Here is a 68,853-nt window from a genome sequence, read left to right as displayed (position 1 = left end):
TTGTAAAGCGCACAACACCAACGAGTAGGTTCTGGAGGTCCAGAGTCTAACGTTTCCCTGCAGCTCCAGGGTGGGCTCGGACCTGACAGGAGGTCCGGCAGGATTTACGCCCGAGTCGAGGGTCAGCTAACTTTAGCGTCCCTGAGGAGAGGGAGAGAGAGCCAGCGCCGGAGCGGAGCTATTGTCCCTTAGACGGGTTCTTAGCGTGGGCTTCTGGTACCAGAACCAAAGTCACAGATGATGAAGATGTTCATGTGTCACTCAAACACTGCGGGTCAAGACAGACATGTGTGTGTATGTCAGTGTGTAATTAAGTTGAATTATATTTGTTGTGAGTGTGTATTTATTGGTGTACATGCACGAGTGAGTGTGTACTTGTGCATTGGTGCGTTTATTTGTGTGTGTGTGTGTTTGTATATTTGTGTGTGAGTTTGTGTGCGAGTGTGTTTATTTATGTGCATGTGTTTGTGTGTTTCTGTTTGTATGTGCCCGTTTTTCATGTGTGTGCATATGTCTGTGTGCATTTTTGTGTGACAGAGAGTGTGTATTCATGCTCTCGTCTTTGTGCGTCTGTGTGCATTTGTGTGTTTGCTTGTGCATCTGTGTAAACGTGTATTTATGCTCAGATGTTCGTGTGATTGCGTTTGATTGTGTGTGTGTGTGTGTGTGTGTGATTGTGTATTCAATCTCAATGTTTGTGTGTAACCGTGCGTATTTGTGCAAGTGTGTATTCACGCTCATATGCTTGTGTGTGTGAGTGTGTGTTTATGCTCATATGCTTGTGTGTGTGAGTGTGTACTTACGCTCACGAGTTTGTGCGTGTGTGTTTTTGTGTTGTTTGTAGTAATGTGTGGTCTGACGATGCTGACATCATGGTGGTCACTGTGTTGTTGGGTCTGGAGTGGGTGGAGCCTTAACAGATGAGCGAAACAATCACAGGAAGCCTATTAACACACACGGTTACACAATGTAAACACACACAGTAATGCAAAGTAGCCCATAGTTGGCACACACAAACTTAGTCTGAAAACACTTTCTTTCAGTCGACACACATTCAACCCCTAAATAAAAGTCATCTTAAAAATGTTTCTGACCAACGATTGTGTGTCTATTCTGGTGTTGTCGACTCCCGTGAACACACACAGAGACTCACAACGAGAACAGCTGCTTCTTGTGTTCCTTCCCGATGACAAGCAGCTGCAGCATGTTTGTCTAAACAAGCTGTTTTTGTGGTCAAAGAAAGAAGAAACTAACATGACACACCTGAGACTCAGAGTAGAGCGCCCTCACCTGGTCTGCAGGGGGGAGATAAAGTCAGTGTTTCAACAGTGGGGGGCGCTCTTGAGCTCTGTCTGTGTTCTGGTGTCGTTTTCATCGACCAGGCTCCAGAGATACGGACCCCACACTTCCTGCAGACAAACGAGGGGTCCACTCTTGGACCTCGCTTGTTGGTAGAGCCAGCGGGGGTCTCGGGGTACCGGAGCCCAAATGAGAGGAGCTTTTTCTGCTGGACAAGGCCTCTATAGAACCAGAGTCCAGGTCTATGGGGACGCTACTGTTTCTACTGCTGTCAGAGAGATGGATGAGGAGGAAGCGCACACACACACTGGAACACACACGCACACTGAGACGCACACGCATATGCACACTCTCACCCGTGTCTGTACAACAGTTGTGGCGTCACGCTGAGACCCGGACAGTAGCCGTGATGGATCAGAAGGATCAATCACCTTTTGAGTCTAATCAGGACATCAATCAAAGGGGAGGAGGGGGGAGGGAGGAAGGGAGGAGGGGGAGGTTGTGGGGGGGGGGGGGTTTATTACCACATTTAACCCTGATGTCAATCTTTAGTGGGCTTAAAGTGATGTTTGTGGAGGCATATCAGTGCCATCAGAATATTCAATGGTTGTATTTAACACTTCAAATGTTCAAATGTTGAATTTATTTATCGAAAAAATAGAACTTTTTAAGCATTGGATTTATTTTTCAGAATAAGAGTTGTTTTAGGATAAATATAAATGTTTAATTCATTTCTAAAATATTAATTAAAACAAAAAATCAGTTCTTCCAATAAAACAAATTATACCTACACAAATTCTGGAATTATATTATTTAAAAAAGTTTTAAATTAAGTTTTAAAAAACAATGTTTCAACATTTGAAATGTTAAATTCAACCCTTTATTTTGATGGAACTTATTTACCTTTATAGATTTAAGTAGGTGAGGAGATAAAGGAGGGGTCATGTGACTTTCTGTGGTCATTTTTAAATCATCAATTAAAAAAAAAAAAGAAACAAGTTTGATCATGTTTGTTGAACCGAATTAAAAATGTATATAGTTTTTGAGTGAAGCCATGAGCACAGCGGTGCTAACGGACATCTATGTTGGCTTCTAATCACTCAAGGCACCAAAAAAGTTATTCAGTCTGACTGAAGGTTGTCGGTTCAAGTCCCAGCATGAGGAGGCAACAGATCAGTCTTGAGATCTGAAGTGAGGACCAGCAGAGATCAGATTCTCCTGAAGGCCACATGAATAAAGACCTGGACCCCCCGAGTGTGGCGGAGAACAGGTCTGTGACTGATGTTGAGTCAGAGCTCCGGCCGCTTCCTCCAGGTCCTGCTGGAACCTTCACGTTCGCCTCTGTGACCCGGTCCAGCAGGAAGTGTCCATTGTTAGCCCTGCGGGCAGGACCGCGGGGTGATGGATGTGTCTCTCTTCCTGTTTGTAGGTTCTCAGCAGCGCCGGCTTCCCTGAACTCTGACTCTCACACACTTTCACACGCAGACGGGGGTCCACCTATGTCGGGTCTGGTTGTCCCAGACCTGCCGGGCCACGCTACATCACTTCGCCCCTGATTGATCACCGCTGCACGAAACCTGTCGCTGTGCTCATTAGCGCTAAACCAGTCCAGAACCTCACCGAGGCCGACTGGTTCTGAGACCAGAGACTTGGTCCCTCTTCACAAGTCCGAGCAGAAGATGATAGATGGCAAAGACCTGGATCAGTCCGACACCAACGCAGAGAAACAGAAATAAGTGAATTAAAACATTATGACCACTAGAACAAAAGTGGACGTGAAATATACATGTTATTGCTGGGGTTGAAAGATAATATCGATAACCACAAATATTGCCTTTTTTGGGGTTTTTTTTGTCAACATATTGCGCTTTATCGTTATTCAACGGCAATGTGTTGATATTACTTTTTTTTTTTGGCTTTCAAATCATATTTTCTTTTTTATTACTGTTAGGTTAGGTTAGGTAGAACTTTTATTGAAATTGTTTTTCCAATTAGACACTGCAATATAGAAGATCTTTCATAAAAATTAAAAATAAGAACAAGAACAAAGAGAAATAAAGATAAAGAACAAGATGATACAATCTAAGTCTAAAGATAAAGAACATAGATCAAAGACAAATAAAAAAGACAAAGGATACAAAGATTAACATAGAACAGAATGTCAAGATACTTTCGCTCCACTCCTTCCCCGAACTCAGAATAGTACAATCTAATAACACGAGGAATGAATGAGTCCCTGAGTCTATTAGTGTTGCATGGGAAGGGGCATTCGCTCACTCCATCTGCTTCTCTGCTCACGGATGAGAGTGTTAAGAGGATGAGTTTAAACTTTTTATTTAATATTTTTATGTATTTACAATTAACATGCAAATATTCACAATGTTTGTAAATGTTGTGTTGCAATTACATTTCCGGCTGCTAGATGGCAGCAGTCATTATGTCCCTCAAAGCTAAAGAAACAAAAGGAATCCTGCAAGATCCAGGTAATGGCTGAGGACGAGAAGATGCAGTGGACTACAGCAGCGTTTAAAACACATTTTGATTTAAAGTAGTTACGACTTTGTCAAAAGTCATGTGGTCTTTAAATTCTGGAACACCAGAGTCAAGTACTCGACAATACTACAAATATATTCTTGTTCCCTGTATCACGATATGTATGGTATCGCCAGATTCTTGCTAATACACACCCCTACTGATGATGCTCTCAAAATGTTCGAAATTGTCATTAGGTTCCGACAATATTTTCCGACAGCTGAGATTAGTTCCTGGCCCCTGGCTGGCTGGGACGCTCGCAGTGAACGGCTCACTCTCTCTGAGATCTGGTGTCAACCTCACCTCTGACCCCTCTGACCTCTGCTCGCCATCAACCTGCCCTCCTCCCAAAAGAAGATACGGCTCAGGTTGACGTGGGCGAGGGTCGCGTCTCTGAAGCTCGTCTGTCACTTAATGGCGCCCCATTAACGACGGTCACATGACCCCCGCTCAGTGTCGATCGCGGGACGACGTCGGGCATATGTCGTGGCGAGCGGGCCTTGGTCGGCTTCTGGGGACATCTGGCCGGTGGTTGGAGGATCTGGGTCACGCGCTTGGGGCACATTATATTACATTATTGTCGCAGTGACAGTGTTGATGTCAAGGAAAAACATGAGCTGGGAACATTTGTTCTGCTAGCATGATAGTGTTAGCCATCGGTGCTAACATGGTTAATCTTTATAATCCTGAAAAAAACCCTAAAGAAGCTTTTTTTTACACTGTGATTGGATAAGAGTACGAACAAGTAGATCGGTACTCTTTTGGTATTGTATGGCACTATTATCGGATAAATATGTATATTTGAAATTAGAATATGAACAATTGAATATTCTGAGGGCACTGATATACTTCCTTTTATTAAAGTCTCAAACGATGGATCATCTGAGTCGACGCTGGTTCAAACTTCAGGTGTCCTTCTAACTCAGGTTTCCTCCCTAACAGCTCACAGTCCTGCTCAGGTTTCCCTCTCTAAGTGGAGGAATCATCTCATGAAAAACGTCGTCCCTGTCAAAACGCCTGATCAAAGCGCCCACCCCCCCCCACCCTCTCCGCCCCCTCGCCCTCACTCTTGACCCCCCCTGACACCGACGCTGCTGTTCAAGACACTTAACTCACTCTGGATCTCTTTTTTTTTTAAAAAGCCACATTGTCGTATTGTCACGGTGACGCCCCAGAGTCCTGGGAGGGAAGGTGGGGGTGCAGGGAGACTTCCCCCACCTCAGGCTGGGGAGGGGCAAGAGGGGATCGGGAGGAGGGGGGGGGCGTAAAGTAATACAGAAGACATTAACAAGTCAAGAGGTGCCTCCAAGCTATTACTGTCAGACTGCGGACGCTAGATGATACCTTACTGGATTCAATGAAGTTAACAGCCGGACTAGCTTGAATGTAGCCATTAGCTCCATTAAGACCAGGTGATCAGTACCTGCGTTAGCGCTTGTAGCACTGACCAGAGACAAAGGACATTCTAATAACGTTATAGACAGTTTAGTGTCAGATGTGTGTGTGTGTGTGTGTGTGTGTGTGTGTAAAACTGTCTTTGGTTAAATGGACAGATCTGTGTTCAGTATTGTCTCTCTTTGCGCTTGATGGATCTACTGACTCCTTCAAGAAACATCTTAAGACATTTTTATATGTTCAGGCTTTTCCTGGATTTTCTGGAACTCCTGTTGTGTTATCAGTTTTATCTTGACCTTTAAAATATTGAATATTGTTTTGAGTGTTTAAGCGCTTTGTGACCCTGGTCTGGAAAAGCGCTATACAAATAAAAATGACTTAATTACTAACTTACTTACATGATGGATTGTAGTTGTGTAGACGTATCTCCAACCACCCTTACATAGTTCAGTTTTAGCTAGTTAGTTCTCATAAGATAGATTTATTTAGGGAGACAAAAAGCAGATAAGATAAAGAGGGGATAACTACGTATGTATCTACTACGACCAGAAAATACGAACCACTTTAAGATATAAAATATTTACAGGGAAACAGTATGCTACAATAAACTCTGTTCCTGGTAAAGTATGATACAGTATAGAACGTTACTGGTGAAGTACTTTACAAAAAAGTGTGTTACTGGTCGAGTATGTTACTGGTATAGCAAGTCACTAGTAAAGTTTCTTACAATTTAGTACATTACTTTTATGTTACAGTAATGTGTGTCAATGGTTAAGTGTCTTACAATAGTACTGATTCTCAATCTGATAAAGTGTGTTATAAAGTATCACAAATATAGAGTGTTACTGGTAAGGTATGTTATGATGTCCTATGAACACTGTCATCAGTGAGCAGAGAAGCAGAATGAGTGCACGAATGCTCCTACCCAGGTGCAAAACAAATAGACTCAAGGACTCATTCATTCCTCGTGTTATGAGATTGTACAATTCTGAGTTTGCGGGCAGGAGTGGAGTAAAAGTATCTTGACATTCTGTTCTATGTTAATCTTTGTATCCTTTGTCTTTGTTATTTTTCTTTGATCTATGTTCTTTATTAGACTTAGATTGTATATTCTTGTTCTTTCTCTTTATTTCTCTTTGTTCTTGTTCTTATTTCATTTGTATTTTTTTTTTTTTTTTAATTGGTGTATTGCTGTGGCTAATTGGAAAAAAAACAATAAAGTTCTACCTAACCTAACCTAACCTACTGATGAAGTAAGTTACAGTAATGTGTGTAACTGACAAACTATGTTATTTAATTTACTTACTTAATTACGTATTAGTGAAGTATCAAAATATAATGTATAACTGGTTAAGGAATTTATAAGTATGTATGTGACTGAGAAAGTGTGTTACAATAAATTCTGTTACTGGTAAAGTATTTTCAAATAAGTAAGTAAGTAAGTAAGACATTTTTATTTGTATAGCGCTTCTCCAGACCAGGGTCACAAAGCGCTTAAACAATCGAAACAATATTCAATAAAGTATATACTTTAAAGGGCAAGATAAAACTGATAACACAACAGGAGTTCCAGAAAATCAAGGAAAAGCCTGAACAAATAAAAACGTCTTAAGATGTTTCTTAAAGGAGTCAGTAGACTCCATCAAGCGCAAAGAGAGAGGAAGATCGTTCCAAAGTTTAGGAGCAACAGCCTGGATGGATTTCTAGATTCTGATCCACAGACCTCAGAGCCCGAGCTGGGGTGTAAGGCTGTAACTATACAGTACTATAAACTACTATAAAGTACTATAAACTATAAATGTACTGTATAAAGAGTGTAACTGGTAAAGTGTATTACAGTAAATTATGTGACTGAGAAAATGTATAAAGTAGGTTACAATAAAGTGTGTTACAGGTTAAGTATTTTACAATAGAGTAGTTTGTTTCAATGTATGTTTCAATAAAGTGCTACAGTGATGTTCCTGTTCAGTTCATGGAGTATTAAGGGCCACAAAACGTCACTACTCATGATTGTTATACTATGTGTGTGAGGGAGACATAGACAGTAGTCAGACCAACAGACTCAATCGAACTCTTGAGTCAGTCATATGAACAACTTCATCTTTTGAGCTGCAAGATCTCCACAATAAGAGGTGCTGATCCTCATCTTAGACAGACGGGATTTAGGTTTCAGTGGTTCACCATCATCACCTGGAACACTTGCATCTTGCAACAGTCACTCACACAACCTGCTCACTCTTCATCCTCACAACTTAAAAGAAGAATCTTGATCTGACATCAAACCAGCTCTTTCTTCTATAATAAGAGCCGGAGCAGCCGAAAGCTGCAGTAATTAAAAATCTGAGCCTTCGTATGTGTCAGCCGTGACCTTTCTCAACTTGATCTTTGGTGATTTGTGTGTTTTAAATATAGTGATGGTTTATTTCCGGCTCTGCGTCGCACAATGGCCTCGATTCTGCAGCTTTCTTGTCTGCCTGGTTATCTCTGAACTCGAGTCTGCAGATAAAAGCAGCATTTTACCTCCAGATAAGTGCAGAAGAAAGTAAACAGGAAATTAAAGCAAAGGTTAAATGAGGACAGTTGTGTCGCTGAACGTTCACAGTGACCATCTAAAAACTTCAGCAGAGATGAGGATCAGCTTCTCCCGGGATAATAAATCACAAACAGATGCATTTAAAGAGATTTTGGTTTATTATACACATCAAAGACAGCAAAAACGGATATCAAATCAGTCAGAAAAGTAATCGCCATTGTTGAAGTATGGATAAATAAATGTAGATGTATGCAGTAAAAATGTAATGCAGGTGAAGAAGCAAAAATAAATATGATTATTAATAGTAAGTAAACAAAAACAGGGGTCATATTACTTTGGCAGGCTGACATTTAAACAGTAATGTTAAGCGTACATTTAATATAATGTTTTTCAATTTGACATACATTTATAATTAAGTTAAAAAGGTTGGACGTTTTTGGATTAGTTGTAATATAAATAAATAAACTGAATACTAAAGTGTTGTTGTTTTTGATAACTTGTTAAGATTTCTATTGAATCAAACAACATATTTTTGTTATAGACTAAACGTTATTTATCCTACTGACCTTCCAATTCCACAAGTGTTAAAATTAATTCATAATAAATTAGGAAGGAGCAACTATCATTTAGGAAGGAGAGATTCCACCGCGGCCAGTCTATTTAATAAAAATAATAGAATTTTAACTTGTGTTTATAAGTCGTTCCCCCCACTGTTGTACCTCTGTAGTGTTTGCCTGTGTACTAATGTTATTTTTTGTCTATATATTTATCGTATTTTATTTATAATCGTGTACATTTTTTATGGTTATTATTATTATTATTTAGTTGTTTTTTTTAATGTATTATTACTTTAGTTATTCTTTTAATAAGTGTAATGTAAGTCTTAATTAAATGTGTATGTATTTTTGCTAATTTTTGTGAACTGCTGTGACAACTCAATTTCGGAAATTGGGAAGAATAAAGATGTATCATCAAATATGCCTCATTGAAGCTCCTCAGAAAGCTTCAGTGAGGCACGAAGAATACCGAAGAATACCGAAAACCGCGTGGCATCCTGGGAAACTCGCCGGTCCGCCATCTTTATTTCTGGATTGCTGCTGGGTCAAAAACAACAACCGAGTTTAAATGTTTATTTCTGCAGAGTTCCTTTAAACGGTTACTCTGTTCTTGCATTTCCGTTATATTACGGATTTTTGTTGAGCATACGTTGGATTTAATTCGTTGCCACCGTCGAGAGTACGCCGAGAAAAGGGTGCTAGTGTAGCCTCGCCATGGGCCGATCCAGGAGCCGCAGTTCGTCCCGCTCCAAACACTCCAAAAGCAGCAAACACAGCAAAAAGAGGAGCCGGTCCAAGTCCCGCTCTAGAGACCGGGAACGGTCCAAGAAACGGTCAAAGTCGAGGGAGTCGAAGAGGAACCGGCGCAGGGAGTCCCGGTCCAGGTCGCGGTCAAACACAGCCTCGTCCCGCAGAGAAAGAGCCGCGTCTCCGCCGGAGCGCATCGACATCTTCGGCCGCACGCTTAGCAAGAGGAACGCCCTGGACGAGAAGCAGAGGAAAGAGGAGGAAGAAAGAAAGGCCGAGATGGAGAGACAGAGAAGGATGTGAGTCTGTTCGACACCGGTGTTCATCACATTGGGTTAGCATGCTAAGCTAACTAGCTACTTGCCCCTTTGCAGTAGCATGCTAAGTTTAGCATTAGCCACAGACAATTTGTCACCTAACCCAACTTCTTTCTTACACATGCACGCATGGATGCTTCAGAGGACATGTTCCCCTCTTCTGTGTAGAGTATCTGGCTATAAACCAGGTCCAAATGCACTGCAACAGCAACACGAATTTAAAATGTGATCAGAAAGTTACGTGTATATTTAACTATTGATGTAATACTCTCTTTATTGTCAAAATTGTTTGGGCAGTGGTGTTTTTGTCCCTACTCAGATGGTTGTAGAAAAAAAAAGAGAACAACATATATATATATATATATATATATATATGGTAGTAATTAAATGAATTAACGTAAACTAATGGGGTAATTAAAAAGGTAAACGAAGAACATATACATTTAAATTAAAATATAAATGATGTATTGTCATTATTATTCACAATACTGCAGGAGATAAACTATGAGCAAAAAGCTCATTTCGGGAGAAGCATTCCAGGTGTAAAAATACTTACCAAATTTAACAAGACAAAGTGATTTTAAAGAAACATTTCCTCCAGTTCAACTAAATTAAACATTAAACATTTTTCACTGGACGTCATTTCCACTCAGAGGCCGGAATAATTTTCATTTTGATCCATTCCTTTGTTGCGTTATAGGCAGAAATGTATGTACATATGACGGTAGTAACTAGGGGTCCTAGGTACCAACATTTCAGTTTGTTATACAAAAAAGAAAAAATTATTTCGTTACTTCGATACCATGATTAAAATAAATTAATAAATACAAATAACTGTGTACTTTTAACAACACAACTTTAATTTCTAATTTCACATTCAAAGAGTCGCCATGGATAAAAACTTTTGTTTTCTCATAGATGTGCAAATGCATAATAACTTTAATTCATTCAAACAGTGGTGATGAGCAGCTGTCGACTGCAAGGCGGAGTGTTGGCTGCAGTCTGACTCTCTGGCTTCTGGCCAGTGTTATCCGACTGATACTGTGAAGGTCAAATCCAAAATATAGTTTTATTTCAAATAACCATGAGCACAGCGCCCATCAGATATCAGTCCAAGGAAAATTAAATAATTGCATGCATCAGATTTACCTTTAGACACTCGTAGCTTTCCCTACAAACAAGATTCAATTGATTGTTTGTCATGTCAGGGCTCTAATAGAAAATGGAAATTACAGATGAGCAGTATAGAGGTATTTAGATGGATTTAAGTGTTTCTTTTGGACGAAGAAAAATGTGAACCCGTCATGTCCGTTAGAATAACTTACATTTTTGCCTGTGACTCTACAAAGGTACAGACTACTCCCAACACTTAGTCGACATGCAGGTGTAGGAAATAAGTAAAATTTGATATTATCCTTTTAAGTATTTCTATCTGAAAAGGTGGTTGAAGCAAACTGGACTAAGTTAAGTCTTACCTCTGGCCCTGTGTTTGCGCCAGGGCTCCTTTAAGAGGCTGAGGACGTTGAAGTGCCCGAGAGTTGTGGCTTGTGGGTCAACTTGCATATTTGCTGATAAGATTGAAGATGTGAAAAGCTGACCGAGCACTATATTTCCGTGACTGGAATCTTAATTGATGTCTCCCCACGGAGTCAAGTAGTGACAAACCATTTTTCTTTTCTTGTTTCCAATAGAGCATTTTTGTCCTGTAACGGATCAAATGGTACAAAACAGCTTCTCCTCCTCCTCGTTTGTGATGGATTGTACATCAAACTCCCTTTAAAGAACATAAATGGCCTATCTAGTGTTTTAATGGTGCGTGTCACAGCAGCTCCAGAAGTCTCTGTTAAAGTCTCACTTTATGGTTGAGCTGCCCACAAACCCCTCAGCAGCTTGTAAAAGCAAACACGGCCGAAAATACTCAAGTGAAAGCAGTTTGCTCCGCGAGCCTGCCAGCTGTAGGCAGGAACACACCCGAGAACCCGAGCGATGTCTCACACCTGCTTTCCTCCCGAGTGTTTCCAGCGCTCCGGGCTGCTTCATCAACCATGCTAACGTAAACAGCCACGAGTTAGATGAAGCTCAGGATTAGATGCAGTGAAACCTAAAACCCATAAGAAGCTGAGTTTGTTTGCTGTGTCCTGCCATGTGACAACACACCTATAAAAGGCTTCCTGCCGGTGTGAAGTCAGGTAGAAAAGAACCGGGAAGCGTCAACATACACCCCCACTCCAACACCCCTCAAATCCCTCTTTCATACTTACTCCATTAAAATAGTTCCGTGGGATTGTTTCTTAGTGTTTTCTTTTCCCTCCTCGAGTCTTCACATGCACCTCATTGATCTCTGATCCTTGTTTATCTATACGTTTCACTCCATCTGTCTTCTAGGTCCATTTCTCATCCCTACACATCTTTGTCTTTCCAGGTCACTTTAAGTCTGCTTTTGGTGCTTAAAGTTCTGTTAATTTGTTGTTAGATAAATGGAACAATTTGCATCCATCCATTTTCAACCTCTTATCCGAGAAGCTGGAACAAAGTGGTCCGGACTATTCTCTTACTGGAAGCTTCTTACAGCAAGACATAGTTGCAGTAGTGTTAGCAGGAAGGAAGGACAAGTCAAGAAATCTTTCAATACTTTACCAATTAATTATTAAATTAAATTATTATTAATCCCATTGTCATTAGTGTGGTTGGATGGATGCTTCTTAAAGTAGTGCCTCTATTGTGGTCACAAAGACCTTTATTTATTGTCTAGTCTTTTCTGGAGAAGTTGCTCTGAACTTTCATCTAGTGCTTTAGATCATTGTTCAGTTCAGTGTAACAGTATTCTCAGGGATCCTTAAAGTCTTTAATCTAAAAACAAGGCCTTGATTGGCCTTCATGTCCTAAAATAAAATGTAAAAAAAAAATCAAATTAAGAGTCTAAAAATGTCTACACCTGATAGATAAGATTGTATATTAGTTTCAAATCTCAAATAATTTGGTAACATTTATTTCTAAAAAATATTTAATAATAATATTTCCACTTATCGGGCAATCGATTACTTAATAGAGGTTGTAGCCGAGACACATCAGATTGATTTCGCTGTTCTACTTCACCACGGTTCATATAGCAACTTCAGATTTTGGCTTTGGGCAACATGGGAAGGTGTTAATTGGTTTTCCAGCCCGGCTGAAGAAGGGACTATGCCCATGTATTAAGTGCAGAAAATCTTTCCATATTGATGCAATGGGATCTAAAAAATGGTTTTAAATTTAACTTCTATTAAGGTGTTTAAAAACCTGTGTTTATATTTATGAAGCGTTGCCGGGTATTTCCTCGCACCGAATCAAACGTATGACCCGTGTGCCATCTTTGTGATTGGTGGCTGATGCTCGTCTCGCCCGCAGCCGCCAGCAAGAGATCGAGGAGAAGCTGATCGAGGAGGAGACGGCGAGGCGCGTGGAGGAGCTGGTGGCGAAGCGCGTGGAGGAGGAGCTGGAGAAGCGCAAGGACGAGATCGAGCACGAGGTTCTGCGGCGCGTGGAGGAGGCCAAACGCATCATGGAGCGCCAGCTGCTAGAGGAGCTGGAGCGCCAGAGGCAGGCCGAGCTCTCCGCCCAAAAGGCCAGAGAGGTAACGCTCGATCGTTGGGAATGCAGACCCCCCCCCCAACCCCTGACTCCCCCTCCCCCCCTGCAGTGTTTTCTTTCAGTGAAATCTCGCCGTGGCAGCAAACTCACTGCAGCAGAGAACGACACACCTGGTGGTTGATAGTTTATCGTCAGGGTTCTCCAGGTGATGTCAAGATTAGCATGAGACAGACGAGGCAAAATGAGTGAGCGGAGGAGGAACAGGTTAGCAGACCTTCAGTGACTGGAGGAGAGAAACATGTCATGATTAGGGTTCTGATAAAATATCAACATGCCGATATATAGCAATATCAAATCATTTTATTCTCATCAATTGTTTATATTTCAATAAAGTGTATGTAAAATTAAATATATATTATTTAAATGTACAATTTACGGTTAGCGCACGTTAATATTCTGTTCATTTTTACGTCTCATTTAGACTTCCAGCTGCTAGATGGCAGCAGTCATTATGTCCTCCACAGCTTAATGTACAATAACGTGTACAAAAGCCTTGACATGACTGAGGACAAGAGGATACAGTCGACTCCAGCTGCTTTTAAAGCTGATTTTTTTGGACATATTTCGGTTTCAAAAACCACAAGGAGTGACGACTTCATCAAGAGTCATATGGTCTGTAAATTCTGCAACACCAGAGTCAAGTACTTGGACATTACTACAAACACATCCTTGATCCCACAATATAATTTTGTATCGTTGCCCCTGTACCGTGATACATTCGCCAGATTCCTACCAATACACAGCCCTGTCGTGGGTCTGTGGAGCACCAGGACTCCGGATGAGTCAAAACGAACAGTGCGTGTGCTGCCACGGCGGTTCTGACAAACCCAAAATCAATTCCGAATCTTTGTCGCAGAAGTCCACATCCAGAGTCTTATTTCTTCTCACTGTACATTTCCGCTCTCCCTGACCTTTTGACACGGGATTTGGCCAGCAGGTGGCGAGCCCCATGCCTTAATCTGGGGGTGCATGTTGACCCGAGGCTCTGCCGTTTCTTCGTGCAGTCGCTGATTTGACACATTAAACCCACTCTTTTCTTCTCAGAGCCCCTAAAAAAACAAACCCTGCTGTTGTGTTAACTGACCACTTGTTCTCCTGTAGGGCGACACACGCATGTCTTGCCTGTAACTTTTGTTCATGCGTTTGTGTTGTTGTGCATTTGTGGAAACACGACTTCGCTACCTTCTAACTAGCCGTCGCTGCGCCGACCCTGCAGCCTGTTGGCCGCCACGCGTGTCCTGTACTGTAAGTGCTCCGTGGTGCGGTCCTCCTCCAACACCCACTCACACACACACTTACACACTTACACACACATACTCACAGACGAATAAAAGAGGAGGCACCCTCACCTTCCTTCCCCCCCCTCCAGGAGGCTCCTCTTCAGGGGGCGACACACTTCGGACCAGACAGTAAATATTCATCGGTTTATTGGCCGGTTGTGTAGGTACACAGGCGTCAGCGTAGGTATACACGTACAGTGGTGAGACAAACTATTCCCTCCTTCATTTGTTCTCTTGTTTTTTTTTTTGCTTTCAACGATGTTTCCATGTGTCCCTTTTCTGAGTGTGCTGAGTGTGTCGGTCGTCCTGACGTGTGTAGTGTTGTTTAGTGGAGGTCCGAGTCTTCCACAGTCTCTCAAACTCTTTAAGCTACTGACACGACCGCAGCCAGTGTGGTCGTGAGCGCGAGTGTGTGTAGGTGGAGCGAAAGGATGCGTGCGTGTCTTGTGTGTTGCAGCCAGTTTTTGTCGTACTAACGTGACTCCGTGTCTCCCATCCAGGAAGAAGAGAAATCCAAGCGAGAAGAGCTGGAAAAAATCCTGGAGGAGAATAATCGCAAGATCGCGGAAGCTCAGGCCAAACTGGTACGACATGCAGACAGACACACAACTCTTGCATATGTGCCCAAACGCACACCAACCTACACAATATCCTACACTAATGTGTGCACACACTTGGACGCACAGTCAGACATTAATGCTTGCATGTACTCACCAACACACACAGATATAAACTATTATACACAGACTCACAAACGGTAATGTACACAAACACCCACGCAAACGCACAGTAATGCACAAAAACATACTTGAAAACAATATTGCTTTCAAACATGCACGCATACTGGGTGACAAACTTATACACAGTAACAAAAACACAAAAAGTAACAAACATGCGCGCAAATTCCCACATGTATAGTGTTTTTTAAACAATAATGTGAAGAACTTGGCAGCCTCCAGGGGGTGCTCTTATGAGATTAGCTCAAGCCACCTTAACTAGAAGTTCCTAGAGACTTTTGTGACCCGCGTCTGACCCGTGTCTCCCGGCAGGCCGAGGACCAGCTGCGCATCGTGGAGGAGCAGAGAAAGATCCACGAGGAGCGCATGAAGCTGGAGCAGGACCGTCAGAAGCAGCAGAAGGAGGAGCAGAAGATGATCCTGGGAAAAGGGAAGTCGCGGCCCAAACTCTCCTTCTCGCTCAAGGCCACGGAATGAGCCTCCGTCCAGGTCCACGACCCCCCCACCCTCTCCAAACCCGCCCCCCCTCCCTGACCCCCGCTCATCACTTCCTCTGTGGAACGCTTGCTTCGTTTTGGAAGTGCGTCAGGATGGAAGGTGCTGGCTCCGCCCCCTCCCGCCGCACAGACTCTTGGTTCAGTTTTAGTGACCTCTTGATGTAGATCCTCCCACGTGTCCCCGCGGACCTCCCGAGTCTTAACTCTGCCGCGACTACTGCCGGTCTATAGGTGTCTAGTCGGGCCGCCGCGCGAGCAGTCCAGGAGTCGGCCAGTTTTTAACCAACCGTTGACGGACCTGCCGACACACACCCCCCCACCCGCCGGTACGATTCCCGAACTGCTCACGAAAAACCTGTCAGGATGTAACGTCTCGCTGTGATGTGTGACTCCGCCCCCTTCTTTGAAAACTTGAGCTTGTTTCTCACAAAACGTGATGTTGTACAAATGTGGTCATGAACTTTTGCTCGTGAGGACGGACGAGTTCAGGTAAGGTCAGGTAGGAGGTCTGCCCGAGTGTGTATGTGTGTGTGTTTGTGCGCGCGTGCATGTGTGTGTATGTGTGTGCGACTGTAGCGGGGGCCTCGCATGGGAGCTTTTGTGGGTTTTTGAATTGATGTAATTTGCGCCGTTATCAGAGACTGAACCACCAATAAACCATTTGAAAACCTGTCACTGTCTCAGTTTCTTCAGGTGTCGTTCAGAGTGGAGTGTGAACTTAGGGGTGAGAGGAGAGGTCAAAGGTAGAGGAGCATCCAGACCTCAGACCAGGTGTTGGGAGGAAGAGTCCAGACCATTTGAATGTTAATGTTGATCCCATATTTAGACTTTTAATCATGTTTTTAAAGTTTTAACTTCTTATGATTTTATAATTTTCTTACCTTAAAAGGTCTGTACTGGCATCTAGTTTTTTTTATGGGATGTTGGCTCAATGACAAAGAAATCTAATTTAGAGCCGCTGCAGCTGCGGGACTTGACCGGGACTCCGCCAACTTCCACCCCCGTGTAGTGAGCACTTGTCCCGGCGTCAGCAGCTGCTCTGACCGGCTGTCAGGACTCGGGACTCCCGGCGGAGTCCGCGGAGGTTTGACCGTTTCAAGACTGGTTGAGTCGTTAACGTGGATTGACGGAATGTGACTAAAGTGTGTCCGATGTTTGTCAAAGTCATCGAGGTGGTTTAAATATCTGAGATTAAAAGTAGAAACGAATAACCCGGTGGTTCTTTTCAAACTTCACTTTTTCAATCAACGTGGTGGAAAACCTTGTTATGTCAGCATGATTCAATATGACGTGTTAAAGGAGTATTTAAAATGTTTTGGAAGTCAAACCTCTTTTCTCTCAACTGTCGTCAAATGAAACGGAAAACGTGTGTCGGTATTCATAAAATATACCATTATCCAAAATACAAAATGAGATTTTTTTTTTCATGAACTTGGAAAAAGATGTAAACGATGAAAATGAATAATATTGATATATTGAGAAATAATTGTAAGACGACATTGTGGAACTGTTCCCCGTTATTTCTGGATCTGTACATTTATAAACGTCTTATTCCTAGGCTCGGGCTGAACAACTTTACGATCTGAAAACAGTCTTCAAGGACAATGACAACTAAACGTCGCATCTGTTTAAGTTAAATACGTTTTTATAAAGTAAGTCAGTAAGTAATTTTTATTTGTATAGCGCTTTTCCACACCAGGGTCACAACGCGCTTAAACAAACAAAACAATATTCAATAAAGTATATACTTTATAGTTCAAGATAATACTGAGAACAACACAAATATTTAGTTGAGAGTTTGTTCTTCTGCGTGAATACATCTGTTTGGAATGTATTGTGTGAAAATGGCATTTGATTTAATAAAAAACATTGTTATTTTGTTGTTTTATAACAGGATTTAAAACATGTGACACCCAATGATTTACGTTACACCAGTGACATAGGAAGGTTTCAAAGTTTAAAATTAAACAAAAGTCACAAAGAACAACTTAGTTGAAAGTAACTATTTATAGATGTTTTCTTTTGTTAAATAATAAAGCATGAATGATTTCTTTAAATCTGTGGTTAAAACCACAACTACTAGTTCAACTGGCTTTTCTATTGTTTTGTTTATTATTCATTTCTCCATTAACTCTTCTTCATTATTAAGGAGTTTAGGATTTGAGCGTGTGTGTGTGTGTGTGTAGGTGTGTGTGTGTGTGTGTTAATTGAATAATCGTCGCAGCTCCAATAAACTCAATTATCGATCTCCCGTCATCAACAAACACCTTCAATCCACAAACGTTTTGTGTCACGTGTTTTGATGGAATTACGTCTCCGGAGTGTGTGAGGACTTCACACTACTCCGAGTGTGTGTGTGCGAGTGTGTGATCTTTAAATTAGCGACCATTGGCGAGCGGGCCGCGGGTGTCAAAGTGTACTGTTCCAATTAAGACTTTAAAGGAACCGTTTGCTGGAACCACGACCAAACAGCGTCGTGACGTCACCTGGACCTTTGGCGTTAATCCGCGCTCAGACGCCGGAATTTAATCTTGAAGTTGTGAACTTTTTTTTTCAATATTTTATCAAATTAGTTCCATCGCTTCTCTGCGCGTCTATGCAGGCTGTGCTTTATCCGCCGCTAGTGGGCGCTCGTGCTCCACGGAAGACTGCCGGCCTGACTCTCCACCAGAAACTCGTTTAATTCAACAAGGTTAGATGCTGTGACGTCACTGCCGTTCTTGTGGCTTTATATTTAAGGTTTATCTTCACACACTGGACACTTGAACGATGGTGTTAAGGGTTCTTCTTTGTGACGTCAGAGCGTGACTTATTTTTTAATTCAACGTTTCTATGGGTTTATTAAAAGAATATTCTACGTTAAAGCAATAATATCTATGACATCGATTTGAATCAAATTGATCGGAATTAAATGATCGCCTGTTATTGATGCCACGGCCCGAACTCGGCTTGATTGACAGACCGAAGCCCCCGCCCCCATGGACCAATCAACGCCCTCTAAGGGGCGGGGCCTCCACCGCCCGCTGACCAATGGCAGGCGGCGCCGGGCGGGGCCTGGGCAGCCCTGTCTTAGTCCCGGGCTCGGCTCCGCCAGTGACTTCTCGTCCAGGGTTCGGAGTGGAACTCGGCAGCGGTTGGACCTGCTGGACAGCTGGACGCGGCTGGACCCCCTTTTTCTTTTGGTTGTCGCGCGCGCGCTCGTTTTTCTACATGGACGTGTGAATGTTGTTAGTATGAACTTCCATCCCAAATCTTTGCTTTGCTCTCATGCTCATCACTTCTCTTTTGGTTCCGTCCATCCGCCCTCATTGTTTTTGTCATCTCCACCCTGTGACAGGAGCGGACGGATTATCGATCCCTGGATTTTGTGTCCTCTGGCGGATTTAATCTGGTGAAGATCTGAACGGAGGATATGTATCTCTGCGCCCCGGAGTCTTTACGCACCGGCCGCTGACACCCGGGACCCGCGCACTAGGTCTGGGATGATGCTGTGATCCAGGTCCAGGATTTATCAGACGGAACTGCAGCGACACTCGGGAGAGTTTTGGATTGGATCGAAAGGAACAGCAGCAGCAGCAGCAGCAGCAGCCATGGGGGACTCGGCGTGGAGATATTATGTTGGAGTTCTGTTTATCGCCTTCAAAGTGGACCTGTGCCGCGCGCTCATCCTGGAGTCCATCTACTGGAACACCACCAACACCAAGTAAGTCTCACACACACACTCTCTCACTCACACACACACGGATCTCTGTTGTCATGCATGTCGGATCTCCGAACCCCCCGCGTCCTTCTAGAAACCGTCATGCGGACGTGGAGGTTCTGGTCCGGTAACTGGACCTGGGGCCTCCAACTCCACGAAACAAATGCGCATTTTTTTTTTTTACGCAGCTTCAAAAGATCCGAACTTGTGTCACCCCGTATCGGAACCAAAAACCCTCACCCGTCGCAGCGGATGAGAGTTTGTTTTTTTTACATTCAGAAGGTTCTTTGTTATTTTTATCACATCCGTCAAGTCTCATGAATATTCCTGGTCCGGCTCCTCGGTTCCGCCCGGCGGGGGCGCTGCCCTTTTGTAGGGGCCAGAACCTCCACTTTGTTTTTAAAAAAACCCTAAACATTCAAGACTTATAAAGAACCCCAGATGGTCAGAAGTCCGGCAGGTCCAACAGGTGGTTCTGACTGGTTCTGGAGAGTCGAGGTTCCGAGCCGGACTTTCTCGACTGTCACGAACATCTGCGCGTCGGGTCAAAAGCCCACTCGTCTCAAAGTGCCGTTTTTCTGGGCGTCCATTAGAACCTTTCAATGACGTCATTACGAATTTTTAAAATGTACTTTAGTAGAAGTTTAAATCTAAAGATGATCTTTCCCTAGTTTTCCAGCGCGAAAACTGCCGTACAGCGCGTGACTCGGAACTTTGCGTGAACTCTTGGTCTTGGTTTGACTGTATTTTTTTTTCAGTAGAGAAAATAAATTATTTAATTCAGTTTAAATGTTTTAGTGATCCTGCGAATATTTTTTTGCACTTTTAACTTTTTTTTTCCACGCATACGAAGGGTCTCGAGAAGTGACGTCACCCGTTTACGTAAATTGATTATTATATATAAAAAAAAGTTTCATCCCTCAAAGTAATAACATTTTAAACACGTCAACATTTTTCATTCGGGTTCCGAAATGAAAGATTTTCTGGATCAGGAGTAAAATGTTTTTGTGTTTTAGTTTAACATTGGTTTGTTCTGCGCTGAGAGTCAAACGTCTGCCTCAGCTCCAGTACACGACGACATTTTGAGTCCGTAAACACTCACATCAACAGACAAAGAGTGTTTTCGGAGAAAATATCTTTAATTAAAAATCAAACTTTTATCTGAATTTCTCCATTAGCGTCTGTTAGCATGTTGCCTGTTAGCATTAGCTTAACATCTTATAAATAATAAACGTAGCGGATGAAAAAGTCTCATCCTACAATTGTTTTTAAAGTGTTTATTTATTAAAACGGCTCGTAAACAACACTTGACGTGTTTCCAGATCGAGTCTCATCTTCCACAAACATGACCTTTGACCCCAGCATCCTTCCCAGATTCAAACATATTTTTGAGTCTCTAGTGTGCCTTTGTGCAGTTGTGTAGAGAGTTGTGTAGAGAGATGTGTCGAGAGATGTGTGGAGAGTTGTGTAGAATTGTATAGAGTTGTGCGAAGCAATAATTGTGAGTACATTTTGGTGTATATATCGATTAGTTTCATTTGTTTATTTTTCGCTGCAACTTCGGGGGTCCTCGAAAGCACCGTGCCACCTTCACTGCTCTTAGAAAACGGACGGCCGCGGCTCGCCAAGGCCTCCGACCCCGCGACCCGCTGGACATTCCGCAGAGCCAGTGTGTGTGTATGTGTGTGTTCTTTGTACGCCCGCGATATCGACGAGCGAAGCGAGGCGTTCAGGGTCCGAGACTTTTCCTCCGACCGGTTTGTTTGTTCAGCCAGCTCCGCTGCTACTTCACCGACCCGCAGAAATGTGAGGGCCACGGCTGGAGGGATGCTTTTGTGCGTCGGCTATAAGAGTAGCTCGCCCTTTGTGTGTGTGTGTGTGTGTGTGTGTCTCCGCAGGCCCCGCGGCTGTGTCGATTAAACCTCATTGTTGTGTTCGCTTTACTACTTTTCTGCTCGTATGCATGAACCTCCCAAGAAAAGAAGAATGACCCCCTCTTACACACACACACACATACACACACACCTCCTTCCCCTGGTAATCCAGTTTGTAGTTGGGAGGGAGAAACAAAGGAGAATCCTGCTCGACATGCTTCATGTTCGCTGCTTCTCTTCAGCGACTTCATTAAGAGATTACTCGTCGGCCCCGAAGGCTCTTTGTGACCCGCGGCTAACGGGGCACCTGTGCCATTGTGACTGTGGGGGGGCCCCCCGTAAGAAGCCCCATCGTCAGGAATGTTGATATCTAAACTTGCCTTAAACGTCTCCGGTGAGCGTGGACACCAGCGACACTCACGAGTGCTGAGGAAGCATATTTATTTTTGTTTTTGTCCGCGTGAATCACATCCTCCTCAGAGGTCACGATGAGTGGAAAGTTTCAGGAAAAATTACGTAAATAAAACTTTATCTGTGTCGTGAGAAGATGTTGACGGATAAACTGTTGATTTTATTGTGGATAATAAATTGAATCAATATAATAAATATGAAACGGAGTAGTTAAGACGATAAATAAGTAAATAAAGTAAATCCAAAATAAGGAAGTTGAACAATACATGATTAAGCCCAGTTTTCAAAATTACATTTAAAAAAGGTTTATAGTGATAATTGTGTATTTGTGCTGCTCCTTGCATGTGAAGACATTCTAAATTTAACGCATTAAATGCACCGCAGAGAAACAAAATACACAAAATATACATCTGTGGCCACAAAATCCAAACAAAGAAAACGTAACAAAACCAAATTAACAAATGTTTTAACTGGAGCTGTGCCAGTCATGAGACACTGGGAGCAGAGCATCCTTGTACTTCAGGATGAACAGAAAGATTGTTGTTTTTAGCTAAGCTGTGCCGTGGCAGACGTCAGGAGGAACTAAACCGATGTGTATCTTTTGTAGTTATCTGAAAAGTAGTTGTGTTGTGTGTTATAATTCATGTGATTTTGTTCTCGAGTGAGAGGTTTCACCGTTTAAAAAAAGTAAACAGAAAACAAGCTTTCGTACAACGATAGCAAAAATAATTTGAGTTAATATAGACTTGTTTTTACCTTTAAAATATATATATATAAATCAATAAAAGTGAAGATTCTTTGAAAGTTTAATAATTATAATTTGATTCAATAATATATGTGGAGAAAGCCTGACAGAAATTGACTATAAATATGTGATTAATATAATAAATTAGCATTTAAATTTGACGGACAACATAAAATTGTATTAGTTTCACTTTCACGAGTCTCTGGAGTGTTGCAGGAACAAGATGGCCACCGCCTGTAGTGAGGAGGACGGGTCGTCGTCGTACTCTGTTTTCTCGTTAACGTCCGAGCGGTACCGGGTTCTTGGTGGGTTTTGATTGACGGCAGACGAGGGCGAGGAGTCGATGAAGTGGAGTGAGACCCGGGAGAGAGCGAGGGGTGAGCGGGGGGCTACCATTAGTAAAGACCCCTTGTTCCGTCCTCAGACGGCAGAGGGCGAAAGCTCGGTGGATTAGTCGTCCTCATCTTTGTCTGCCGGGTTAATGAATCTGCAGCCGTGCAGTCCCAACAGTTGATCCCCCCCCACACACACACACACACATACACAGACCCCTCTAGAGCCCCCCCACAGAACCCACCCTGGAGAGGAGTGGGAGGATTACAGAGTTTAAAATAGAGACCTGGACACAACAGAGACATTTAGTGACGAGAGACACTTTTTGATGAAGGTGAGACGGACGAAAAATGTTCTTCAAAAACTTTCTTTTCTGCCCCGTGAATCCCAAACAATTTATAAAGAGCCGATAACCCTGAAGAACAAAACATATATTTTTCTAAGCTCTTTAAATCTTGTTAGCAACAACATGAAGCAGTGTTTTTCTCCGAGTACTCCGGCGGGAACAGGAGCTGAAGAAACATTTGTTCATCGTCCTCACCTCAGGAAGTCAACCAGCAACCTCCACCTCTGTTTTTATCACCTCCCGCTCCAAACACTTCCTGTCCACACATTCTCTCACACACACACACACACACACACACAGTTTGAACAAATGTTGTCACATTTGAAGGCTGAGCTACCCAGGCGCCCCCTGAACGCACCACCGACTGTAAACCCGGGAAACAAAAGCCTTTCGGTGGTGCGTTCAAAGACATCTGGCCAACATCTGATCGCCAACCAGTGAAAGTTTTCGACGTGTTTGCGGGACGTGTTGAGTTCAGGATCCTCGGACAAACTTTCCCCCCCCCCCACGACACCTGAGTCGTCGAGTCTCTCACCACATTTAATTATCGCTCCTGCGTGACGTCTTTGAAGCTCCCAGACTGGATCCAACACCGGTTCTGATGGAGCTTCGCACGTCTCAGGACTTGTAATTGTTGGATGAGGTTCAACTTTTTCCCCGTTTGAGAAAGTCTATGGTTTCGTTAGCATGTAGCGCTTGCATTAGCGTCGAGCAAAGGTTGAGGTTTCGAGATGTTATTAAGGTCAATTAAAGAAAGCTAGTTAACTATATAAAAGCCCTTTTCATGACTCAGCATTTTGTGTCTCCGCTGCTAGCTCAACCTGTGTTTAACGGCCGATAGCGTAATTGTTGTTTATGTGTTTTCATTAAAAAAAGAAAGCAAAACAATAGTTGGATTGACGGTCTGATCCCAGAAGACTCATCTCATCCTCAGTTAAGAGCTTAAACATCTGTTAGCACGACGGCTACAAAACTCATGTCCATTAACAGCCGAGTTTTTCTTTACGACATGTTAAATAAAAGACAACATAAACGCACTTATGCGGCGCGACAAAAGCCGTTAAAGATCTTCGGGGGCAGATGTGGGACGCCTCAGGGCTCCGGTCTTGGAACGTTTGCAGAAGACTTTTGCAAATAGGCGTAAGCTAAACAAGACGCCAGCGAGTAGCTCCTTTACCGGTCATGTGACATCGAGGAAGTTTGAAGGCAGTTAATGTAACGCACGTTAAGGATGAACACGCATGGTCGGGTCTCCACGTAAACACACGTGTGCCGTCACGCATGACCGACCTGTTAGCACGAGCACACAATCAAACACACTCGTGCACACAAACCTCCGTGTTGAAGTGAAACCCCGGAGGCTTTTTTTTCGTCAAGAGCTCTCTCAGAACCTGCATAACGTATAAACACATGCACACGCACACGCACACACATGCACACCGATGAGGCCAGATGGCGCTGTAATGCCTGTCGCTCTCTGTCCGTCACTGTATCACCGCTGAGTGTGTCCTCGGGGCAGAAGAAAATTCACTTGGCCTAGTTTACTGTGTGTCTTTTTTAGTGTGTGTTAGCATGAGGGAATGTGTGTGTTTGTTAAAGTGCCAGGATGTATGTAAGGGCGTTGTACGTTGTTTTTAAACGAAAGACGTAACTCTCCTTTACATTGATTTACAATTTTAATTTGTGGTTTTTGTTGCGAGTCATTGCCGTGAAAGTTTGAAAAGGTTGTAGTTTCGCTGTAGGAACGTGACGAGTGTGAGTCACCGGCTCCGACACAAACGCCGCCAACTTGTCCCTCCCTGTTGTTTTATGTAGATGATCGAGTTTTCCATCATGGTTTGAACTCAACTCCATGATATTAATGTAGGTAATAACAACCCCAGAATTAATTAAGGGTGTAAGAAAAATATTTAACCCTGTATCAGCTTTTTTTTGTATTCAATTCATATTTTATTTTTAGCGTAGTTCTTTTATGGTTTATTTTTTCGTTAAATCGTTTATAAATTAATAAATAATAATGTACTATTAACATGAAAATATTCACTGCATTTGTTTATTTTCTTGTTGCAATTAAACTTCTGGCTGCTTCCAGCAATGACTGAGGACGAGAGGATACAGTCGACTCCAGCTGCTTTTAAAGCTGATATTTGGACATATTTTGGTTTCAAAACAGTAAATTTAATCGAACAATACTACAAATATATCCTTTTTCATTCAGTATCGCAATAGATTTTGTTTTTAATACTTTTTCCATCGTCAGAATATTGCCTATACACATCCCTAATAATTGCCAAATAACTATGAAGTCGCTCTGGTGGGAGAGTCTCTTGTCGACCTAGCTACGTTATCAAATAACATCAAAGATGCGCTTCGTCTATGTTAGCACTCATTTAAAAAAAAAGAAGTTTTTTCTCTATTTTTAATGTCCACAACGATAATCCACTTCCTGTTGATGTGTTTCCGCACACGCTCAGTGGGAGTCATGTGACCTAGCTAACTCTGCGTTTTTTTCTTTCTGCAGGTTCGTGCCGGGTCAGGGCGTGGTCTTGTACCCTCAGATCGGGGACAAGCTGGACATTGTGTGCCCGCGCGTGGACGGCGGCGTGCCCGACGGCGTGGAGTACTTCAAGGTGTACATGGTTCCCCGCGAGCAGCTGGAGAGCTGCACCATCACCAAAGCCGACACGCCGCTGCTCAACTGTGTCAAGCCGGACCAGGACGTCAAGTTCACGCTCAAGTTCCAGGAGTTCAGTCCCAACCTGTGGGGCCTGGAGTTCTTCAGGGGGAAGGACTACTACATCATCTGTAAGTCAACACCGATGTTTTGAGCCCATTTCATAACCGGGGAGTTAAGCTAAGTGCTAACGGCTCTACTAGCTTATGTTACGAACATGAAGGTCTCTCAGCCAATCACGGCGCAGTCGTTATTGTCGAGTGTCGGATCAAAGCGTTTGTAAACTGGTTTCTCCGGAAGAATTTTTCCGCGGTAGCTGCGGGACGTTTTTGCCTGGCTGGACACGCCCAGCAGCCCCCGCAGGTAATACAGGTAAATAGTGGAGCAGGTCAAAGGTCAAGGGGTCGGTGAGACGGAAGTTTCTTTTCATCTTATCAACGGAAACATTAGGATCATTTAATGTAGATGAAACAGAGCGAACACACACACACACACACACACACACACACACACACACACACACACACACACACACACACACACACACACACACACACAATGAACTATGGTGGGAAAGTTTAATTTAGAACTTTAAAAAGGAGAAAAATCCAATTTTGCTTCTCTTGCATGTCCGTCCCCTCACCGCCTCCCAGAATGCAAATGTTCGGTTGAAAGAGAGAAAAGCTGCCAGTGTGTGTGAGAGTGTGTGAAAGTGTGTGTGTGTGTGTGTGTGAATTTGAGGTTGTGAGTGTGTCGTCTTGGCCACAGTTTTAAAGCTGCTGCTCTTTTTTTTAATTGGGGCGCTTTTTGCACACTTTTTCTTTCAGTGTGTATTTGTGTGTGTGTAGCTGCGTGCGCGTGCGTAGTTGTACGTGCACGCGCATTTGTGCGTTTCCTCCGGCGTCAACAGCGCTGTAACACACACACACCTGCAGCGTCACTCCTCATTAATTAATCGTTTAATTCTCTCTCAAACGTCGACATCGCCGCCGTGGTCGCACTAACAACCCCGTTCGGTTGCCGGGGTAACCGATTCTAACCCTGTAGGACTGAAACATCAGGCCCGGGATCTGTCTTGTGTGTGTGTGTGTGTGTCAGTGAGACGCTCCAGTTGATGCCTGATGTGATCGTTTGCGGCAGCGTGGCCCCGAGCCGAGAGCCGAGTAAGCTAGCTGATGACATGAAGAGTGTGTGTGTGTGTGATGGTGTGTGTGTGTGTGTGTGTGTGTGTGTGTGTGTGTGTTAGCAGAAGGCCCGCAGCAGTTTAAACATCGTCAGCTCTTTAATCACTTTTTTTATTTCCGACTTTGTGATCTGCAGTTGGACATGTAACGTCATGTGACAGGAAGCTCTTGCTTCTGTCGGAGAGTTATTTTAGAACGTTCAGATCACAGAATGGAGAATGAATAATGAATTTAATTTGTATTTTAATGTTTTCCTTTTTTTTCTCCATTTGACAGCGACTCTTTTGCGCTAAAAATAATCTATGGTACAGTTAAATATTTGATTTGAAAGTCAATTTTTTACTATGAAAATAAATAATTTAAAAGAAGGGTTTTTATTATCAAATCATTTAATTTTGTTTATAAATACTGAAAAGAAGAATGAAAATTATTATTATTCATATTAAGATAAGTAAGGCGTAACTACTAAGAATGGGTTTTGCAAAAATATTAATTAATGAAACAATCATTAAATAACATTTGAAACTATTTAATTTCTATTTTACCGCTACACAAGTGGAGTCGTACAGTTGTCGTGGCAACAGCGGTTGCATGACTGCTTGGTATCCACGGTGACCCCGCGCTGCCCCCGGCCTCTCTCCGAGGGTCACTGGTGTCCCAAGTTAGGCGACGGCGCCCCCTGTCACAAACAATTAAGACGTGCGCTCCCCCATAATTACGGCCAGCGTGGATCTCATGGCCGCCTTTGTCCGCGCTCGCCGGGCCGCTCGGCGCAAGCGTCTCGCCGGCTGTAATTACGAGATTTCTGGCTGCGCTAACGAGCCGCGAAATACAAGAAGAATTTCTGTGAAATGAGACGATTGTTCCGAGATAATGAGCAACAACACTGATCACTATGAAGTGAAGCATCTGACGTCACTCGCTGCACAATCCGAGGTTTTGGACAAAGGACATTTTTAAGGGAGATTAGCTTCATTAACTGTTGCTAAGCTAACAAGCCGACAAATCATGTGACTGCGTTAAACACTGAGACCTGTCATCGTCCAGTTTTTTTTCTCTAGAACCTGACTTTCTCTACAGGGCGCTAATGTATCTGAGGTGCCACTGTGGATGAAAACATCCCCGTGGGGTCAATCTATCCAGGATTATGGTTGTAAGAAAATATCAATACACTTAAATTCTGTATCAATATTCGACAGTACTGTATCAATTTACTTAATTTAATTGTTTTATTTTTGGCTCTAAAATTAGATTTCATCTTTTTAATTTTACGTATCAGTTATTTTACAAGTATAGTGTAGTTCAATGAAGTATGTGTAAAATAACATAATAAGTTTAAAATAATTGATTGACGTGCAAATATTCCCGGGCTTTATTAATTTTCTTCTCGCAATTAAACGCCCGGCCGCTAGATGGCAGCGTTTATAACGTCCTCCGCAGCTAAAGAAACGCGGAAATCCTGCGAAATCCTGGCGATTACTGGGGACAGGAGGATACAGCTGCTTTTTAAAGCTGATGTATTTTAGTTTTCAGAATTCTGAAACACCAGAGTCAAGTACTTGGACAATTCTACAAATATATACTCGTTCCAACAGTACCTCGATATATCGTATCGTTGCCCCTGTATCGTGATACGTATCATATCGCCAGATTTTTGCCAATAATCCAGGAAGCTAATCGACCAAATCGCTGGTGTTTATGCTAACATGCTAATACATATTCTCCCTAAAAGTCAGCTGCTGATGTAGGCGAGTTATAACTAACGATAGTGTGTGTGTTCCAGGTACCAACGTAACACACAAAAGAGTGACATTCCTGTCCCGCCGGGGCGCTAACGTGGCTAACGTGGCTAACATAACAGTCGCAGCAGCACTTTAAGCTCCTTAAAGGAGATTTTGTCTGTAATGTGCTTTCAAGGCTCCACAAGTGAGTCGGTGAATGTCTCAGACCGGGGGGGATGCCAGAGACCAGAACTAGGGGGGGCGGGTGGGATTCATGTAGCGTCAGAGCGCCGAGAGAAGATGGAGGGATGAGGAGGGGAAGGGAGGGCCGGCTGGCGGGAAGCCAAGCCGCTAAGCCCCGGCAGCTCGTTAGCTTGTGTGTTACTGACCTGATAGACCACCAGCCACCGCCCCCCCCTCCTTGCCCCTGCTTGGCTCCGCCGCACTTCCATCCACAGCCGCAGGGGGCGACGTTCTATGCATGATCTCATGAGCCCGTTAGGTCACTCTTCCGAGGCCCCGCCCACCTCCAGATTATAAATAAAATCTATGTGAAAATGAAACTTAATCTGTGTCAACGACCAGATGTCGAGTCACACAAACATCAGCGCGTCGCCCACGGTGACCGTGGAAAAAACACTCGTGTTGGATTAAAGTCTGGCGCCCCCCGCAGGCCTGTTTGTCTCACCACCGCTAATGAGGCCCGTTCGTTCATAACATCGTGTTCTTCAATTAGCGCTAATGCTCCCGCGTGTGTCGTTAGCGCTAATGCTCGGTTTCAAGCTGCTGCCTGCCAAAATGGCCGCCGTCATCGCCCGCCACTTACCCCGCCCGGTTCACGAGACATCAGCGTCAGGACGGTATAACTGAGTGGCTCCTGGGGGACCCTGCGATTTCATGACTCACTTCCTGGTCTTGTGCGAGTGGCGACCGATGTTCCGATTGTTCACGACCGTTTCTCTCTCTGTCCACAGCGACGTCCAACGGCACAATGGAGGGCATCGACAACCAGGAGGGCGGCGTGTGCAAAACCAGGTCCATGAAGATGCTCATGAAAGTGGGACAGAGTGAGTAGTACCTCCGACGCTCATAGGATCCGTAGCCTTGTTTTTCCGACGCTATAATGGCAGCTAATGACCCGTGACCCCTGCCCGGAGGTCGTGACTCAGAACCAGCTGGTGACACGGAGTTGGGTCGTGTGTGAGCTGAGCCAGAGGGCAAATATAATATCCTGCTGCTCACACCAGACGTCTGCCTGATAAAACATTTTGTAACAGATAGCTATGTTAGCATGGCGGCTACAGAAGCTTGTTTTCGCTTTATTTTTTTATTATTTTAATTTTGATAAAGTGTGGATAAAATAAAAGTATGCTAGATGGCAGTAGTCATTATGTCACCCGCAGCCTAAGGAACAATTAAATCCTGTGAGATCCTACTTCTGACTGAGTACAAGAGGATACAGTGGACTCCAGCGGCTTTTATAGCTGTTGCTTAGGAATGTTTTGTAACCAAAACAAATGGTAGGCCAGAGTCAAGTACTCGGCCAATGCTACGAATACATCATTGTTCCTACAGTATCAGAATTTATTGTAATATATGATGTTTGTTTTTTTTCCTTTCCGTTTGACTAAAACATCTCGTTCATTTTTCAGATCCGTCCGACCCAATCTCATCCAAAGACAACCCCACCAGAGTTCCTCACCCGCCCAAATCCTCGGACGGCAAAGAAAGCCACAACACCAACGAGGTGGACGTGAAACCAGGTGAGCTCAAGTTTCAGAGACAGCTGGTGTGTGTGTGCGCGTGTGTGTGTGTGTGTGTGTCAGGAAGAGAAAAAAAAGGTCAGCGATTCATCAGCCGGTAATTGAATGTTGTCCATAAAAGCCGATAAGGATCTCAAGGACTTCTAAGGTTTTGCTCGCTGGCAGAATTCCAGCATTTCAGGAGAAACGATCGCCCGTACGTCTGCGACGAACCGGCTTCAGCCTCCATCTTATCTCCGACGTTTTTGTAAAAGCAGCTGCGCTTTCCTCAGGAACAAAGAGAAAACACGTTTTTTGTGATTTGCGACGAAGCTTCGACCAAAAAAATGACAAGTTTTAAACGGCTCGTTTATTGTCGAACTTCATGTTCATGAATATCGACAAGAGTTTTTTTTAGCATAATCTTTAAGCATAGTCTTAGCAAATGTCAGAATTTAATTACCTAAAATAAACCGCAAAGATTTACGGCTTTTGGCAAGAATTTCCTTTTTGGCTACAGCGATAGAATATTTCGACATTCTTTTTAGCACTTTTAAAATGGAGCTTTTTATTTCTATTGTAGAGTCAGTGTAAGCGATTTTGTCTTTTTTAAATCAGCCTCTGGATTTGAAAATGTCCTTCTATTAAATTGCAATGTCAATTTAAATGGAAAAAAAACCCCGTTCAGATCTACTGTGTCTTTTTTTAATGCAGATCAATGATCATGAGTGTATCTAAACCTCACTTTGGATCTTTGTTTTCGATGAGTCAGCAAAAACTTGGCTCAATCTTTGGGCACTTTTACGAAACTCCGATTTTTCGATGTTATAAATGTCAGATTTTAGATGTGTGTAATAAATCTGCTGAAGCTACTCACTTCCAAAAACAGTTAAAGGAATGCCACAAAACCAAACTACCACACTTGTATCATTCACCCGCACGTCTCGGTGATTTACTAGCTTGTCGCGCCCCCCGAAGATCCGGCGACTGACGGCGACATTTTCTCTCTCGCAGGTTTGGCGCCGAGGGAAAGCGACAGCAACAACTCGGGCGGGAAGTCGTCCGGCGTCATCGGCTCCGAGGTGGCCTTCTTCGTGGGCATCGCCTCCGGCAGCGTCATCCTCATCATCATCATCATCATGCTGGTGCTGCTGCTGCTCAAGTACCGGCGGCGGCATCGCAAGCACTCGCCGCAGCACGCCGCCACGCTGTCGCTCAGCACACTGGCCACGCCCAAGCGCAGCGGCAGCGGCGGGAACAATAACGGCTCGGAGCCCAGCGACATCATCATCCCGCTCAGGACTGCCGACAGCGTCTTCTGTCCGCACTACGAGAAGGTGAGCGGCGACTACGGGCACCCGGTCTACATCGTCCAGGAGATGCCGCCGCAGAGTCCCGCCAACATCTACTACAAAGTCTGAACTTCGCCGACGGGAGTCGATTCCCTGATGGAGCAGGAGGGGGGGGGGGCGCCAGCAGACACTTTTCCTCTCCCTCATCTCCTCGGTCACTATTTTATTATTCGCGGGAGTTTTCGCTGAACCCTCGTCCCCCCGCCGCCGCTGTGTGTTTGTCGGCGCCGCTGAGGCATCTGGGAAATGAGAGCCTTTTCGGGGGAAAAGCCCGAGTCATTATTGTAGTTGTGGTTGACCTCGTGAGGGGAACGGGACTCTGAACGAGACGCGGAGGAGAGCCCACAAAGAACTCTGGGAAAACAGCCGCCCCGCTTCCAGAAAGACTTTACGGAATTTAAATGGGGCGATATTCTTGCACCAGTCCCCCTTTCGGGACTTTTCCTGTTGGACTCATCACTCACCCTCCCCTCCTCCTCACCCCACATCACCCACATCGCTCACGTTTGTGGATTATTTCTTGGAGTTTTTTAAAAAAAAGAACGTTTTTGTGTTCATATCTGGTCGCAGCTTTGTCATATCGTCGTACACAGCGAGGCGCGCTCGAGGTGGTCTTTAGTCGATGCGGAGCAGCACTTTTTAAATGCCACTCTTCGCGGTGGGCGACAGTGAGCGGGGCGGTCGAGATGGGGGGGGGAGAAAAGGTTTTTCCGGGCAATAAGAAAAAAATCCGGTTCGCCTTATTGGAGTTTTGGGGCGTCAGGGGAAGAAGAAGGCCCTGGACGGTTAGCGTAGCGACCTGAGACAGCTTTTAGGTACTGTACCGCCCCCCCCCCCCCTGACGGGGAGAAAACTCATCCAACCGGACGATCATGGAGGCGACTCCACGACAGGAAGTAGCCCACTCCAACTCTGTTCAGGCGGACTAACATAGCCACCTACTTCTGACGCCATTCGTAGCAGAGAGGGACACAAAAAAAAAAGAAATTGCGGTCTAGCTGAGGGAAGTTTTTAAAAAAAAAGCACAGGGACGTTTTGTCACGTCGTTCCTTCGTTAGCATATTGTGTTTGTTTGTGACGAGTAGATGACAAAAAAAAACAACAAAAGGAGGCAAAAAATAAACTTATTTAAGACGGACAAGTAGAGCACAGTCGAGGGGGGGGGGGGCCCCGACGCGTTAACACGTTATTATGCAATCACGATGACCTCCTCGCCAGCAGAGGGCGCAGGCAGGGGAGGCGTCAGACCCAATAATAGCTCACGGTTAGCGCACACGATGGCAGACTCACTCAGTGTAGCATCCCCCCTGCTCTCCACCCCCCTAGTCCCCCCTCAAAACCACCTCACCGCGCTCATCCCTCATCGTCATCTGTCTGTCGGCAACTTCACCGAAAAAGCCACGCCTTGTCCTGATCGGAGGTCTGTGCCTCTAAGAGGTCGCAGGTCCTGCAAATATGCAATTCTTATTTATTTTTTTAAATTCTGAAGAGAAAAAAAAACAGTGAAAAAAAAAGTGTTCTTACCAAGTCAAAAAAACACACACAACCAGAAGATGTAGAGACACACGCACCTGCTGTTACTTCGACTCCCTTTTTCGTTCTAGTACGACTTCTTCATTTGCAACAACAACAACAACAGTTCCCGCCGCGACACACTCGCGAAAAAACCGGAAAAAAAACACCCCGACGTGGACTCGGTCCGCGGTAGAAGAAAAAAAAAAACGACAATCTTATTAGTTTCTTTCAATCTGGAGTTCTCGTCTTCTAGCCGCCGCTAACGGCCGCTCTAGTCGCGGGCGCCGGGAGGACGCCGGGCGTCTGTGAAAAATGCCTTGCTCGTATTGGTCAGCCCTCGGTCACGTGATCTAGCACCGTACTTGTGTAGGTAAGAAACTGTACATACGTCCATGTTTTGTGGATCCCGGGTTGTTACGATAGCCTTACTCACCTTTCTAGACGAACAAGGAACGACACACTCTTGTTTTGGTAAATAGCTTCTTCTGTAAATAATCCCCCGAACAAAAAAACATTTTTATAAAGTGAGATGTTTTGTATAAATTTGAATTTTTGCTATGTATTTTAGCTAGCGCTTGATGGAAAGCCCGTGCCCCCTCCCACTCCACGACAACGCCCCCTTTCCCCTTTTGCACTGTTTCCATGGTGATTAGAGAAGACGAGCGGGAAAAGTTGCCAAACCGACTGCTGCATATTTGTGCCATAAGTGTGAACCATGAATATTTATTGATTAGTTCTCGTCCTGTTAACGCTTTTGAGTTCAGTCCAGTTTGTAAGTGACAGTATTATATTTGTTTATGGTTTCTCATCCGGCCCGGTTCTGTTGTCTCATCACGACTCCCGGCTCCCCCCCCCCACCCCTCTTCATCCACCCCCCCCACACCACCACATACACACACACACACACACCACACAACACACACACACACACGTTTCCTTTCAGTATCAGAAAAAACCTGGTTGTGATTCCGAAGCGGTTTTTGTCACCGACTCACATTCCACCGTCTGTTACAAACTGAAAGTGTTTTTCAATAAAAGCTTTTTCCTATGGACATCTGCCTCCTGTCAATCATCCTCGCTGGTCACATGGTAGCTTGTGTAACAAATGTATATCTAGTGAAAAGGTGAGCTAAGCTAATGAGCGCTAAAGTGATGAAAAGACTAAAGATTGAATCAAAACATTGATTTTTATGAATTTCGGCACAAACAATTGACACATTTTAACACTTTTAATTCACCCGTAACAAAAAAGCAACAAGTCAGGATTAGCTAAGTTTAGCATTGTATTTAGTTTAGCTTAGTTTAGCTTAGACAACTAAAAATTACACTTACAAGCCCACAATATTTGATGATTGTCTTTGCATTTTCCATTGCGTTTCTTTTCGCTGTGTTGATGCTAGTTCGTTGTTAATGCTAACTCTGCTAACATTAGCTCCACCTATACTATGGTGACCATATTCTAAATCCCCCAAAATAGGATTCTTGAGTGGGATTTTCACAAATTGTGAGGGGTTTTTAGGGGCTTTTTAACTCAGTTAAACATTTTCTAAGTTTAGCATTGTATTTAGCTTAGCTTAGCTTAGCTTATCTTAGCTAGTATTCACTGCTCTATCAGCAGAACCTGAACAAGTTTGTTGCATTTAGTGACAAATATAAAATCACTTAAATGAGTGACTAACTTTCAAAATGACGACAGAAATCAAACAATGAAAAATACACTTACAAGTCCACAATATTTGATGATTGTCTTTGCATTTCCATTGTGTTTTTTTTCCGCTGTGTTGATGCTAGTTCGTTGTTAATGCTAACTCTGCTAACATTAGCTCCGCCTATACTATGGTGACCATATTCTAAATCCCCCAAAATAGGATTCTTGAGTGGAATTTTCACAAATTGTGAGGGCTTTTTAGGGGCTTTTTAACTCAGTAAAACATTTTCTAAGTTTAGCATTGTATTTAGCTTAGCTTAGCTTAGCTTATCTTAGCTAGTATTCACTGCTCTATCAGCAGAACCTGAACAAGTTTGTTGCATTTAGTGACAAATATAAAATCACTTAAATGAGTGACTAACTTTCAAAATGACGACAGAAATCAAACAATGAAAAAATACACTTACAAGTCCACACTATTTGATGATTGTCTTTGCATTTCCACTGTGTTTTTTTCCGCTGTGTTGATGCTAGTTTGTTGTTAATGCTAACTCTGCTAACATTATCTTCTCCTATACTATGGTGACCATATTCTAAATCCCCCAAAATAGGATTCTTAAGTGGAATTTTCACAAAATTGTGAGGGCTTTTTAACTCAGTAAAACATTTTCTTCTGTTCCCAAAAAGTCCCTTAACAAGGCCACTTGGAAATACTGCAGAAATACTAAAAACAGAAAAATAAAATGTACAGTTTATTTATTTATCTAAAGCATTTTTTCTTTAACAAAATGATCAGCAAAATAATAATACTTAAATCTCTTGAACACAACTGTGGTCTGTTAGTTCTGTATAGATATAGATATAGATATATAGATAGATAGATAGATATAGATAGAAAGATATATTTTTTCTTTTACAAAATAAATTATTACATAAGTAAGTTTAAATAATCATAAAAAAAGATCCTGTCTAAATTATGTAAGAATATAAAGATGCAAGATGTAAACTATTTTCTTTATGTTTATTTTGCCTATTTCTTAAAATCAAAAAGACAAATAACATTCTTTAACACTTATTTTTATGGTCTGTCTTGTTTCCTGACACATGTTTTGCTAAAGGGATGATTTTTCCTGCAAATTTTCCTCCTGGTTGCTCATCGAATACACATTAAAGTCACTGGGAGATGTTTCTCTGAAATCACATTGCACTAGAATCGCCTTCAGTGAATCAACAGACGACTTGTTTCCTTCCTTGGTCGACTGACTCAAGTGAGAAAACCCCGAATATTTTTATTCGTGATTTGGTCATGGGTTTATTTTAGGTTTCACTATGACTGAATCTGGGAATACAAAGTACTGGTGTAGTCCATTGACCTTTTTGCTGCTGAGGTTTAATGAACACTTTGCTTCCCATGTTTCACTACCCTCGTGAAATAATCTAATTTTTCCACAGTTCTTTTTGCATTTCTCTCATATTCAGTTCCATTAACATTTTAAACATCGAAACGTTTGTTATTTGTACTGAAGTATTTTTTCAATAATTTAATAGAACTTTTAAATAATTTAAATCCATAAATTGTATATATAAAAAAAATGTAATTCGTTTTTTAATCAAACAATTAATTATATATATATATATAAATATTTTAAAAATAAATTATCATTTTTTTCTAAAAGAGTTTAATTCAGATTATTATTATTATTATTACTAAATTCGATTAAAAAAAACAGTGTTTCCCTTTCAAATTCAGTATTGTCTAGTAGCACTATTATACTAACGTTTTTATATTGCATTTGATTTTAAATAAAAAACAAAATTATTAAAAAATATATAATCACACGTAGAATGATGTATTCTAATTCCAATAATTAAAAAAATGTTGCGTTTTAAATTAAATAAAAAAAGCTTTGTATATTATTTCCATCATACAATACAATGTTGTTTTTAATCCACCATGGTCATGTGATTGTCTGCTTATCGCGTGATTGGCTGAAAGTTTGATCAGTACTCCATTGGTATTTAGACTGGAGGCCATACCAACATGTTTATAACAAACACCTGACCTCTGACCTACAACATAGAGTAGAGCTGTCCAAAAACAAGCCTCTCCTAAAGGTTTCTTTTGCGAGTTTCAATTCCAGAATAGTTTGAGACGAAGAACATAGAAGTTTTTTTTTTTTTCATTGTGTGTCTGAGTGTTGGAGGAGTCGGAGCTGCTCATCTTCACACTTCCACGACCTGAACTCAACTGGCGAAGAAGAAAATAAGTCGTTCGTCATGGCGCAGGTCACGAGGAGGAAGAAGAAGAAGACGAGGAAGAAGGCGGGAAAGCTTCTCCTGTTTTTTCCTATTTAACGTCTCCTTTTATCTCGCAGCGTTCGGCGGCTCGGACTCGCCGAGGCGTTTCAGCTTTTAATGGGTTTTCTGGTTCTGAGGGAGAATTGAGTTTTGGGACGGATGTTTCCTCACTTGGCGGCGGAGAACTTAAGACGGGAGTCTGTGTGAAGTTTCCACGAGCAGATGAAAGGATGAATACTTCTTCTCCACTTCTTTTTTTACATGTTTCCATGGCAACGCTCTCCTCCTTAACATCATCTTTCATCATCAGATTACATCACTTAAGACTGAAGTGACTAAAAAAAACCTGGACCTGAAGGTCAAAGACTTTTATTTTAAATATTTCTTTTAACACATTTGTCAGGTGTGAATAAGACATGGACACGGATCATGGATCATGGATCCAGGAAATGTTTTCATCAGATTGTTATTCATTCTAAAGAAAACTTCTTCCCCTCATTTTCCGCTATGACTCTTCTTATTACTCCTCCGTAATATCCAATTATCCCCATGATGTGTGTGTGTGTGTGTGTGTGTGTGTGTGTGTGTGTGTGTGTGTGTGTGTGTGTGTGTGTGTGTGTGTGTGTGTGTGTGTGTGTGTGTGTGTGTGTGTGTGTGTGTGTGTGATCTCATCAGCAGCCAATCACACGGATCAGTGCCGATGATCCAGCAGGAGAGGAAATCAGAGGGTTGAGGCTCCGCCCCTTAAAGGTTCATCTAAAACTGATGAACCTTTTGAATAGAACGCATTCCAGTATCTTCTTTCCTCAGACATTCCTCAGCCAGAGTGCAGGTAGGATTGAGGCCTCTCCTGAGAAGAAACTACACAACTTACCGTCGGACCTCAACTGTGTGTGTCGTTGTTTGTATGTGTGTAGGAGTATGTAAATTAGCTCATCGTAGGATTTATTGTTTACTCACCGTCTGCTTCTCCTGCTGTGTTGTTTCCTGTGCGTGTGTCTCCGTGGCAACATGTTGGTTCAACTCCGCCGATAGACGGCACCTGACCCGCGCACCCTCGCACACATATGTGCTGCACGTGTTGGCGGAGGCAGCGGCGTGTTTCTTTGCATTGAGTGTGTGTTGCTGGAGGCGCTTCACGCCACCTCCCCTGCCCTCCTGTGGGGGCGCTACATCTGGTCCGTCCTGCTGGTCTGACCTTTTTCCAAGTGGCATCACCATGTGGTCCTCTGCTGCAACCAAAACTGTGATTGTTCCACTTTGTATTAAAAACTTCATCATCACTTTCATCTACACTTCAATCCATTGTGTGAGTCTATATATATATATATATATATATATATATATATATATATATATATACTGTATATATATGCGTTTGTGCTGTAAGTGATTGTGTGTCTTTGAGTCGGCGTGTGATTGGGTGTGTCTCACAGTGTGTTAATGTGCATGTGTTGCATTTGTGTTAGTGTGTGTCTTGTGTTTGTGTGTCTTTGAGTGAGTCTGTGTGTGCTTGAGTGTGTCTTTGTGTGTCTTTAATTGTGGTATTGAGTGTGAACTATGTCTGTGTCTCTTTGTGTGTTTGTGCATTATTATGATGTGTATTATTGTGTGTGTGTACAAATGTGTTTGTGTGTCTCTAAGTGTGTTAATGTGCATGTTTGTTATGTGTGTTTTTGTAAATGTATTAGTGTGTGTATGTGTATTTCTAAGTGTAAGAGTGTGTGTGTGTGTGTGTGTGTCTGAGTGTGCTTGTGTCTTCGAGGAGGTACTGTGTGATCGATTGTGTCTATAAGTGTGTTAGTGTGCATGCGTGCGTGTTTAAGTGTGTGTGTCTTGATATGTGTGTTTGGGTATCTCTTTTTTTATGTGTGTGATGACCTTGTGCATAAGTATGTGTTTCTGTCTATGTTTTTAAGTGTAAAAGTTTATTTTTGTGAGTGTGTCAAGTGTATTTTAGTTGTGGCTCTTTATTTGTGTTTGGGTGTTTTTGTATTTATGTTTTTGTTTTTGTATGTGTGTAATGACTCTCTGTCTGTCTGTGTTTTTAAATATAATAGTGTTCCTTTTTTGTGTGTGTGTGTACGTGTGATTTTTTTCTTCCTGTGATGTGTGTGTCTTAATTGTTTGTGTGTGTGAGAGAAGAAGAGAGCAGTGGGGGACGAGAGAAGTCGAGCGTCTCAACTGAGATGAAAGACTTGAGACTGAAAAGACGACTGCTGGACCTGAACCAGAACCAGAAGAATTCAGAGATAAAAGATGATGAAAGGATGAGCGAAAACATAGATTAACATGATAATTGATTTGGATGAATGGATGAATGTGTTTCTGAAGGCACGTCAAACGGTTGTGGAGAAGTTGTGAGCACCTTTAGATGATTCCACAGCAGACCCAGGTCCAGAAAGAGGGACAAAAATGACTAAAATGGACACTCTTCGCACACAAACACAAGTGGACACACACACGGATACACACACATGTTGTCATGGGGAAGAGTCTTGCCTGCAGAGCTCTGTGGGGAGGTGAGTCCGACTGAGATCAGAGAGAGACTGCCATCATTTAGGATCAATAACCCCTATACACACAAACACACACACACACACACACACACACACACACACCCCCACACACACACACACAGAAGAAACTATCTTAATATCAATTCACTTTCATTGTCAAAGCCTGCTGTGGAGGAGGGAGTCAGAGGGTGAGTAGATGAGAAGGTAGGGGGGAGAAAGGGGGAGTCAGTTGAGGAGGGTGAGAGGGTGAGGTTGGTGTAAAGGATTAGATTGTGAGAGGGTGAGGTGATCAGTTGGGTGAGTGGGAGTGGGTGAGTGGGTGAGGAATGTGATGGGGTGAGGTGGTGAGAGGGTGAGGTGATGCTAGGGCAGGGGGGATGAGTGGGTGAGGTGGTGAGAGGGTGAGGATTGTGAGAGGGTGAGTAGTGTGAGTGGCTGAGGTGGTGATAGGGTGAGGAGTGTAAGAGGGTGAGGTGATGATAGGGTAAGATGGTGAGAGGGTGAGGGGTATGAGAGGGTGAGGTGATGATAGGGTGAGGCGGTGAGAGGGTGAGGATTGTGAGAGGGTGAATAGTGTGAGTGGGTGAGGTGATGATAGGGTAAGGCGGTGAGAAGGGGAGGATTGTGAGAGGTGAATAGTTTGAGTGGGTGAGGTGGTGATAGGGTGAGGAGTGTGAGATGAACAGACTAGATTGTAATACTGTAGATTAAGACTTTCACACCTTCAGGTTCATGAACATAATGAGATTGTATTTAGTGCAGTCAAGTGTGTGTGTGTGTGTGTGTGTGTGTGTGTGTGTGTGTGTGTGTCACTACAGGAAGTGAGGTCGCTCCTCCCTCATCTCAGATAACTCTCCTCAACAATTGACTCACAAAACATCCACACACTCCTCTGTTGTCCTTCCCACCGGGTGCTTTCCCAAACTTCTCCTTCTATTCCCACTGACTGCTCCGGGCGAGAATGTGATCGCACACGAGGCTGCTGCTACACACAAACACACAAACACACGCACGTACGCACGCGCATATGCACACAGACACGTACACACAGAGTGTGTGTGTTTTGGTTCTTTGTCAAGAGTAATAAAGCAACAGCCCAGTTGTGTTGCCACGGAGAGCAGTTATTCCTTGGATTGTGTGAGGATCATTGTGTGTTAAATTGTGTTAAAGTGTGTGTCGATCTCAGTGTTGGTCTGACGTCAGTTGCAGAATCTTACATATGTGTGTTCTCTTATCTTTTTTGTGTGTTAGAGATACATACAGGATACAAGGAGGGAGGATGGACAGATAATGACATGTGAATGGATTTGTTTAAGAAGATAAACGAGTGAATCAGTTTCACTTTTCTTCTGAAATAAGCGAATTAATATTGGAGGTTTTAGTGTGAAAATCTGTCAGTGACTGTGGATCTCTTTGTGGACCATTTCTGTAATTATTATGAATTATGTGGACCTCCTTGTATATATGTGGGTCTATCTGGATATCCCTGGTTCTCTCTAGATCTCTCTGGGTCTCTCTAGATCTCTCTGGGTTTCTCTGGATATCTTTGGGTCTCTCTGGATTTCTCTGGGTCTCTCTGGATCTCTCTGGGTTTCTCTAGATCTCTCTGGATTTCTCTGGGTCTCTCTAGATCTCTGTAGGTCTCTCTGGATGTCTGTGGGTCTCTCTGGATCTCTGTGGGTCCCTCTGGATATCTGTAGGTCTCTCTGGATGTCTGTGGGTCTCTGTCGATCTCTGTAGGTCTCTCTGGATGTCTGTGGGTCTCTCTGGATCTCTGTGGGTCCCTCTGGATCTCTGTGGGTCTCTCTGAATCTCGGTGGGTCCCTCTGGATCTCTGTGGGTCTCTCTGGATCTCTGTGGGTCCCTCTGGATCTCTGTGGGTCTCTCTGGATCTCTGTGGGTCCCTCTGGATCTCTGTGGGTCTCTCTGGATATCTGTAGGTCTCTCTGGATCTCTGTGGGTCTCTGTCGATCTCTGTAGGTCTCTCTGGATGTCTGTGGGTCTCTCTGGATCGCTGTGGGTCCCTCTGGATCTCTGTGGGTCTCTCTGGATCTCTGTGGGTCCCTCTGGATCTCGGTGGGTCTCTCTGGTTCTCTGTGGGTCCCTCTGGATCTCTGTGGGTCTCTCTGGATCTCTGTGGGTCCCTCTGGATCTCTGTGGGTCTCTCTGGATATCTGTAGGTCTCTCTGGATCTCTGTGGGTCTCTGTCGATCTCTGTAGGTCTCTCTGGATGTCTGTGGGTCTCTCTGGATCGCTGTGGGTCCCACTGGATCTCTGTGGGTCTCTCTGGATCTCTGTGGGTCCCTCTGGATCTTTGTGGATTTCTGTGGATCAATGTAGGTCTCTCTGGATCTCTGTGGGTCTTTTTCTCTGTGGGTCTTTGTGGATCTCTGTAGGTCTCTCTGGATCTCTGTGGGTCTCTCTGGATCTCTGTGGGCCCCTCTGGATCTCTGTGGGTCTCTCTGGATATCTGTAGGTCTCTTTGGATCTCTGTGGGTCTCTCTGGATATCTGTAGGTCTCTCTGGATCTCTGTGGGTCTCTCTGGATCTCTGTGGGTCCCTCTGGATCTCTGTGGGTCTCTCTGGATATCTGTAGGTCTCTCTGGATATCTGTAGGTCTCTCTGGATCTCTGTGGGTCCCTCTGGATCTCTGTGGGTCTCTCTGGATATCTGTAGGTCTCTCTGGATCTCTGTGGGTCTCTGTCGATCTCTGTAGGTCTCTCTGGATGTCTGTGGGTCTCTCTGGATCACTGTGGGTCCCTCTGGATCTCTGTGGGTCTCTCTGGATCTCTGTGGGTCCCTCTGGATCTCTGTGGGTCTCTCTGGATATCTGTAGGTCTCTCTGGATCTCTGTGGGTCTCTGTCGATCTCTGTAGGTCTCTCTGGATGTCTGTGGGTCTCTCTGGATCACTGTGGGTCCCTCTGGATCTCTGTGGGTCTCTCTGGATCACTGTGGGTCCCTCTGGATCTCTGTGGGTCTCTGTCGATCTCTGTAGGTCTCTCTGGATGTCTGTGGGTCTCTCTGGATCACTGTGGGTCCCTCTGGATCTCTGTGGGTCTCTCTGGATCTCTGTGGGTCCCTCTGGATCTCTGTGGATTTCTGTGGATCTATGTAGGTCTCTCTGGATCTCTGTGGGTCTTTTTCTCTGTGGGTCTTTGTGGATCTCTGTAGGTCTCTCTGGATCTCTGTGGGTATCTGGATCTCTGTGGATCTTTGTGGATCTCTGTAGGTCTCTCTGGATGTCTGTGGGTATCTGGATCTCTGTGGGTCTCTGGATCTCTGTGGATCTTTGTGGATCTCTGTAGGTCTCTCTGGATCTCTGTAGGTATCTGTGGATCTCTGTAGGCCTCTGTGGATCCCTGTGGATCTCTGTGAACAAAGCTTTATCCAGATGTTGTTGCTCAGATCTCCTCAACACTAAGCTTCTGTTTCACATTTGACTTGTCAGTGATCAAACCAGTGAACCTTCTGTCTGCCCTGGACCACACATGTGTGGGTGTGTGTTTGTGTGTGTGTGGGTGTGTGTTTGTGTGTGTGTGTGTGTGTTTGTTCACCAGGGAGATGCTGGCTCATGTTTCCTCATTACATTTAATTACTATAAAGTTTTTAACGCAGCATTCTTATATCCGATAATCGCACACTGACTCAAACACACACACACTCAAACACTTACACACACACTCAAACACTCACACACAGATCACATCCATCATCATCCATTAAGAATAAGAGGTTCTGCCTGCCGGCCCAGTCTGCCAGCTTTGATGTGTGTGTGTGTGTGTGTGTAGTTCAGGTTTACAAGTCCAGGCATGTTGTGATCCTGAACATTTAACCAGAGAAAGTTTAGGGGGACACGCCCTGCAGCCATGAACTTGGTGCTGTGGTCCGGCTGTCAAGGTTCTGGTCCAGGTCCGGAGCTCCACAAGAACTCCATAAACGCCCGAACGACCAGGGTCTCCGGGCTCTGCTGGGACTCAGGCTCCATCATGGTCTTGGATGTGCAGTTGGTTCTTGGGCACGTGGTTCAGGTGGGTCCGTATCTGTGGTCTCAGTGTGTGGAGGGAGACCGATCCAGAACCAGCCCGACATGTGACCCCGAGTTAATCCTGCGAGTCTCTCTGGAATATTTCACCGGCGGTCTTGTATGAGTTCGCTATCGTCTGAGAGCTACATCAGTGTTATCTCCAGTCCTCTCGGATTAAAGTGCCCAGTTTAACTCTCAGCGAGTGTGTGTGTTTGTGTGTGTGTTTGTGTGAGAGTGTGTGTGTAGGTGTGTTTTTTTCTGTATTTGTGTGTGTGTGTCTGTGAGAATGTTGTCGCTGTGTGTGCCTGTGTGTTTCTGTCTGGCAATGTGTGAGAGTGTGCATGTGTGTGTGTTTGTGTGTCGTAAATGTTTGTGTGCGTGTGTGTGCATAAGTGTATGTGTATGTGCATGTGTGTCTGAGTGTGTGTTTTGTGAGTGTGTGTGTCTGTAAGTGTGTGCGCATGAGAGTGACTTTCGAGTGTGTGTGCGTGTGAGTCGTTGTGTGTGTGCGTATGTGCATAAATGTGTGTGTTTGTGTGTCGTAAATGTTTGTGTGCGTGTGTGTGCATAAGTGTATGTGTATGTGCATGTGTGTGTGTATGTGCATGTGTGTGTGTGTGTGCATGTGTGTGTGCGTTCATGTGTATGTGTGCACGTGTGTGTGTGTGTCTCTGGTTTCTTGTGTCTCCTCAGTAACTGGACTCAGGTCACATGACTCTCATCGTTTCACTTTTGCTTCTTCATTTTCTCAGCAGCAGCTGGAAGACGCTGTGACCTCAGGTGACCCCGGACTCTTCAACATGCTAGCATGTCTTTTACTTTCCCGACTACTTCACCCTTTCTTTCACCTTCCCTCGCTCCCCTTCTCTTTATCTCCCATCCCCTTCTTCCTCAACCTGTTGTCCTCATTTAGTTCCTCCATCCTTTCCTTTATGTCTCTCTTTGAATCCTTCCTTCATATCTTCCTTCTTGCTCACCACTTCCTCCCTCTCTTTTTTTCTCTCTCTTTCATTGTCCTGTTTTTCTTTGTTTCTCTATTCTGTCCATCCCTCTATTCTCTGCATTATTCTCACCATTCTTCCTCCTCAGTCTATCTACCCCTCCTTCTTATATCCATCCTTCTCTCCTGTTGCCCCCTCTTCCCTCTTCTATCCTCCTTCCCTCCTTTTTCCTCCCTCCTCCTTCCTTCCTCCTTCAGTCCTCGCTGCCTCCTTCTATCCTTCCCTCCCTTGTCCAACCCCTCCCTTTTCTGTCCCTCCTCTCACCTTCTACCCTTCCTCCCTCCTTCTATCCTCCATCCCTCATTCTAACCTTCATTCTCTTGTGGTCAGAGTTTTTCTCTCCATTTTCTCTTCACTTGTCTGCACTCGTCCTATTGTCTCTGTTCTTCTCTGTGTCCCCTCAGTGCTCCAGGACGTCGATTCTTCTTCTCGTTCATAAGTGAAACATCATTAAAGAATCAATCTGCAGAAGAATAGTATAAATCTGCTGACGCGGTGATGCTCGGGACAGACGAGTGTGAGTGTGTCTGTGTGTGTCTGTGTGTGTTGTTCTTAGATTGTGTGTCTATAGTATGTATTTCTGTTTGTATTCATCCTGTCACAGGGTTTATCACTCAGGCGTTGCTCAATGGCACATGATCAGTAGACTCCTTTCCAGGACATCCCTTGAGTGACTTCTGGGACTGAGTCTGGTTCTATGGAGGTTTCTGTCCTTTGTCTCACTTTCACCCCTTTGTTATCCTCGCAGGGAATTGAACCAACATCTCCAGCAGGTGGTGAATCAATGTGGATATGCAGAAGAATTATGACCACCTTTACATCCCTGTACTTTGTTCTGATGCTGCTGCAGACACACAACTCTTCCCTTGACACACTAATGAGAGCAACGCGAGTGCTCATCAGAAAACACACACACACACACACACACACACACACACACACACACACACACACACACACACACACACACACACACACACACACACACACACACACACACACACACACACACACACACACACACACACACACACACACACACACACACACACACACACACACACAAACACACACACACACTTCTACACACGTCAGCAGCACCAGAACAGTCGTGTGTAGTTTACAGAGTGTGTGAGATGCAAGACAGTCGTGGGGCATAAAACCTGGTCCAGAGGTAGCAGAGGCAATGATGGGAGAGGTCGAAGGTCGGCTGCTGTCGGCCCTCCAGGGGACCTCCTGAGTGTGTGTGTGTGTGTGTTGAAGAGTGCAGGATGACGAGCATAGAATGAAAGCTTTTGATGAAGAACAGGTAAGTGTGTATCTGACCTCAGTGTGTTGAGTTGTTAAGGGCCTCTGTGTGTGTGTGTGTATGTGTGTGTGTGTCTAGTTCAAAGACTTGTGTTGACTGTCAATCACTTTGTTGTCAGATGAATCAGTGCGTGTCTATATATGAGTTCATGTGTGTCTATAGGAGTTTGAGTCCGCCTATGAGTGTGTGTGTGTGTATGCGTTAGTCAGAAAGATCGTGAGTGTGTGTGTATGTGCATGTTTGTGTAAGATTGAGCATGTGTGTGAGTTACTATGTACGTTAGAGTGTGTGAGTTAGAGTGTACGTTACAGTGTGTGAGTTAGAGTGTGGGTGTGTGAGTAAGAGTGTGTGTGAGTGGGTGATTAAGTGTGTGAGTAACAGTGTGTGTGAGTGTGTGAGTTAAAGTGTGTGTGAGTGTGCAAGTTAGAAAGTGTGTGTGAGTGTGTGAGTTAAGGTTTGTGTGAGTGTGCGAGTTAGAGTGTGTGTGAGTGTGCAAGTTAGAGTTTGTGCAGTGTGTCAGCTAGAGTTTGTGTGAGTGTGCGAGTTAGAGTGTGTGTGAGTGTGCAAGTAAGCATTTTTTGTCAGTGTGTGAGTAGGAGTGTGTGTGAGTGTGCAAGTAAGCATTTGTGTCAGTGTGTGAGTTAGAGTGTGTGTGAGTGTGCGAGTTAGAGAGTGTGTGAGTGTGTCAGCTAGAGTTTGTGTGAGTTAGAGTGTGTGTGAGTGTGCAAGTAAGCATTTGTGTTAGTGTGTGAGTTAGAGTGTGTGTGTGTGAGTGTGAGTGTATGATTGTGTAAGTATGGGTGTTTTTGAATGTGTGTGTGCATGTGTGCTTGTGTGTGTCAGGGTATACCAATGTGTGTGTGCTTGTGAGTTTAGGTGTGTGCGTGTGTGTGTGTGTGTGCGTGTGTGTGTGTGTGTGTGTGTGTGTGTGTGTGTGTGTGCGTGGGTGTGTGTGTGTGTGTGTGAGTGTGTGTGTGTGTGTGTGTGAGTGTGTGTGTGTACTAGTGCAGATGGAACAAGTAAAGTCTTTTCAGGTTTTTTTCTTCTCCCCGGTCGTCGGAGTCGTCTGGCGCGGGAGTCCTCGGGGGTCCTACAGCAGATCAGACGTGGGGTTCAGAAGCAGCGAAGCGTGTCAGAATATGAAGTGCCGATAAATAACTGCGGTGGACGGAGGAGCGCGAGCATCAGAAGATCAAAGACGTGAAATGAGTCCAGTTCATCTCACACAAATCTTCAAGCAGGGGAAACCTGGCGCAGGGAAACAAACCGACAGCTGCACGAGCGGAAAACTCGATTTCCAACGTGGTTTATGGTTCAAAAGGACTGAAGAAGAATCTTTGTCTTCTCACACACGCTCCGGCGTCCACCCTCGGCCCGCCAGCCAGTCTTGAACGAGCCGGCGCAGATCGTTTTAAGAGAAATTCCTGCGCCCGACCTCTGACATCCCATAATAACTCATTAAATTGCTGCTGATTCAACACGAACCGGGCTCTCCGCCGCTCCTCGACCTCCCGCGGCTCTGAACAAACAGCGGTGACCTCGGGGGCGACGTCACAAAGAAGACAACGACGTCCACGCATTCTGCAAGCGCTCGCACATTCCACAGCGGTGTCGCCGGCATTCCAACCGGAACATTCCGGCTCACGCCGCGTTTGTCGGCCGTCGACGGAACAACAACGCCGGCCATTGATTTTTGTCTTGTGACACAATGGCGGCTCGATAGCCTCACTCGGGGGGTCTCTGACCGGGTCGGAGGTCACCGGCTGGTGCCGATACCGCGGTCGGGGAAATCTATAGGACGAATCGACGAGTTTTCCCAACTGCGTCCGCTCTGACGCGGGAATATTACAGATGGGACCCCGGAGAATTGCTGAGTCATCATTAGCATCAACGTTATTGTTTTTTAGCAGCTGTGGACACTTTTCTTGCAGCTCTTCGGTTCAAGGTCGCCTCATTAACCAATCCGACGTCCAGATCCAGAAGAGAAACAGATCCTTGGTTCAAGGTGGGACTTTTTAATCTGAGGTCAGTGAACGCACCGCGAGGAAACAACACTTTAGCTTAGAGGCTAAAAGTTAGACTTGACGTCACCGGACTGGCTAAATGCTAAACCTGTCTGACCTTTGACCTTTCACGACCCTTCTAGTCTGGCCGAGGAACATCCGGTGAGCTTCACCGCTGACGTGCGGATAAAGATTCTTCTGGGGTGTCACTACAAACGCGAAGACAAACAAACAAAACAGTTTTTTCCTGTCAGACTTCAGAGACAAACATGGCGTCGGCGGCGTCGACTCGTCAGCCCGATCGTCTTCGCTCGTTAGCTCGACCGCCGTCGTGTCATGTGACCACGGATCGTTCAGAGTCTTTGTGTCTGAGGTAAGGATCTGATGTCGCTATAGCGACAAACGATTGTTGTTTTTTTTTTCAACCTTTTTATTTTTTAACGAATCGAGATCTGACATGTTTTGCTGACGATGCCTTTTCTTTTCAAAAATCTTTATTCTCCGACGTTTTCGTGTCACGTTTGTTTCCGTGTCGGGAGGAAACAAGGAATGTTTGTGTGGATGAAAGAGGAAAATGTGTGTCTGCACTGGCATGTACTTTGTGGTTGTTGTTTTTTTTGTATTTGGTGTTGAAGCACTTTTAAGAGTGTGTGAAAGTCTCAGTGAGGTCATGTGACTCTGCAGTCTGACTTCACCTCCACATTTGTGTAGTGACAAAGACAGAGGCTGCTGGATGTGACTGTGTGAGCTGAATGCTAACATACACACACACACACATACAGACACAAGCACATACACATACATATAGACACAAGCACATACACACACATATAGACACAAGCACATACACACACATATAGACACAAGCACAGACACACACACATACAGACATATGCAAACACACACAAAGAAACTGATACAGACACAATCACACACACACAGACACACACATACAGACACAAGCACATACACACACATATAGACACAAGCACATACACACACATATAGACACAAGTACATACACACACATATAGACACAAGCACAGACACACACACATACAGACATATGCAAACACACACAAAGAAACTGATACAGACACAATCACACACACACAGACACACACATATAGACACAAGTACATATACACACATATAGACACAAGCACAGACACACACACATACAGATATATGCAAACACACACAAACACACTGATACAGACACAATCACACACACACACAGGCACACACATATAGACACAAGCACATACACACACATATAGACACAAGCACAGACACACACAGACATATGCAAACACACCTTTACAGACACAATCACACAGATACAGACACATGCACAGACACACACACAGACACACACACACATAGACATATGCAAACACACTGATACAGACACAATCACACAGATACAGACACATGCACAGACACACACAGACATATGCAAACACACAGATACAGACACAAACACACAGATACAGACACAAGCACAGACACACACAAAGACATGTACAAAAACACACATACAGACACAACACACACACGTACAGACACACACACAAACATATGCAAACACAAAGATACAGACACAAGCACAGACACACTCACAGACATGTACAAACACACACATACAGACACAAACACACACTTACAGACGCAAGCACAGACACACACAAAGACATATGCAAACACACACAGACACACACATAGACATATGCACAAACACACACAAATAAAGACACAAGCACAGACACACACATACAGACACACATAAATACACACACTTAAACAGACACACGGACACACACAGGCACCTACACACATATACAGTACAAACACACAAACACACACACATCAAGCCAAAAACACATAAAGAAACACACACGCAGGCACATAAACACAGGCATGCACATACAGTAATAGAGTCAAATGCACTCACACATACATACACAACACAAAAACATATTCATACCAGCAACCACACACATGTAACACAGAGAAATAAACTCACACCAACACAGACACAAACTCATAATCACAGTCACAAGCACATACAAAAAAAATAGAAACAAAATGAAAAGACACGAATGTGTCACACTGATGCACACACACACACAAACACACACACACTGATACAGTCACAAGCACATACACATTGCGACAACACAAAAAACACATTGACACACAAACAAACACACACATTCCTGCAGCACTTTAGTTCTCAGCCAGACTTGTTGACTTCTTCTGGCTCGACAAACAAGTTTGGGGGTCTCAGGGGGGGAGGAGGAGGAAGAGGTTCAGGGGGACGTCAGGGAGACTCAGGCGGTCGAATCGATGGCGCCCACACTGTTCTGTAAAGGTCTGGTCATGTGACACACTGCTTCTGGTCCTTGCTGCTCAGGTCATGTGACCTATAAAAGGTCACCGGTGTGATTCCACGCAGGAGTGCAGACCCGGACCATAGCTGGCCAAAACATTACGACCACCACCATCTGACTTTTGGATCGAGCTTTAGATAAACACCCGCTTTTTCACCTGTCGGTTCCAACACTTGACCTCTGACCTCAGCAGCAGTTGTGGGAACTCAGCGGGACGCTGCTGGTTAAAGAGCTGCGCCCCCCTCCTCCTCCCGACCCCTCCTCCGCCCCCCCACTCCTCTGTGCCCCCCAGCAGGAGCTTCTTTTGTGGCCCACCTCACTTCCTGTTGAGCTTTGTGAGCGTTTGATAAAACTACTTTTCTTTGTGTCTTTGTTTTTGGAACCTCGTCAGATTATCTATAGATGAATTATTTATTTCAATAATTGAATTCAATCTTTCTTACATACCAAGTTGTTGTATTTTTGAGAATTAAAATATTTAAATGCTTAAAACAAATACTTAAATACTATAAACACTTTTTTTTTACACATAGAGTTTTATATTCTAATACCAAAAATGTAAAATTAAATGTTTTAAATCAAATATCTTTAAATTTCGTGCCTTTTAAATGAATATAAATCAATATAAATGTAGATAATATTGAATTTGAAAGGCTACAAATTTTTGAATTCAGAAAACGTATTTCTTGGACCTAGAATATCAAACTCATTGTGTAAAAAAATTAAATGATTTAAAACAAAAAATTAACTTCTTTGAATTCAATTATTAAAATTGTAACGACTGAAAAAAAACTAAATTTCAATGAGAAATAAAAACAGTTTAACATTTTAAATGCTATAATCAAGCAGCAGGTGGTTAGCGTTCAAAATGTACCTTCTCTAAAATGACAGATGATGAATCTGAGGTTTTAAAAACTTTATCTAAATGACGGCAAGTGAGTTTTTAAAAAAGAAAAAAAAGGATTCTTGCTTCACTCGACCTCTCGGCGCTGACCTCTGCCTGCAGCAGGTGAGCGGATGAAGATGGACGGCGACAGCAGCAGCACGTCTGCTGCGACTATTTACACCAGAATGTTTGTTTTCTCGCTGCCCGTGTGTGTGTTCACGCACTTTATGGTGCCTACGGTGACCCCTGCTGAGACCCCCGACTGCACCTGAGGCAGCAAGTGAACAAACACACGACCTGAAAAAACAGTGATGAGCAAGAAATACTCGTGAGTGTGTGTGTGTGTGTGTGTGTGTGTGTCGTTACACAGCAGCAGGTGTTTAAGTTACCTCAAGTGTTTTTAACTTTCAGGTTTTTCAAGCTCCTTTATTTGTTGCTGCTGTTTGTTTAGCTGCTTTCTCACACACAAACACACACACACAGACTCACACACACACATTTTGAAATTCGGGAATTGGAAGGCCATCAAACGCACATGTGGAGAAACAGATTCTTGAATGTCAAAAGAAGATTAAGAAAGCACCTGAGAAACACACACATCAAAGCGCACACACAAACAATGACGCACTTACTTGCAGACACACACACACACATGCTGACACGCACTAACGCACACAGACACGCAGACACACACACGCAAAAAAACACAATCATACGCACGCACACACATGTAGATAAACAGAAAAAGACACATACAGACGCACTTAAACACACACACACATGCAGCCACGTACACATACATACACACATGTGCACACATACATATATGGGAACACACACTTAAAGACACACACAAGATGGACTTACGCACACAAACAAACACACTCACATATGCACACACAAACATACAGACACACAAACACATTCACAGACACATACACACATGCAGACAAACATACAGGTACACACACACACACATACAAGCCAAACACACACACGGACATACACACATAATGACAAAAATACTGACAAACATACAGACACACGTACTGACAAACACACAAACATGCACACACAGACACTCGCGCACACACACAAACAAACACGCACACACAAACATACAGACACACATACTGACAAACACACACACAGGCACACACAGACACTTGCACACACACATGTACACACACACACACACACACACACACACACACACACACACACACACACGCACACACCCCCCCCCCCCACACACACACACACACACACACCCCCACACACACACACACACACACACACACACACACACACACACACACACACACACACACACACACACACACACAGATGCAGACACACATGCACACAGAAGCGAGATAGTTAACTTTCCAATGATCATCACAAACCAACTGTAGCCATGAGCTCATCTGTTGACACAATCAAAGTAAATACAGTAAAACTAGAAAATAAAGTGTTTAAATATTGAATCATGAGCTGAAAACACAGGTTGTGTAGCTTTATCCTGTAACAGATAATTTACATTCACAGTTGTTTTTTCATTTCTGTAGCATTAGCCCCCTAAAGCTAAAGCTAGCAAACGTTTGATCACTTTTCAAACAACATTTCATTGATCCCGTGATCAAAGATATGCAGTAGAAACAATGCTACGCTAACTACAGATAGTAGGTCAGAGTTAATTCAAGGTGAAAACATCAGTTTTTTTTGTGGCCACTTTCAACATGCTAATGCTAGCTGATGTTTTTCAAAGCTAGCTTGTGAGTTGTTAGCATCGAGTGTGTGTTTCTAGTCCTATTAACAGACAGGAAATGACTTCATCTAACAAGCTAGCTCAACCTCCCAGAAAGAGAGACTTCATGAAACTTAAGTTTTGATTTTTCTTTTCGCAACTGTTTACGGCGTCCATTTAAATTCCCGTCCCGGCGTTCATTAGCGAAACATCTGCCGGCAAAACAGGAAGCGGCATCGGCTCGGCCGACCCCCGGACCTGCAGTGGGCCGACGGTTACGGTAATTCCACTCGGGGGAGACGAGCGCTTATCAGATTATTACCGTTATTTATCTCCGAGGTGTTCATTATAGCGGGAGAGCAGAACCTGGACCGACCCGTCACGCCACGAACCAGAACCCGAGATCCATTAGGAGGTTCTCCCCGGCGGCGCTCGCACATAAACACCACAAACACACATCGACGGTTTAAGTGGATTTGTGCACACACTGTGAAACACTAGAGCTGACACACACACACACACACACACACACACACACACCCCCACACACACACACACACACACAGACACACACACACACACACACACACACACACACACACACACACACACACACACACACACACACACACACACACCCACACCCACACACACACACACACACACACACACACACACACACACACACACACACACACACACACACACCCACACACACACACACACACACACACAACAAAAAAGTAGCTCAACCTTCATTTGGTCGGCTCAGTTACAGCTCCGTTGTAATGCACTGATGTAAAGGATACGTAGGTGTGTGTGTAGGTGTGCGTGTGTGTGTGTGTGTGTGTGTGTGTGTGTGAATGCGACAGACAGGCTAGGTCAGTATATATTTACTTGCTGAGGGGAGTGGAAGTGAGAGATTAGTTACAACAACAGACCAGTCGCCTTCTCAAATACTGATGAAGTGTGTGTCTGTGCACGAGTGTGTGTGTGTGTGTGTGTGTGTGTGTCCGTTAACACACCTGGTGATCCCCCTCACCTCGGAATTCTGCGGTGGGAAAGAGAAACGTTCTTTTGTTCGGAAATAAAGCAGCAGACTTGAAAGAAAAGTCAATATTGTGTCACACAGGTGAAGATGTGGAGTCGGACGAGTCTCGCCGACACCTCGAAACACTTCATCAAACGACACGTCAAAACGCACAAAAATCACACACACAACCGCACGTGTGCTCTGCAGACACACAACGTACAAATGGACAAAAATGTACTCATGGTTTTGGAATTCCATTGAAATCTACCTGCTCCACATGATTCATAGCAAATGAACCGAGAGTCTTGGTCTACTTGTTCTTCCTACTAAAATGTTTCGACATCATTATGAACTTATAGTGAATCATCACGTTTTTGACAAGGGTATGACATCTTCAGCCGACGTGTGTATTGGCAAGAAACTGGGCGATACGATATGTATCACGATACAGTGACAACGGTACATTATATTGAGATATATTGTGTTACCGTATGTGTTGTGTAGTATTGTCGAGTACTTGACTCTCGCAGAATTTACAGACCGCATGAAAAAGTCATAACTGCTTTAATTTGTTTTGAAACCAAAATACGTTCAAACATCAGCTCTAAAAGCTGCGGTAGTCGACGGTATCCTCTCGTCCTCAGTCATTGCCAGGATCCCGCCGGATTTCATTGTTCATTTCACTGCTGCCATCTAGAGTCCAGCAGTTGAATTGCAAAATAAAAAAGGCTAATTGTTTTATTTTGAACTAGAATAAAAAAAAATTGTAATAGTTTATTTGTATTGATGTTTTCTTACATAACTCAATCATCGATTTAGTGACATCATCGGTAAAGTGATGACATCATCGCCACTTTCCAACCGTGACAGACACCGACTGACAGAGGCTGCAGCGCCACCAGGTGGACGAGCGGCTCCGACAGGTTGGTGTCACGTTGCCCGTCCAGGACACCCAGACTCACACTGAAGAGCAGAGAGTGTTTGCGGGTATAAGTCCTGATGAGGAAACCGACTCCCCCCTTTCCTCCCGCCCTGCCTCCCCCCTCTGTGGTCGTACTGGATTCAGAAAAGCTTTTCCTTTGTCTCCTCGTTACACAAGAATGTGCGAACTCGTAACTCTCACACAAAAGTTTATTATGAGAGCAGAATGTTTACAACGCCACACTTTTCACCAGCAACGACGTTATGACCAGCTCACACACACACACACACACACACACACACACACACACACACACACACACACACACACACACACACACACACACACACACACACACATGCAACACGGATAGCACTGGTAGAGTGTGTGTGTGTTTATGCCTTCATAAAACCGTCAAAACTCTTTTTATTAAAAGTATAAATTTCCTCACGAGTGTCTGCAGGACGATCTGCAGGTTCTTCTCTGTCAACTCGTCGTCTCACCTCATTCATCTCCATATCCGAGAGCAGGGTTTTGGGGGGGTGGGGGGGGTCTGGTGTGACCCCTGTTAGCTGCCGGGGTTCGAGGTCAAGCTCTCAGCCCCTTAAAGAGGATGTTGAAGTTTTTACTGTCGACGCAGCGAGACACTTCAGTCTGGTCTGAGAGTCCTGCTCTCCACATTCCAGGTCTGCGTGGACTCGTACGGACTTGATGGACCCGTCTGGAGGTCCAGCTCTTCTCTGGACCTTCTCCTGACGAATGTGTAAATATCACTTTCATCCAACAATACAGTTAAATATTATAGTAAAATACTTCCTTTTGTTTTTTATTGAAAAATATTTTCATTTTTTTTATTAATGAATACACATTTCTTATATACAATATTTTCACAATTATTATTTGTTAATATTTTTTAAAATACTTGTTAAAATCTATTTGTAAAATAGTTTTTTATCTTAATTAATTAATTCTAATTGTACAGTTAATAGTGTAGCCTTTTTTGTTGTTAATATTTGTTATTATTTTTATAGATAAATACTCAATATTATTTTTTAAGTAAAATACTTTCTATTATTTTTACGGTAAAATCCTTTTTATTATTTGTGCAGCAAAACAATACTATTTATTTTCATAGTAAAACACTTGTTATTAATTTTTATAGTAAAATCCTATTTTTTTTTTAACAATAGAATACTTGCTATTATTTTTGTATAATACAACTTTATATATTTATTAACATTCGATATTGTTTTTCTATTAAAATACTTTTTATTATTTCTATGTAAGATACTCGTTTTTATTGTTTAAGTAAAATACTTGTATTTATTTATATAGTAAAATACTTTCATTTTCAAGGTTAGTTGCTTGTTTCTATTTCAGTAGTAAAATATTTGTTATTATTTCTTAATAATAAAATACTTTTAAAATGATCTTCATGGTGTAGAACATTTACATTTTTGTTTTTTAATGTTTTTGAGTTGAGAAAACAACATTTGTTAGACATTTTAGTTTTTGTTTCAACTTGAGTGACTTTTGTGCGCTACAGTTTAAGTGGAACCTTCACTTCCTGGATCAGTTTTCAGTCTGAAAACGTGGTCACCCGTCGTATCACCTGAACCTGATCCGGGCTCATCAGGTGATGTCTCACCTGTTCACACGCTTCTCAGGAACACCAGCTGTTCCCGCGTCTGTCATCTGAAGCACGGAGGGCGGAGACGACTCTTTTGGACCCGAGACACAACTTCATTGACAATGTTGTGAACACACTCCTGTGTTCCGGCAGCTTCGACTTCAAGCTCATGACAATTCCTGAGATTCAGGTTCCGACAGCGCCAGAGTGCAAACTGTTTGACTCATGTCTGTCTGTGTGTGTGTGTGTTTGTGTCTGTCTGTGTGAGTGTGTGTGTGTGTGTGTGTGTGTGTGTGTGTGTGTGTGTGTGTGTGTGTGTGTGTGTGTGTGTGTGTGTTTGTGTGTGTTTGTGTGGGCTCATAAACACACCTGGCACGGTGGCTTAGTGGGAAGTTCAGTGTCAGACAGACAGACAGACAGTAGAAAGACAGACAGACAGATAATAGACAGACAGACAATAGAAAGACAGACAGACAGATAATGGACAGACAGACAATAGACAGACAGACAGACAGACAGACAGACAATAGAAAGACAGACAATAGAAAGACAGACAGACAGACAATAGAAAGACAGACAGACAGAAAATGGAAAGACAGACAGACAGACAGCTTTGTGACCCTGGTCTGGAAAAGCGCTTTACAAATAAAAATTACTTACTTACTTACAGACAATAGAAAGACAGACAGACAGACAGACAGACAATAGAAAGACAGACAGACAGACAATGGAAAGACAGACAGACAGACAGCTTTGTGACCCTGGTCTGGAAAAGCGCTATACAAATAAAAATTACTTACTTACTTACTTACAGACAATAGAAAGACAGACAGACAGGCAGAGAGACAGACAATAGAAAGACAGACAGACAGACAATAGAAAGACAGACAGACAGACAGACAGACAATAGAAAGACAGACAGACAGACAGACAGACAATAGAAAGACAGACAGGCAGAGAGACAGACAGACTCATGGTGAGATAGAGTTCATTGTCTGGATGGAAGGAATGTAGTTCGATAAGAAGGTCGGAAGAAGGAAAAAGGGACAAAAGGAAGTTTCAGACAAGATGTTTCAGTTGATGTTGAAGGTCATGCATAGTCTCATGGTGTGTTTTCGTGTACCAAGGGTGTGTGTGTGTGTGATGTGTGTATATGTAAGTGTGTACTTCTGAGAGTGTGTGTGGGTGCGTGTTTGTGTTCAAGAAAGTTTGTGAGTGTCTGTGTGTATAAGTGTGTGTGTACGTAGGTGTATGTGAGTGTGTGTTTGACGTATGTGTGTGTGTGTGTTTGTGTGTGTATGAAAGTGTGTATGTGTGTGTATATTTTAGAGAATGTGTGTGTTGATGTGTATACGAAAGTATGTGTGTGTATATTTGAGTGTATTTGTGTTTATGTGTATATGAAAGTGCGTGTGTTTGTATTTAAGAGTATGTTTGTGTGTTTTTATGTGAATATGAAAGCGTGTACATGTATATTTGAGTGTATGTGTGTTTATGTGTAGATGAAACTGCGTGTGTTTTTATTTAATAGTATGGGTGTGAGTAGGTGGTTGTTTATATAAGTGCGATTGTGTATATTTACACAGTTTATGCTAGTATGTTTATGTTTGTTTTTTTTGTTATATATGCATGTTTAAGAAAGTGTGTGTTTATAAGTGTATATGAATGTGTGTGCGCGTGTGTGTAAGTGCGTGTGCGTTAGTGTGTGTATGTGTACGAGTGTGTCTTTATGTGCGTTTGTGTAAGTGTATGTGTGTGAAAGTTTTGGGGGTGTTTGTGTGTATATGCACGGGTGTGTACTGTATCTGTGTGTGTGTGTGCATGTTCATCTGTGTGTGTGTTTGTGTGTGTGTATATGCATGTGTGTGCGCGTGTGTAAGTGCGTGTGCATTAGTGTGTGTATGTGTACGAGTGTGTCTTTATGTGCGTTTGTGTAAGTGTATGTGTGTGAAAGTTTTGGGGGTGTTTGTGTGTATATGCAAGGGTGCGTACTCTATCTGTGTGTGTGTGTGTGTGCATGTTCATCTGTGTGTGTGTGTGTGTATATGCATGTGATCCCGTATGTGTGTGCATGTGTTTGGGTGTGTGCACGGCCCACACTGTGGTTTTCTGCTGTTTAGTCTCAGAGGAAAGAAAGAGGTGGTGAGGGGGGTCTCGGCTCCTCCCACCATTTAACTTCCTAAACATCCTGAGGTGAAACTGTTTGTGTCTGAGACGACTGAGGCTGCAGCCGCACCTGAGGTTCAAGGATTCATACATCACTAGATTCCCGACTCTCCTGAACGCCTCACGAGAGCCAAGACTCTGACTCACAACCTTTGTTACTCTTTTCAATTGTCACATGTGTGTGTGTTTGTTGTGTCTCTTCAGTTCAGTTCCATCTGTAATTGTCATCAGGTATGTTCCCACGTCGGTGTGGCAGCTGTCAGTCATTCCAGACCTTCAGAGGCGTTTCTTGAATTCTTCGGTTCAGTCCGAGATCACAGTGAGGTCACAGGAACGACTGGATTTATCCGGTAAATAAAAAAACAAAGGAAACGATAATGAACCGAAAATAACCAGAACAATAACAACATCATCAGCTGGTCATAATATGTTGGTGCTTTATATTTTCGGCTCTAGGAAAAGAAAAGGATGATGAAGATGAAAGGATGATGAAGAAGAAGAGGAGGAGGAGGAGGAAGAGGAGGAGGAGAGGAACCATAGCAACATCTGGTAGAGGAGGAATGTGTGGAGAACAAAAGTGATTCCAGGAGGTCATGTGACCGACATTGTTTCCATCGGCGGGCAACAAAGATGCTCTGGCGGTCGTTATGAAGCCATCGCCGCTGTTTTGACACGTGCGCCTCACTTCCTGCCGCCGGCCGCAGCGGCGCTGGGAAAAGTGGGAATTAGTGGCGAGTCAGCAAACTGCCGCGGGGCTGGAAAAACAAACGAGTCGGAGTGAGCGAGCGTTTTGACGTCGTCGGAAACATGGCGGCGGTGACCCCCCGAGGAGACGACACGGGGGTCACTCGTGTAAGTGTCGCACGCGTACGAGTCGGAAGAGACGAGTCGTTAACGAAAACGAAGGTCACGTAGGAACGAGTCGTCTTCAGAAAGGGTTCCATTGATGCGATTCGAATCTGGATTAACAACTCAATTCTGTCAGTCGTCGTTGAGTCGCTACACGGGAGGAAACGGATGTGATTGATTCTGTCTGCTGGGAAATTGTTTTAATCGTCGACCATTTGAGTCTTTGAGCTGTCAAGGGTAAGTGAGTCATCCTTTACTCCGCAGGAAGGAATAAGTACTCATTCAGCCTGTCAAGGGTTGTCGAGTCGTCTTTAACTCCACAAGATGCAGAAATCACTAATTTGAGCTGTTAAGGGTTTGTGAGTGTCTTTAGCTCCACAGTAAACTGAAATGACTCAGTTGAGCTCTCAAGGGTTGTGAGTGGCCTTTAGCTCCACAGGAAGTTAAAATGACTCATTCGGCGTTTTTTAACTTCAGAGGAAGCCAAAGGGATTCATTTAGTCTGTCAAGGGTTGTAGGGTAGTCTTTTACTTGACAGGAAGCAGAAATGACTTGTTTAGTCTGTTCCGGGTTTGTGAGTAGTCTTTAACTCCACAGGAAGCAGAAATGACTCATTTAGATTGTTACGAGTTTGTGTGTAGTCTTTGAATCCACAGGAAGCAGAAATGACTAATTTAGTTTGTTACGGGTTTTGAGTAGGCTTTAACTCCACAGGAAGCAGAAATGACTCATTTAGATTGTTACGAGTTTGTGAGTAGTCTTTAACTCCACAGGAATCCAAATGACTTATTTAGTTTGTTATGGGTTTGTAAGTAGTCTTTGAATCCACTGGAAGCAGAAATGACTCATTTAGATTGTTACGGGTTTGTGTGTAGTCTTTAACTCCACAGGAAGCAGAAATGACTCATTTAGTTTGACACGGGTTTTGAGTAGTCTTTAACTCCACAGGAAGCAGAAATGACTCATTTAGTTTGACACGGGTTTGTGAGTAGTCTTTGAATCCACAGGAATCGAATGACTCATTTAATTTTTTACGGGTTTGTGAGTAGTCTTTAACTCCACAGGATGCAGAAATGACTCATTTAGATTGTTAAAGTTTTGTAAGTAGTCTTTAACTCCACAGGAAGCAGAAATGACTCATTTAGTTTGTTACGGGTTTGTGAGTAGTCTTTAAATCCACAGGAATCCAAGTGACTTATTTAGTTTGTTATGGGTTTTGTAAGTAGTCTTTGACTCCACAGGAAGCAGAAATGACTCATTTAGATTGTTACGAGTTCGTGTGTAGTCTTTGAATCTACAGGATGCAGAAATGACTCATTTAGTTTTTTACTGGTTTGTGAGTAGTCTTTAACTCCACAGGAAGCAGTAATGACTCATTTAGTCTGTTACGGGTTTGTAAATAGTCTTTAACTCCACAGGAAGCAGAAATGATTCATTTAGTTTGTTACGGTTTGTGAGTAGTCTTTGAATCCACAGGAAGCAGAAATGACTCATTTAGTTTTTTTTTCGGGTTGTGAGTAGTCTTTAACTCCACAGGAATCCAAATGACTTATTTAGTTTGTTATGGGTTTGTAAGTAGTCTTTGAATCCACTGGAAGCAGAAATGACTCATTTAGATTGTTACGGGTTTGTGTGTAGTCTTTAACTCCACAGGAAGCAGAAATGACTCATTTAGTTTGACACGGGTTTTGAGTAGTCTTTAACTCCACAGGAAGCAGAAATGACTCATTTAGTTTGACACGGGTTTGTGAGTAGTCTTTGAATCCACAGGAATCGAATGACTCATTTAATTTTTTACGGGTTTGTGAGTAGTCTTTAACTCCACAGGATGCAGAAATGACTCATTTAGATTGTTAAAGTTTTGTAAGTAGTCTTTAACTCCACAGGAAGCAGAAATGACTCATTTAGTTTGTTACGGGTTTGTGAGTAGTCTTTAAATCCACAGGAATCCAAGTGACTTATTTAGTTTGTTATGGGTTTTGTAAGTAGTCTTTGACTCCACAGGAAGCAGAAATGACTCATTTAGATTGTTACGAGTTCGTGTGTAGTCTTTGAATCTACAGGATGCAGAAATGACTCATTTAGTTTTTTACTGGTTTGTGAGTAGTCTTTAACTCCACAGGAAGCAGTAATGACTCATTTAGTCTGTTACGGGTTTGTAAATAGTCTTTAACTCCACAGGAAGCAGAAATGATTCATTTAGTTTGTTACGGTTTGTGAGTAGTCTTTGAATCCACAGGAAGCAGAAATGACTCATTTAGTTTTTTTTTCGGGTTGTGAGTAGTCTTTAACTCCACAGGAATCCAAATGACTTATTTAGTTTGTTATGGGTTTGTAAGTAGTCTTTAACTCCACAGGAATCCAAATGACTTATTTAGTTTGTTATGGGTTTGTAAGTAGTCTTTAACTCCACAGGAAGCAGAAATGACTCATTTCGATTTTTAAGGGATGGTAGGTCATCTTAGACTCCACAGGAAGCAGAAATGACTCAGCTGTGGACTGGTCATAAAGAGACGGTCTGATGGTAAACGAGCAACTTGTCAGTGTGACCTGAAGTAGGAGTTTAGTCTCACACTTCCTGCGGAGCGGCTGTCAATCAACCGTCCAAATCATCTCACCGGTTTCGGAGCCAGATGACTCGGACGCCCTGTTGAGACGACGAGTCAAATCTTCTCAGCATCTGTGCGACAGCTGACTCGGCAGCTTCTTCGAACGCCCCGCGGAGACGTCGGCCCGGACGCCCGGCGAGCCCGCCATCTGCCCCGCAGGTGAAAATCCATCACGACCGTCTTGTGCAAGCGAGTCACCTGCAGCTTCTTCTACCCCTATGAGCCGGTTTCGGGGTCAAACAGTTCCCACTGTTGTCCGAGGACAGGACCTCCTGACGAGGGAGACGACCAGGACCGAGTCTCAAAAGACTGGTCGGTAGACTACACGGGCACACACTGATGACATCATCAAGTGGAAAAACAAACAGAGAGGGGTCATAGGTGAGGTCTCTCTCTCTCCTTCATCTTCAAAAAACATCCCCCGCAACTGGGCCTGAGAGCGAGCCATTGTTCTCCAGTCAGACTCGGCTGAAGTGAGAAGTCACATGACTCCTGCCTCTACATCGGATCAGCACCTCGGCCCGGCTTCGCTGAAAGAAGAGTCAGGGTTTGGACTTTGAAGACGGAACAAAGTCCTTCGTTGTGCGGCGCCGGGATCCTTCGGCTCAGCCTGCGAGGGACGACATCTGTGTTAGCGCTGATTGTGACATCATGGAGGGATTATGTGTCAATCAGGATGAGTTTGAGTCTGCAGGTGTGAAGAGGAGCCGGAGTCGCACCGACAACCTCCTGAAATCTTTATCCTTGTATTACGGGTGTAAGAAAATAATAATACGACACTGCAGGTTTTTTTTCACTATACTGTATTGATATTCAACAACAATGCATTGAAATAAATAAGTAAGTAAGCAACTAAATAAGTAAATAAGTAAGTAAGTAATTTAGTAGGTAAGAAATTAAGTAACTAATTAAGTAAGTAAGCAAGTAATTTATTAGGTAAGAAAGTAAGTCAGTCAGTCAGTAAGTAAGTAAGTAAGTAAGCTAGTCAGTAAGTCAGAAACTAGTTAAGTAAGTAAGCTAGTCAGTAAGTCAGTAAGTAACTAACTAAGTAAGTAAGTAATTCAGTGAATAAGTAAGTACGTAAGTAACCAATTAAGTAAGTAAGTAAGTCAGTTAGTGAGTAAGTAAGTAAGTAAGTAAGTAAGTAAGTAAACAAGTCAGTAAGTCAGTAAGTAACTAATTAAGTAATTAAGTCAGTCAAAAGTAAGTAAGTGAGTAAGTAAGTAAGCAAGTAAGTAAGTAAGTCAGTCAGTCAGTAAGTAAATAAGTAAGTAAGCAAGTAAGTAAGTAAGCAAGTCAGTAAGTAAGTAAGTCAGTCAGTCAGTAAGTAAATAAGTAAGTCAGTGAGTAAGTGAGTAAGTACGTAAGTAAGTAAGTAAATAAGCAAGTAAGTAAGTCAGTCAGTAAGTAAATAAGTAAGTAAGTAAGTAAGTAGGTAAGTAAGTCAGTGAGTAAGTACGTAACTAAGTATGTAAGTAAATAAGTGAGTAAGTAAGTAAGTAAGTAAGTAAGCAAGTCAGTAAGTAAGTAAGTCAGTCAATCAGTAAGTAAATAAGAAAGTAAGTAAGTAAGTAAGTTAGTGAGTAAGTAAGTAAGTAAGTCAGTCAGTAAGAAAATAAGTAAGTAAGTAAGTCAGTGAGTAAGTGTGTAAGTACGTAAGTAAGTAAGTAAGTAAGTAATTAAGTAATTAAATAAGCAAGTAAGTAAGTTAGTCAGTAAGTTAATAAGTAAGTAAGTAAGTACGTATGTACGTGGCAGCAGTCAAAACCTCCACCGCAGCTAAAGGTACAATGAAGACAAGCAAGATCCAAGTAATGGCTGAGGACAAGAGGATACAGTTAACTCAGAAAATACTAAGTAAGTCAGTGAGTAAGTGAGTAAGTACGTAAGTAAGTAAGTAAATAAGCAAGTAAGTAAGTCAGTCAGTAAGTAAATAAGTAAGTAAGTAAGTAAGTAGGTAAGTAAGTCAGTGAGTAAGTGAGTAAGTACGTAACTAAGTATGTAAGTAAATAAGTGAGTAAGTAAGTAAGTAAGTAAGCAAGTCAGTAAGTAAGTAAGTCAGTCAATCAGTAAGTAAATAAGAAAGTAAGTAAGTAAGTAAGTTAGTGAGTAAGTAAGTAAGTAAGTCAGTCAGTAAGAAAATAAGTAAGTAAGTAAGTCAGTGAGTAAGTGTGTAAGTACGTAAGTAAGTAAGTAATTAAATAAGCAAGTAAGTAAGTTAGTCAGTAAGTTAATAAGTAAGTAAGTAAGTACGTATGTACGTGGCAGCAGTCAAAACCTCCACCGCAGCTAAAGGTACAATGAAGAAAAGCAAGATCCAAGTAATGGCTGAGGACAAGAGGATACAGTTAACTCAGAAAATACTACTAATATATTCTAGTTTCTAACAGTATCGTAACATATTTCACAATATATCGTGTTGTTGCCCCTGTATTGTGATACATATATCATATAGCCAGATTCTTTCCAATTCACACCCCTGACGTTAATAGACCGCTGAGGGTCGAAGTTCACCGCCGCAGCGTTCACACACGTTTGGACACACTCCTGCCGTCTGGAATGAAAACACGAGGACAACAAAGCTGCCGTTGCTCAACGGCATGCGGGTAATTTTCACGCTCGAGTGGACCATCAAATGCTTGCAACAGTGGAAGGATTTCTGCCCTGTTAGATCATTAGGTGACTCCCTAGAGCACACCTGGGCAAAGTGCGGCCCGGGGGCCACATGCGGCCCTTTGACTGTACTTATGCGGCCCTCGTAATGTCAAAGTATGATCGTGTATAAATGGTTCTAATGCATTAACAAATGTATTTTGAATTTATTATTATTTTACATTTTCACACTTATTTACTTTTTCCCTCCTTTCTTCTGTGTAATTTTTCGAGTATATATTAATCCCTCAAAACATTTTTTTTTAAGTTGGTTGAAGAAATGTTTTGAAAAATAAATTATAAAAAAATATATACAAGAATAAAATTGCAATTTATTTTTATTTTTTTTACCTCTTCAAAACTCCAACATTAAAAGATATATGTTTTTCTTTTTTTTTTACCTCTTCAAAACTTCAACATTAAAAGTTTTTTTTGTTTGTTTTTACCTCTTCAAAACTCCAACATTACATTTTTTTTTTTTTTTTTTTTACCTCTTCAAAACTTCATCATTAAAATATATTTTATTTTATTTTATTTTTACCTCTTCAAAACTCCAACATTAAAACATTTACATGTTACTGCCTAATGACAAATGTCCTTTTTTGAGGGATTTTCTCGTCTTTCTTTTTGCTTGACGGCCCCTAACAACATTCACAGAATTTAATGTGGCCCTCGAAGAATTATAATTGCCCACCCCTGTCCTAGAGTGAGGTCCCTCCTGCAGGTGGCAGCAGAGAGCACTGTGGTCGCTCCTGCAATTTAACAAAGATGGTGTCCAGCTACAGTCTAGAAAGGGACAGTTTTTCGTGTCTCGAAAAGAACATTTTATGTCGATCTGAGTTGCCCTCTATAGTTAAAGTGTGTGTGTGTGTGTGTGTGAGGTTCACACTCAGACGAGGGCAGTGCCCCGACACGCCGGCTCTGCTGCAGCGTATAATTAGCTGTGACGCTAATAAGCAGTTAGTCAGTTATTCCACCTTTTACTTTCTGTCGCTCCCGAGTGTTGAAGAAACACGACGGTGGATGAAACGCATTCCAGCCTGACAGACAGAGCATTCTTCAGTAGCTTCTCTGATTTATGAGTTTCATCTTCACAGCATCACAATTGTATTCATGTTTCAGTTACTGCTGGACGACTTTGATCCTTTACCTTCTCATGGAGTGTGTCCCAGCTCTCCCGGGTTGATGGACGCGATCAAGAGGCCGGACTCGAATGTGGCCATTAGCATGATGATGCTACCAAGCCAACAACAGTTACATCCTTTTTTTTGTGTGTGTGCGCATGTTGGTGTGTGTTGTTGTGTGTCAGCAGTGGGAGTGAAGGAATTGCTGTGTCATCATTCCTGTCCCCTCAACTGATAATAGGGGAGACGGGAGAGTGATGATGGAGATCGGAGGAGATGACCAATGGAAACGTCAACTTAAAGATAAGAAGAAAAGTTAAGAACAACAAAACTTTACCGCTCAATCTCAGGGTCAGGGGTCACATGACTCGATCGACAGTCTTTCGGGAGTTAATTCTGCTGCTTCTGCTTCACTTCTACTGTCATGTTAGTGTGACAGAAAAATATCTGAGCTGTGAAAGGAAGTCAGCTGTTGTAGAGCAACTTAAGTTACTGTAGCTAACACCTGGAAAGCAGCAACACAACATGAGTTGATGAGACAAAAAGCAACACAATATGAGTTGATGTAACTCAAATACACAACAAAAATGTACAGAACATTAATTGATGTAACACAACCTGAAGTCACTCAAAGCATTGTTACACAAGTTGATGCTGCACAAAGCAACACTACACAAATGGATGTAACACAATGCAGTAAGACAAGTTAATGTAACACAAATCAACAGTACACAAGTTGATGTAACACAAAGCAACATAACAAAAGGTGATGTAACACAACGCAACATTATACACAGGTTGGTGTAACACAAAGCAACAGTACACAAGTTGATGTTACACAAAACAGCATTACACAAATGTATGTACAATGCAGCAAACAAAAGTTTATGTAACACAACGCAACATTACACAAGTTAATGAAACACAAAGCAACACAATAGGGTTGATGTAACACAAAGCAACAGTACACAAGTTGATGTTACACAAAGCAACATTACACAAATTGATGTACAATGCAGCAAACACAAGTTTATGCAACACAAAGCAATATAACAAAAGTTGATGTTACACAACGCAACATTACACAAGTTAATGAAACACAAAGAAACATTAAATGAAAGTATGTAACACAATGCAGCTAATACAAGTTGCGTAACACAAAACAACACCAGTTGATGTAACTCAAAGTACTGTAACACAAAGCAACACTACACAAGTTAACTTAACACAAAACAACACTAGCTGATGTAACTCAAAGCAACATTACACAAAGTAACACTCAACTCAGTCAAGCTGTGGTCAGCAGGTGGCGCTGTGATGTGAGTTCAGCGTTCGTGGGTAAGTGACTCAGTTTCTCCACCTGAAGTGGTTCAAATCCACACCCGTTTCATGGTGAAAACAGTAGTTCTGTTGTGTCAAAGATCGTGTCCTCTGAACACACACCACACACACACACAGCAACACTTCATGTTTTCACGCTCCTTCCGTCCAAAAGCTAAATATTTGTCGGAGGTGCGGCTCCAGTGTCTCGAGCTATATTTAGCTCCAGTGGAACAAAGACGATGACTTGTTGCTCTGAATAGTGTGTGTGTGTGTGTGTGTGTGTGTGTGTGTGTGTGTGCACGTCTGGGAGGAGAGCGTGTGTGTGGGCTGACACCGAATAACACACATTAACACAATTAAAAAAAAAAGCACAATGCAATAAAAAAAACCATTTGTGTGTCCAAACCATGGCGACAGAAGCACACACACAGAAGTTTGTGTAACCAGACAACGAGGGTTTGTTGATGGTTACACACTTTTTGGAAATTTTAGAGATTAAAAAACTCCCCGAGAGCTCAGACAGGATCATCATCATCATTATCTTCATCAGTATCATCATCTTTATTCTCGTCATCCTCCTACCAACGGTTGCGAAACTTCACACAGGTTTTCGGGAACAAATCGGAGAGAGCAGACATGGGAGAGGCTGCAGTACACAGCATTGTCCTGAGGAGGCGGTAGAGAACAAACTCAATTAGCTTGTTAGTAACAAAGTTTTGACGACTCATCACTTTTGAGTCCTACAACTGTGATGATAGTGGCTTCAGCCAGGGGGCGCTCTACAACATAGACAGATGTGATCCTGTTAGTAAGTCCTGAAACTAAGTCCCACATATTTGAGTCCACTAATAAAAAACAAAAAACAGGAAATAGTTGTGACTCAAACCGTCAGGGAGTCACACAAATAACTTAACATGTAGTGAGTCCCACATACTGACTCTCGGAGTCACACACATCCGAGTGAGTCCTTGTGACTCGGAATATTAAGGAACATTATAAGAAAATAAATGTATTTATCCGTCTATTTATTTCCTCCATAAACTACGTGAGTAAATGCATTTTTCTAAATAATGTTGCGCTTTATGAGATCAATAGTGGTGCTTGTGTGTGTGTGTGTTTGACGCTGAAGCAAGTGTGTGTTTGTCGCTGAAGCGTGTAGTGTGTGTGTTGGGGGGGGGTGGATGCAGAGCGTGTGTCGTGGCCATGGAAACCACACAGATTGTAGTGTGAGTGATAATTTGATATAATGCACTGATGTTAATTTGATGATGATCTAAACGTCTTATTGACCGATAACAGTACAAGTACAGATCCCTGTGGTGCATAAAGAACCTTAGTAGTTATTGAGAGGTGGATTCATTCAAACGTGCGCCAGTGAAGGCCTATGTGTGAAATACAGCCCGCCACTGCAAATGAGTCACCTAAAAGTGAGTCACCTAAAAGTGAGTCTCATATGGTGACTTTTCGAAGTCACACACATCCAAGTGAATTTCAAGGAATCATAGAGTCACCTTAGTGAGTCAAACAAATCACTAACGATGAAGTGAGTCTCACACACTGACTTTTAGAGTCCCAAACATCTGAGTAAGTCTCTG

The 68,853-nt window shown here is 43.1% G+C and overlaps 2 protein-coding genes across 2 annotated transcripts; both read left to right on the top strand.

Moving 5' to 3' along the window:
- The first annotated feature begins 8,819 nt into the window (after positions 1-8,819).
- Positions 8,820-16,196, top strand: arglu1a (arginine and glutamate rich 1a). The gene is made up of 4 exons (XM_087803753.1): positions 8,820-9,362; positions 12,768-12,993; positions 14,791-14,874; positions 15,340-16,196. The coding sequence occupies exons 1-4, from the start codon at positions 9,031-9,033 to the stop codon at positions 15,502-15,504; spliced, it is 807 nt and encodes a 268-aa protein (XP_087659879.1). The 5' UTR covers positions 8,820-9,030; the 3' UTR covers positions 15,505-16,196.
- A 2,442-nt stretch (positions 16,197-18,638) lies between these two features.
- efnb2a (ephrin-B2a) lies at positions 18,639-33,330 on the top strand. Its single transcript, XM_087803752.1, has 6 exons — positions 18,639-18,751; positions 18,862-19,227; positions 25,455-25,738; positions 29,487-29,579; positions 30,165-30,275; positions 31,269-33,330. The coding sequence occupies exons 2-6, from the start codon at positions 19,115-19,117 to the stop codon at positions 31,673-31,675; spliced, it is 1,008 nt and encodes a 335-aa protein (XP_087659878.1). The 5' UTR covers positions 18,639-18,751; positions 18,862-19,114; the 3' UTR covers positions 31,676-33,330.
- Positions 33,331-68,853: the final 35,523 nt, after the last annotated feature.

The sequence above is a fragment of the Callionymus lyra genome, chromosome 12, assembly GCF_982586985.1.
Source record: "Callionymus lyra chromosome 12, fCalLyr1.hap1.1, whole genome shotgun sequence".
Taxonomy (NCBI): Eukaryota; Metazoa; Chordata; class Actinopteri; order Syngnathiformes; family Callionymidae; genus Callionymus; species Callionymus lyra.
The sequence above is the reverse complement of the archived record's forward strand: the minus strand, read 5'-3'. Positions and strand labels throughout refer to the sequence as shown.

What these genes read in the sequence shown, in the direction of transcription:
- arglu1a (XM_087803753.1), top strand. Translation starts at nt 9,031, where the DNA reads ATGGGCCGATCCAGGAGCCGCAGTTCGTCCCGCTCCAAACACTCCAAA. An exon ending in CCGCCCAAAAGGCCAGAGAG is followed by an intron (nt 12,994 to 14,790) that starts GTAACGCTCGAT and finishes TCTCCCATCCAG; the next exon opens with GAAGAAGAGAAATCCAAGCG. An exon ending in CGGAAGCTCAGGCCAAACTG is followed by an intron (nt 14,875 to 15,339) that starts GTACGACATGCA and finishes GTCTCCCGGCAG; the next exon opens with GCCGAGGACCAGCTGCGCAT.
- efnb2a (XM_087803752.1), top strand. Translation starts at nt 19,115, where the DNA reads ATGGGGGACTCGGCGTGGAGATATTATGTTGGAGTTCTGTTTATCGCC. An exon ending in GAAGGACTACTACATCATCT is followed by an intron (nt 25,739 to 29,486) that starts GTAAGTCAACAC and finishes CTCTGTCCACAG; the next exon opens with CGACGTCCAACGGCACAATG. An exon ending in CGAGGTGGACGTGAAACCAG is followed by an intron (nt 30,276 to 31,268) that starts GTGAGCTCAAGT and finishes TCTCTCTCGCAG; the next exon opens with GTTTGGCGCCGAGGGAAAGC.